This window comes from Delphinapterus leucas, chromosome 4, assembly GCF_059928025.1.
Source record: "Delphinapterus leucas isolate spDelLeu-1000000601 "Yukka" chromosome 4, BTC_Dleu_Yukka2, whole genome shotgun sequence".
NCBI classification, from domain to species: domain Eukaryota; kingdom Metazoa; phylum Chordata; class Mammalia; order Artiodactyla; family Monodontidae; genus Delphinapterus; species Delphinapterus leucas.
The window spans coordinates 55,821,197-55,893,285 of NC_143132.1; the positions used below are offsets into that span (position 1 = coordinate 55,821,197).

General features: G+C 36.3%; 1 protein-coding gene across 1 annotated transcript; it reads left to right on the forward strand.

The window, feature by feature from the left end:
• The first annotated feature begins 7,218 nt into the window (after positions 1 to 7,218).
• Positions 7,219 to 43,708, forward strand: TRAT1 (T cell receptor associated transmembrane adaptor 1). Its single transcript, XM_022597661.3, has 6 exons — positions 7,219 to 7,376; positions 19,402 to 19,512; positions 27,220 to 27,256; positions 33,442 to 33,503; positions 35,603 to 35,688; positions 41,529 to 43,708. The coding sequence occupies exons 1-6, from the start codon at positions 7,370 to 7,372 to the stop codon at positions 41,781 to 41,783; spliced, it is 558 nt and encodes a 185-aa protein (XP_022453369.1). The 5' UTR covers positions 7,219 to 7,369; the 3' UTR covers positions 41,784 to 43,708.
• Positions 43,709 to 72,089: the final 28,381 nt, after the last annotated feature.

The window sequence follows — 72,089 nt, forward strand, 5'->3', positions numbered from 1 at the left end:
TCTGGTCATTTTGTTTAAGTATTTCTTTTTGGGGGACCTCTCTGTCTGCATGGTTTAGTGGTCAGCCAGTGATTTGGGCTGAATTATCTAAGGCTTCCTCAGATGTTGCCAACTGAGGTATGTGTGTGGAGAACACCTTCAAAGTTGCAGCCAGTTCTCAAGTTTATCTTGGTGTACCATATCAGGAGATACATGACTTCAGTTGTTTCATTGTTGATAACATTAACATTGATACTTAGTTAAGATTATATCTGCTAGGTTTCTCTACCAAGAGATTAATATTTTCCTTTTAAATTAATAAGTAATTTGTAGACTTTTTGGTCAAAGTTTGTAATTTTAAAATAGGTAAATATCACTTTGCTCATTGATCATTAACTTACTAGCTTAGCACCTACTGACTATTTTTTCTGAATCAGTTATTAAGTTGATAGATGGTGGATGTTCTAACTCCATTATTCCTTCCACTCTATTTCAAGAAACAATTTTCCCTTTTTATTTATTCATCCATTTCTTTGTTTATTTACTTATCAACATGGACACATAGATTCTTTTTTTTCTCTTTCCTATCTCCAAGTTTTTAAAGTTAGTCTTACCAAAGTATAATTTTACACAGAGTAAAAATAGACTTTTTAATTTTTCCCAAGAGAGTTCCCTTTTGTCCTTTTTCAATCTCTTCCAACCTCTAGCCCCTCAAACCTACTGATCTCATTTCTGTTCCTATTTTAATATTAATTTCTGATTTTTTGTTGCTAATATAAAATTTTATACATTAATCTTATATTATGAAACCCTGCTACACTTGCTAATTAATCCTAGCAGATCGTTTTTTGTAGCTTCCACAGAATCATGTCATCTGTGAGACCTCTTCCTTTACTTCTTGCTTTCCAGTCCAGATGCATTTGATTTCTTTTGCTTATTGCTTGGGCTAGAACTTCTAGTTCAATGTTGAATTAAAGTGGTGAGAGTATATATCCTTGCCTTATGTCTATATTAGAGGGAAAACCTTCAGTAATTGACAAGGATGACATCCTTAATATTAAGGATGATGTAAGTTGTAGGCTTTTTTCAAGTACTCTTAATTATGTTGAGGAAGTTCCCTTCTATTTTTAGTTTCCTGAGAGTTTTATTTTTTTAGACAGGAATGCATGTTGAGATTTTGTCAAATAGTTTTTCTGCCTCTACTGAAATGATCACATGGTTGTTTTTGTTTTTTGAGGTTTTTTAGTCATTAACCTGATGATTTATATTGATTGATTTTCTAAGGTTAAACCATCTTTTGTTCCTGGTGTAAATCCCACTCAGTCATGATATATTATCCTTTTAATATGCTGCTGGATTAGTCTTGCTAAAATTTTGTTAAGAATTTTCCCGTGTATGTTTATGAGGAATAACTTTTCTGTCATTTTCTTTTCTTGTAGTGTCTTTATCTTATTTTGTTATCAGGTTATACTGACAGCATCAACATCTATACTTACTATTTCACATATAGCAGATACTGTTCTAAGTAATTTACATATATTTATTCCTTTTTACATTTGGCATTATTTCAGACTTCACAAAACAACTGCAAGAATAATACAGGCTAGTCTCATATACTTTTCATTTAAACTTCTCAAATGTGAAGCCCTTGCCACATTGGCTTTACTGTTCTCTCTCCCCTCTGGCCACCTTTGAGTCTTTTCACTTTAAAACTTTTTATTTTTCTTAAACTCTGGGAAATTTTCACACATAGTTTCCTTTATTATATACTCCTTCCATCATTTTAGTACAATCTCTGGATAAATTTTATCCTTAGTTTTCCTGTGGCAGAACCAACTTATCATTTAGGACATCGCAAGTATTATTATAGGGTCAATGAAATTGTCTTGATGAATCTAGTTAAAAATTTCAAAATTGATTGCTCTTATTTACTCTTCTGTGCTCTGGAGAATAAGTCTACTTACAAAATTATAAAGTCCATGTCTGGCAGGACAGATAGTATCTATTTAAAATTAAGTTCATTCTCAGCACCCCTTACTTACATATTTATCTCTCCAGACCCATTCTCTGTTCTTCACCTTTCTTAGATCATGTGAGGCTGACTTCTACAGACTGTATCCTGAAGGCTGCCTTTCTCTTTGACTTGACTGGGTTTGACCAATGAGGAAAATGAGTGGGAGATTGAGATTGGAGGGCATAGAACAAAACTGGGATGTTTTCCCACAAATCCCTCTTTGCCTGGTCATAACTGGAAATGGCTGGGTTTTTTGGGGGGTGAGGGGGGTTTTTAACTGAAAGCCATAGTTCCTGCCAGGCAGTCCTTTCTTACAGCTATATATCTCACTGGGTTCCAGTAACTGATACTTCTCTAATACCTTTAAGCCTAGGAGTTGTCATGGGCTCCCTCTGTTGTTAAGTGGCAAGTGCTTCATCATCTCCTGTTCTTTCCATTAGCCCTGCCTGCACCTCATTCAATTCCTTTTGACAGGTGCACCTGTTTCTAGCCAGGATCCTGACTGTGCATCACTTCTTGGTGTTCCTGTTTCTACTTCTACTCTATGTTCCTCATCCTAGGGTCCTCCAACTAGAGCTTACCTTCTCCTAGAAAGGTCCTAGCCCCAAATATCTTATTTTGTTCAAAATTTAATATAATGTATATCTCACCTGAAGGAGGATCCACTAGAAAAAGTATCACTGTCTAAGATATTCTAAGGATGCTAATTTTGTTACCTGTCCTGGGGCATTTGAATTTTAAGGGCTAATTCCTTTATAATCTCAAGCAAAACATTTCAGGATGGAAATTCTTATAAAGGTGGTAAAGTTGATATTCTCTGTGGTGCCCCTCAAGTAATCCAGGCCCCAAATGTGGAAGGAGGCCAGAAGGTAAGAGCCTGTTCAACAAGAAGAAAAAGTTGCTAAAATACATACCTCAGAACAGTAGTTCTACAATATGCTTTGAAAAAAATAAGGGAATTCTTCTTTTATGTGACAATTTTTGGAAATGCTGCATAATAAATCCTCCTCTTGAGAAGAGAAATTGCATATTAGCTCACTAAAACTATAAGTCTTACGATAAATAAACTGGTCTTACTTTGTTTGAGCCAGTTGTGTTTCAAATAAGAACAAAATTTCTCAGGATGCTTTAACTTTGCTAATAACACTGCCTCTAGGGCATCACATAGAAATCTGTGTAATAGAGCAAATTGTTTTCTTCCAGAAAATTTGGATGCTTAAGCATTTTACACGTAGGAAAATAGACTATATCTGCTATTAGCTATTTCTGTCTTATTTCTGAATTTTTGTTATCCACTCTTTTCTTTCAGTGTTTGATTTTCTAATAATTCTGGTTCTATTTGGCTATAATAAACGTAATAAAAAGATCTGAGAATCTTATGCCAAATCCATGCAGTGTTCTATTGCTTTTAACTTTTTTCTTTTCTGTCTGGATAATTATGTTTTCTGGAGGATCTTATAGTGTAAACTCAATGAAAATACGAATCATCAATATAGTCTGATTAGATGCAACTGTAACACTGTAATTAATTCTGAATAATTTCACATTTTAAAACAGCATAATTAGAAGCACAGGGGCCCCTTCCCTCTCGTCTTTCATAAAGTTGTTTGCTTACTTTGTACTAGCTTCAGTCTTACCAAAGAATGATTTACCAGAATAAAGAAAAAAATCACCCAGAGAGATAAATTCTGTTTCTATAAAATAAAGGTATTTTCAAGAGTCTTTAAAATAAGGAAGCGTTCTTTATTCCAACTATAAAAGCAGTACAAGTTACTGTAAATAAGTTTAAACAATAGATAAATATATAAAATGTAATGTCGAAGTCCCAGGTAATCCCCTGCCTACTCTTACTACTTTGGAATTCCTTGGACTTAAAATTTATGTGTGTGTGTCTGTATAATATATCTGTGTGTATATACAGATATAAATAAATACACTATGGTGATAAAGATTAATTATAAAGCTAATAGATAACCATAAAAAAGAGGTTGGAAACTGGGCCTCTTTTTATACTCTGTGACGCATTTTTCTGAGTGTGGAAGCTCTGAATGGTAGCTGCCATTTTGATACGCTTTCTAGTTTCTTTTGGCAACAAAACGTTAGTTTTGTTGGCCTTAAAATCCTCATTTCTTGACAGGTGCCCATCAAAACCACATACCTTTCCCTCAAATTTCCTACAACATTTCTAATTTCTTCAGTTTTCTCAGGAGGTTTCTGTTTAGTCTAGCTATCTTCTAAACTTCATTACGATGACCCCTCTCATGAAAAAGCACTACAGAAGCCTCATGTTTATTGTTTATTTGAACATGACTCCTGAAGGCATCATTCAAATCTCTGAATGCACTCACTAATATATTCCATAACGAACATATATCCGTAGGTGTTTTTATATTCTGATAACGTCTTCATGTGTTCAGCCATCTATATTTAATGAAAAGCTATCACTTTTTCCCCTGGCAAATTTCAAACATCTGTGGAGCTATCTAATGCACAGACATGAACTTTCTCTGTGACCTTGTACAATCTTGTTCTATCTCCTGAGTGTATAAATCTATGGCATGGGGAACATTGTAATGCAGATCACTTTTCAAGAACATTATAATTATTAGAAATTGTGAAGAGGTTCAGATTTATCAACCTAAGTTTGACTATTTTAGAGATACCAATCATGCACATTATGTGTAATCATGTACATTAACCCTTCTAAGCCATTAGGTAATTACTCAACACGTACCACGGACTGCCTTATTGACCCAAAGTGGGGGGTTATACCCTTCCTTGGTCCCTGCCTGTCTCCTCTGCTCTTGTCTTCTCCAGATCTCTGCAGACTTGTGTGTGTGAGGCTGCAGACTTGAGACAGGCAAACCTTAGCCATCCTCAGGGATTGTCCCACTAGTGGGTTTTGTTTGTCTCTCTCCCTGTTGGGCTGTCTTGAGAGTTACACTTCTTGAGCTAAACCACAGAATTCCTACATTTTTACCTGAGTCATTATTGCTGAGTCTGACCTTCTCTGCATCCAAAGCCAACTACCGAACACACTTATTGTTTCTAGAATTGCGCTTTATGAATCAGCCAAGATGAGGGCATCCTCGTACCTTCCTTTCCCATCCTCTGCACTGTTCTCATTCTAACAAGGGGATGCCTGCACCTCAGTTTCCAGTCTTGAGACTCTCTCTCTCTCCCATGTCCTCTGCATGCCCCAGTTGATAAAAATGGGAATCTACTTTGCCCCTGTGCTAAGGTCCTGCTTGGGTAATCTATGCAGTTCCCTTTTGAGCCTGAGGCTTCTACCCTTCTTGCCAGTCATCCTGTTTTAGGACCAAAGGTTAACCCCTCATGACTACCACACAGCTGGGCCCTCTCCTCTTGAACTGATGTGTCAAGTGTCCAAACCTCCCTGGAAGTCTGGGAGTCAGCTCTTCCACAGTCTCCATTCTTGAGTTCTATCTAATTCTTGGATGGATCCTTTTGATTCTCTGTTGTGTTCTGGTCTCTAAACGAACCTGAGATTTCTGTTCCCTTGTGCTCTTGGTCTGTGGGCTTCCAGGCCTGCTTCATACAACCTGCCACCCTGCTAACAGATGGAAGCTGAACAAAAGTTCTCTGAACAAACAGGTTTAGAAAAAGCTCTGGTAAGAAAGTTTCTCAGGTTTCCTTCTTTGTAGGACTTATCTAAGCCTTTAATATACTAATATGCATCCACAGAGGTGAAAATAATATACAACTTTTCCAAATATATTTTCTGAAGGAGTATTTTTTTTCCAAGAGTTTCTTAAAGACCTAGAACTAAATGTGTTCTAGGAAACATATTTTGAAATTGCTTTTTTAGAAGATTAGACTAGGGAATCCCATGGTCTCTTTCAGTTTTATGGATTCTGATTCAATGATTCACAAGAACTATTTTGGGGGAAAGTGATCAAAGTGGAAAAATCTGTTAGTGTTTAGTTTAACTCTGTCCAAGGAATAGAGAAGCACTGTATTTTATTTACTAGGGAGTTGTTTTCTATGATGGAGCAGGGAGAAAGCAGAAAACTAACATTCTTTTATTTATTCGATCATTGTGAGAGTATTTATTGAAACTCACAATGTGCCAGGCATTATTCTAGACACTGGAGTGTTAATGATGGATAAGATCAGTGCTCTGCCTGCCCTCAGGAATCTTAGAGAAATCAGCTAGAGCAAGCCACCTAGTATCTTTGCTCTGAGTCTGTGCATCAAAGGTCTCATTTTTAAGTTTCCTTTAGAGTTTGAGTTCTTAAAGTTTTGAGTACATCTCTTTTTGTAATAAACTGGATTCAGACTTGTCATTCTTCTATAATTAAAGAAAACTGGTGAAGTTACATAAGCAAATATTCATAAGCACATAGTATGTAACAGGTATACATACACAGAAATACATACAAACTGTATACGTAGATATGACCAAGACAATTTTTTATCTGACTGAGGCTAGAAATAAAATGCTACTCACTATAAAATACATGTGAGTTTCTCAGAAAATTGTCCACAACACCTATATTAAAATAAGCAAGGGTAATTGTGAAAATGCAGATTTCCACTCCAGATATTCTAATTCAGTAGGGCTCAGGAATATGCATGTTAAACTAATGCCAAATAACATACTTATGCACACTAACATTTAAGAACTTCTGATATTGAGACTCGGGGGTGGGAGAGAGCTGGAGCTTGTCACCACGTGACCCTAGATTGGACAGAGGGACTCACATTGGCTGGAGCAAGGATTGGAGGGGGGGGAAAGGCAGGCACCCAATCTCCTCGTGGGATAATGTACAGAAGGTACCTGATAGACAGTAAGTGTTCAAAAAGTGTTAATTCTCTTTCCTCTGACATGGCTCAAAGAAAACACAATCAACAGCTGAGCATGCCTGGGGGCTTCTTACTGTTTCCTCCTCAGTTTAGTACATTTTATTTTGCTTTCATGTGACCTCACTTGGGAGGAGATCCGCAGATTCTCTCCAGAGACACGGGGAATCCCTCCTAGTCTAATTTATACCTTGACTTATTATATGTTTTAAAATTAGATTTAGGTACTGATAAAAATTCAAATAGCAGAGTACAGAGGCCTGTGGGATTTTTCTTCTCACGTTTCACAAAAAATTTAACAGCTTACTGGTTTCAGATCAAAACTCTAGAAGCCTCCATCACCACATTTCCTGTTTGTAACTGAACAAAGTACACACAAAAGATTTTAAGAAACAGAAGAGAGAAAAAACTGAGGTACAGATAAGACAAGGTTTACTGCCACACTGCTTCTAACATAACAGAGCAATATTACTTAGAAAAAAAGTTTGTGGGAGCCTTTTTAATCCATACATTTGCCTATGGCTACATAAGGATTTTTCTGAGAAAAGAAGCATGCCAGGTAAGTGGCATTTTAAATTCTTGTGTTCAATTCCTATGCCTAAGAATTTACATAATAATTTCCAAGCCTCTAGCAAAAAGACACTTAAGGTTTGGAAAGTAAATTAGTTTACAGAATTATTTTTTAAATGTGGGATAACTTTTACCACAATTAGAACATATTTTGAAATATATTAATAAGCATAAGTTGACTACTTTCTCTTAAAAAGTTGGACAGTGTTTTATAATATAAAGCTAGTTGTAGCTATTCAGTAAGTGTTCCTTGATAATCACGCCATTTAAAGTACTTATTTTTAAAGGAACTTTCGTTGACCATGCATATTCCTCTTTAGTTTAGTTTAGTTCTAAAGCAGGTTAGGAGTAACAACATTCTGGGATTAACATGTACACACTGCTATATTTAAAATGGATAACCAACAAGGACCTACTGTATAGCACAGGGGACTCTGCTCAATATTATGTAACAACCTAATCAGGAAAAGATTTTGAAAAAGAATAGAGACATATATACCTGAATCACCTTGTTGTACACCTGAAACTAACACAACATTGTTAATCAACTATACTCCAATATAAAATATAAAGTTAAAAAAAATAAAGCTGGTTAGGAGTAACAACATTCTAATTCCTTGGATTTTAGGCGCTATATTATCTTCCCAGAAATCAATTCAATCATCAACTTTCAGAGAGATGACAATTTGCAAAGACCAGTGAAAATCCCATCACCTGTGGAATAGATTATGAGAGTTGAATCCACATTGATTAGCCGAATGTCTGCTCCACATTGACTATCATCTATCATTCCTCCTTTATTCTTTTACGTACTTTTAACTTCCTTAATAAGCATCTTTTTGTAATAAGAGAAGACATGCTTATTATATAACGTGGGAGAACTGTGAAATATATATGAAAAAAAATTTACATAGTTTTCATCACCTTAGAAAAATAAGATATTATGTTGTATTTCCTTCCAACTTTTGCTTCTATATATCTTCACGGTTTGCTTTTCATAACTGAAATAATAATGTAAATAAAATCATATGTTCAGCTTTTTTCACTAACATAACCATCTCCATCTTTATGATAACTTCTGCTTAGGTGTTTTACATGAATGCACAAAGTGACATCTTTTGTGTTATAGTTTACTTAGTTGTTTATTGTTAGACATTAATGTTGTATACAGTCTTTTTATATTTTAAATGACAGAAAGATGAACAGCTCTATTGCTTTTTCTATATTAAGGGTTATTTTCTTAGAAAAGATTTCTAGACATGGAATTACTGAATAAGAAGTTATGCACATTTTAAGTCTCATTATTGCCAAATTGCTTTTCCAAGGCTGATGCCAATTCACTCTCATCCTAGAGTGTTTCTCCTTAACAAGCTGGTCTCATTTTAAAAAATCTTTACTAATTTGATAAGCACAACATGCTAACCCATTGTTTAATATGTTTTACTTTGATTATAATGAGGATGAAAATTTTTGCATGGGTTTTTAAACTGTTTATAATTCTGTCATTTGTGAATTGTCTAATTACACTTTTGCTTATAATTGTGCTAATAGTATTTTTAATATCAATATGTATAAGCCATTTATAAAGATAATAGATATTTTAATTCCTGTGAATTTGTTTCCCAGTGTTTTGTTCCATGGATTTTAAAACTGATTGATTGGATTAATCACACAGGGAACATAAACTGATGTATGGTTTTCACAATTCTCTTTATCTTTTCCAGGTACATATATTAGCAAAGAAAAAAAACAATTGTTCCAGTTTTGCTAGTGCCCTGCAAGAAATGGACTTAGCAATACTATGAACAATTGCTATGAGCTGACAGTCATGGGGAACTTGGCAAGGGTGGGAAGGCCAAAGGCAGTGAATATGATGTTCAACTATTTCTCATTAATTAATTTTAAATTTGGAAGGGATGATAAAATTTCCTTCACAGTATTTCATAGTTTATGTTTAGATCCCTTCAGGTGCTATACAGGAGCTCCTCCATTGTCAGTTAAGACCTACGGTTCCACAGAAGAGATAAAATGTATACAGTATTTGCCATTAAAGCCTCATAGATCTTAAAAGCCAAGAAACAAAACCAAAAATCAAAAATCCTTAATGTGAAAGGAGAGACTCAGATTATAGTATTTTTTACATTAGACAGGTGAAGTAAAAAAGAAAATAACTGTGAATACAATGGAAAAGTGAGATTATTCCTAGTTGAGTAAAACAATGTATGAAAAGAAAAACCCAAGTCTTTCCTTTTCTCCTACCTATATGCCTTGTAGTCACTGCATCAATAAATGTGCCAGCATCCTACTTTCTACTGTGCTTCTGCATTCACATAAAATCAATATTAGCTAAATCAAAGGCAAAAACAACTCCTTTGGGCTACCATTAATTTAGTTTAAACAATGATTCACAATTTAGTTACACCTCGCTGTTTTTCAAAAAAAGGATTTTCATTGTCTTTTCTCACTTTTCTCTTCCCGTGAGCCTCAATCACCTTTTGAGAACAATGAAAGCCTGTCTTTTAGAGACTAGATAGGACTGATTTATGAATCATCTTTTAAACTCAGATGTTCTTTAAATTAAAAATAGGTCAAAGACAGTGTTTCATCACTTAATTTAGGTAACATTTGACAGGCGATTTCAAGAAAACTTGACCCAGGAATGTTTGCCACTTAAAGGTCACAGCTGTGAGAAATAAATATCCACAAATTGCTAGTTAATAATACATAAATAAATATTGGACTCTTTTCCAGGCATTTTTTTCATTTAATTTATTCAGCATTCCTGAATTAAAAAGAAGAGAGAAAAAATTAACAGGCCTTCTTAAAACATTAAAGAAACATAGTAGTTACAGTATTTTGTTGGATGAAAGTTTCCACACACCCATGCCATCCTCAGAGGCTCTTACCAAGGTGCTTCTCCAATAGGAAACAATAAGTACATATACAAAATGGAGCAGCTACATACAGATAAAGAGAGGTTTGTCTACAGCAGGGAATTTGGCAGCACTTCAATCCCAATAGGATTTCCCAAGTTTACCAATTCCAAGTTTAATTATGAAAGAGACAGAGTCTAGTACTGGAGGAATCATAACATACTGTCTTAAAATCTACCCTCCATCTCACTCCTGTATGTCCACTTTCCTCCATTAAATTCAGCAGGTATTGGTTAAGAGGAATCGTGATGTACTAGAAAGAGGGGACCTTCATGTCACACAGGTGGGGATCTGAACTCCAGTTTTACAGCTGGCTTAGTGTGAGGGTCAGTGTTTTGCAGAAAGTCACACAGCTAGTAAGTGACTACACTCCTCTTTCCCTATATTGTTTGAAAACAGATGTTCCAAAGCTTCACATTGCCATTGTCCCTCTCCCCATCATGGCCCCTCCCTGACATACATCATTCACTTCTCAAATAACCTTCTATTCATAATAGACACATTTAAATTTGGCAGTTTTCAAATTTTGCATTAAAAATAGTATCTTAGGGCTTCCCTGGTGGCGCAGTGGTTGAGAGTCCGCCTGCCGATGCAGGGGACACGGGCTCGTGCCCCGGTCCGAGAAGATCCCACATGCCGCGGAATGGCTGGGCCCGTGAGCCATGGCCGCTGAGCCTGCGCGTCCGGAGCCTGTGCTCCGCAACGGGAGAGGCCATAACAGTGAGAGGCCCACGTACTGCAAAAAAAAAAAACCCAAAAAACAAACAAAAAAAACAGTATCTTATTTACTTGAAAGCCTGGGACTAGATTTGAGAATCTCTTCCAGTGATTAGTCCACGACTCTAATGCCTTTTACTGATGGGATGATGCGGATGGACAGTGGTGGCAGAGGCTGTGTGGACAGTGACAACATGCCACATCAAAGAGTCATCAAGCATGTGCCTAGTTTGACACCAATCGATCACCACAGTAGGAAACATTCATTTTATGAGTAGAATCCATGGGGATTGTAATATCAGAACTTTCATGTTGAACTTTCTAGGGTGCCTAAAATAAATATATACATTCATGGAATGCAAAGAAGAGATGGTCACTGCTCTGAGAGAGTTTACAAGCCAAGAAAGAGAAACCATCAAGGGAAGCCATATCCTATATACTATAAACTCACACACTTGTCTCAGTTACAGATCCTCTGAAGGAGAAGTAGTTAAGGCATTATATGTATTGCTTTTCTATTGTTAATTGTTTAAGTAAAGGCTCCTGTATGAATCAAACCTGCCAGCAGAAAGACATTACATTTGCTTAGCTGGGTTTCCTTCCAGAGTACATGTAATTGTGAATTCCAAAGACAGCACCTGCCAAGAACTTTTGGCTTTAAATGAGTCAGAGGTCTTATAATTAAACCTACTACTATTAGCCCCTGGTAGTTGAAAGCTGTTTAGAAACTGAAATCATGGTTTTCCTAGCTGTCATTGCCTCACTAACAACTTCCTGATGCTTTTGGCTTTTTAACAGTACAAATAGTTAAATTAAAATTGTGTAGGAGTTCTTTTTAAATTGATAAAAGCTACGTAAATGAAAGTAATTGCAATTAATGAATAATGATACTAAAGATAGCATATGTCAGGCAAGAATTTTTAGGTCCTTTGCACATGCACTATTATAAGAGGGACTGTCTGTATTGAATAGATACCCACATGGGGCTAGAGTACTTTCTATACTACATATGGAAAGTAACTGGGTAAGGGGAGGTACAAAGTATGTGTGTGAGTGTGTGTATGTGAACATTTACACAAATCTACCATTCAAGTTGAAAGTCTCCATCATTTAGCTATTCAATATCTTCTTATCTCTGTGTGTTTTGTTTCGTTTATCAAGATGGGGGCATTTATTGTTGTCAATCAACAAATTATGAAAGATACCAAGAATGTGATGAAATACAAAGCTTCTAAATGAAAATCTTCCTATTTGTAACTCAGATCACATTACAAAGGAAAAATATCTTGGAAAGCAGAAGGGTTAGAAAAGAATCACAGACTCCTAAAAAGAGAGGAACACTGGAGACCATGCTAAACCAACCCCCCACGTTAGAATTCAGCCTGTGTTTTAAAAGGCCTCCAATTGATTATGTAAAACAAATTTACTGTTACCGCAAAGACAAAACCCAGCCCTAAAGGACTGTGCAGTGTAGTCCATGTTCTTACCTTGGAGTTGCTGACATATTTCATGAAAATTATTAGGGACTTTCCTAAAGCCTTTAGTGTAAGTGTAGTCTTATGATATTGGTTTGGTTATTTCTTTGTAGCTGAGAGAAAAATTGTCTTCTTGTAGCAATTAATGGACTAATACAACTTTTCAGTGCACCCTTTAATTTAAAAGGAGAAAGGAAAATTTCTAATTGAAATATAATTTTTGCAAATGATAGGATAATTTCTAGCTAGAATTAGTGTAATTTTTTAAATGAAATTAGGGCTTTCTGCTTACTGTCTTGAAGTATACCTTTTTATTTTTTAATATTTATTTATTTATTTGGCCGTGTCAGGTCTTAGTTGTGGCATGCGGGATCTTCACTGCGGCACGAGAGATCTTTCATTGTAGCACACAGGTTTCTCTTTAGTCGTGGTGCAAGGGCTCTAGAGTGTGCAGGCTCAGTAGTTGCGGTGCACAGGCTTAGCTGCCCCACTGCATGTGGGAACTTAGCTCCTTGACCAGGGATTGAACCGGCGTCCCCTGCATTGGAAGGTGGATTCTTAACCACTGGACCACCAGGGAAGCCCTGAAGTACACCTTTTTATACTGTGCTATATTTTATTTACCCAAACCACAGTATATACTAAATACTAGATGCTGTGAGAAATGGAAAAAAACTAAGTATGAAGGAGATTGATTTTATTAATTCTCCCAAGGGTAATAAATTCTAGAGATTTGTTATAATTTTCTATGTATTTATTTGCTCTCTTACCCTTCCCTCAGAAAGAGTGGTATTAGAAGTACACAGAACAGTATAAAGGACAACCAAATACATCAACACAAAGAGAAAATAAGGAGCAAGGTGTACGATTAGTTCACAAATATGAGTAGCATATAATTCCTAGAGATTTAGTTAAGATAGAGTGTGTGTCAGATGATACACAAGGCCAGACAGATGACCAGTGACAATATTCACATGGATTATAAGAGTAAAAATGAACGTGTTCTTGAGGAGATCCTCAGCTTCTTATACCTGATGCCAAGCGATGTATTAAGCAATATCTTCTAGTCCATAGCATCTCTATAATTAATAACTTCAACAGCAAGTTTCATACAGTTGGTTCTTTTTCTTAGAATGAGTTTTATTTTGCTCTGATAACAAAGACAGAAAATGTAGAAATGGAAGAGAACAAAAAGAGCAACAGAGAGTTAATTTTTATTTTCTGGCTACAACCTGAAGTTTAGTTCTCTGTTGCTATTTTAGGCAGGTCATCAGCTGAGATGGAAGCAAGTTTGATATTCTCTTAAGAAATCTTGGGTACATAACTGGCACATGTCCCAGTCCAGAAATCATCGAAGCCACCATTTAGAGGTTGATCCAGGGAAAACCTACAGGGAGGGTCAAAAATCTCCTCCCAAAATCAGTTTTGTACCCTTTAAGCATGTGTATAAATGAATGAACAAATTCCTAAAATATGTCATGGGGATTTGATGTAATAATTCTAGACTGGACTATTTCTAAAGCAAGGTTACAAGTCACCCAATTTGGCTAAAGGTAAGTTATCAAAACATCCATCAAATTCTTAATTTTAAGCAGTGCAGCTTTTTGGTCAATGTGTTGTGTTCTTAGGTAAGTTATACTATACTACTTTGTATTATGGTATATAATTTCTAGGCTGAAAATAAAAAGAAATAATAAAGAACATCTACCAAAAACAATAATTTGAATTTTAAGTGCAGTAGTTAATCTTCAGTCATTCTCTCTCTGACAATGGCTAGACAAAACAACAATTTCATGAGGTTACTCTTGGTTTATGCAGGTAGAACCATGTTGAGGGCATACAGGAAAACATCCATTATTCTGTTCTCATAGTAGGAGAGTGTGCATTTAATACGTAAAAACAAACATATTAGGTCTTTAAGGTAAAGGTTGAAGAAAAGAGAATGGAAGCACATCCCCATTTCATGCTTCTCAAAATTATTATGTGGTCTGTGAAGAGATTGTTTCCACTCACCCTGACTCTTATGTTTTATGCAAGCATCAGAGTTTTATGCAAGCATATATGTCCTAGAGTTGCAGTAGAGCTCAGCTAGTGTTATTTTCTAAATTTCTTTTTCTGGAGATTTTAATGACACTAATCAAACTTCCCAAAGACTGATTTTCTAAACAAGAAAATAAAATTTTACCTTTATAGTTGTTACCACCCCTATAAATCTACTCAGATAGCTAGCTGTTAGCTCCAACTTCCTTGTATCAAGTTTTCTAGGAAACAAATAATAATCATTAGATTTTTTTGGCAATATAGATTCTGGGCAGAGAGAATTAGGCTGTGGTTGATGAGTAGTTTCACCAAAGCTACAGTGAACACTCTCCTCACAGCGATCTGTTTTCCACCTGCTGGGAGATAGATAGGTCCTTTCTCAATAGTACTAGAGACAAATGTAGCAGAATCTTCACTTGGTCTTTTCCTGGGTTGTGGATGTGTCTAGATGTCATACTTGATCAGAACCTTTCTTTTGGCCCTGGTTATTACATTTATCCTTCTTCATCCACTCTTCATTTACTTAGTTGGCACATGTTTAGTGAGCACCTACCTTGTGCTGAATAGGTTGCCAAAATAATAGTGGGAGTCTTACTAGTAGTAAGATAATAATAATAACAATAGCTACCATTTATTGAGCATCTATTAGTAAGAAATGTTATTCTACAAATTTCATTATATGTCTTAATGAATACCCATAACAATAGGTACAATGAGGAAATTAAAGAATGAAGATAAAGATCAATAAATCATTCTTTCTGTCCTTTGGGTAGCTCACAGTCTAGTGAGTGAGTGCTTCAGAAAGAAGGTACTTTTGAAGGATGACTAGGAGTTTGTCAGATGGCCAAGGCGGAAAGTATTTCAGGAAAAGGGGCAAATATACAGACATAAAGGCATGAAATGGTAAGTATGGTATCTACTGAAAATTGCAAGTGCTTCAGAATGATTGAAGCATGGTATATTATTGGGTGGATATAGTAGGTAAGTCCTAAAAGACAGGCAGGAAACTTAAAGTAACATTTTGTGGAAATTACTTATGGTAAGGAAAGAAAAGTGTTACATCCTCTATGTTTAGGGAAGAGATAGGAGCAGGTACCTTCTCCTGAAGGACCTATGCCACAGGCTCCAAAGAAAAAACAAAGGGACAACTTTCTCCAGAAACCATGGAGGAGAAGAGTGTATGGGGATCATGTGTGTAAAGATAGTAGCTGGGTTAAGAGTGGTGTTTGATGGAGCAAGGATTAATGGAAAGAGCCATCAACATAAAGTCAGGGCCAACTGAACTAATAGGAACAGAGGCCAAATTGACCTGAGCAGGGTCTGCTTAGTATTGTGTTTTAAAATATTGGCCTTCAAGACACCAAAATTCTTTGAGATGTGCATGTCCTTTGATCCAGCAATTCATCTTCAGGAATTTTTACCTTAAAAAAAATTAAGGTTGGGTGTATAGTTTTAGCTAAAGCTAGTCATCACAAGATTTCTTATATAACTAAAAATTAGAAGCAACTTAAATGTCTAATGATAAGGGATTGATTAAATAAATTATGGGGGCTTCCCTGGTGGCGCAGTGGTTGAGAGTCCGCCTGCTGATGCAGGGGACACGGGTTCGTGCCCCGGTCCGGGAAGATCCCACATGCTGCGGAGCGGCTGGGCCCGTGAGCCATGGCTGCTGAGCCTGCGCGTCCGGAAATAAATAAATAAACAAACAAATAAATAAATAATGGAAAATCCATACAGTGGAATAGACAGCAGCTAAAAGAAATGGAAGAATATTTTGCTTATAGGAAAAGACTCATGCTATAAAATTATCAGGGGAAATGTAAATAACAGTATAGTCAGTATAACTAAATCCTATGCCTCCGACCATAACAACTTCTACTCAGAAAATAATAATAAGTTTGGAATTGTATTAACCAAGGTGTTCACAGTGATTGTCTCTTGATAGTAGGATTAGAGTTGATTCTTATCTTTTTGTTTTGCTTATCTGAGCTTACTAATTGTTTTTAACTTTGAACATACATGATGTGTATAATAAGTCTGGTCTCTTTGTAGCAATTAAAGTTCATTTATTTCAGTGTCACCAAACACTGACTGTAGAGGGTGAGTGATGAGAGTCTACATTTGGCTGAGTGAATAACCTAAAATGATAGTTGTAACATACCACAAGAGAAAATATAGTGTGTGCACTCAAATTGCTTTAAAATGTGAATGAACTTAGAACTGTATCTAGACTGTGGGTCCTTAAGGGACATACACAAGGAAAAGAAAAGAAGAAAACTCTTTAATAATAGAATCATTAATTTAATCATTACTTTAATAACAGAAATCAGAAATTAATAACCCTATACTGTGACAGCAAAGAGGGAAACTGAGACCCATCTGGCAAGTGAGACAGCTTGCTGGCCCGGCTGTTCACCATGATAGTTAAATCAACCACCTGAAAGGGGTTATTATCAACAGGAGGTGGGGAACAATCGAGCTCTGAAAGTTTGCTTTAAAAATTTGCTTTAACCCAGCAATTTTACTCCCAGGAACCTTTCTCCAGATAAGTCCACATACATGGAAAATGTCTATCCAATGGAGTTTCTTGCGTTATTGTTTGTAAGAAAAATGTTTTAAAAATCAGAATGTCCATCTTAGAGAATTGGGTATATAAATTATATTACAGTAACACTATGAAATTCTATGCAACCACTAAAAATAACATACTAACATGGTAAAAATCCCCCAAACACAGTGGTAAGTTTTTTTAAAAAGGCTAATAAGTGTAATATTAGTGTCCCATTTATGTTTTAATAGAGGACCTTAAGTGTTATTCTATATTTGATGGTTGGAATTTTTAAAATTTATACTCAGCAGGCACTTGTTTTTTTAAATAAACAATTAGACAAAAATCAAATCTAAAAATATGTGCAGTATCATATAACTAGAATTTTTAATATATTTAAAATAGTTTATTATATTATAGAATTCTTTAAGTATTTATGGGATTATGTTCATGATGAATAAATTAGGCGCCTCCAAATGTTAGTGTTTTTAACCAAATTAATTGGTAGCTCTATTGCAGAAGATAAAAGACTGCTCAAGTCTTCTCAGTTTTCTAATACTTTATGAAATATAAAAATTCCCTGAAAGAAAATGAAACCACTCATTTCACTACCATTATCAGTTAACTTTTCCCATTTATTAATTCTTGAAAATTTTTTATAAATCCTGTAGTATATGTCTGGCACAGCAGAGTAGAAGGCAGAAATGGTCCTATTCTCTGTGGAGCATATAGTATTTTGAACATCTAACTACATGGTACAAAATTAAGGAGGTAGCAGACATTAGTAGACAGGTGTTAAAAGAGACACAAACTAGTTCAAACAAAAGCAATGTATAGATGAATAAGTGATATGCAAATTATATGCATATATGTATATGTACATCTATATCATAAATAAATATATATTTAATCACCACTATGCCTAACTATGCTCATTTAAAAATAAATGATGCCAATAAATAAATAAAGCAACTCAAATACATAGAGGGCAGTTCAACCACCACTGCAATGTTAATAATTCAAAGAAAATTAACAACTCAAACGTCAAATCTGAGATTCAGAAAATAAGTAAAACAGAGCAACACAAAGAACATCTGGATTTAGGGAGTCTTTATTTGATGGTTTAAAGACAGGCTATAGGGAAGTAAAGCTAATTTCCCTCCTATTAAAGGTTCTGCCTCTTCTGCTTATTGTGTTTAACGTATTTGGATTTCTTTGAAAGGGCTTAAAATGTTCTAGGCAGCCACAGAGAGAGAGTTGGGACTATGAAGGAACATAATCTCTATTGTAGCTATTTTCACATTGCATTTCTAATTATATGCTCACACATTCACATCCCCAACTAAACAGAGTTCCTTGAGGGCAAAGATTCTGTTTTCTTTACCTTTGATTCCCTAATATAGGGCATAGTTCCTGGCACAGAAGAGATACTGACTGAATACATAAATATATAGTATTATACAATCACAAGTTATTTTTCTGGGGTCAGTATTCACATGGGTACACGACTACTAAGATAATTAGCTGAATTTTATATATGTATGTAACTATATCTCATATTTTATAATATATTTACAAATATATTTGTAATTAGGCTAATTATCTTAGTAGTCACTCATATATGTGTAAAGATTGCCATAGATAATCAAGGGCAACTGACAGGCAATATCCCACAAAACCCCCTTTACAGCTCAGGAATGAAAAAAGAGGCCTTCGCAGAGGGGAAGAGCAGAATCAACCCTCCATTATCTGCTCATGGAGCTCTAAATAGTATGAGAAAACTCCTTATGGCCAGTCTTGACAAAACTGGGTTACTATTATTTCAGTATTATTGTTTTATCCCAACACACAGTGTCCTACAGTACTGGGATTAGTAGAAGGTGATAAGTGATTCTCCATAATAATGAAAGCATGGATTCAATATGACTACAGACAAAGGATTAAAGAAACGGGAAAAGTATAGCCTATTATGACTCTGCATAATATGGAAGTTCTTAATTTTGAACCAAAGTTTTTATAACCTGTCACTATTTGTCAAATCTTAGTAGCTAGACTAAAAATGTCTTCCATTTCATCTTTACTAAGAATGTGGAACACTTGCTTCCTTTTACCCAGGCGGGAATTTGAATACCCATTTTGAAATCTGTAAAAAGCCTTTGGCTGTCAATGCTAACTAATTTCTTGACAGAGATTTGTCCTTTGTTGTGAATAAACACAGTGGTTTTAATTGTGGGAATACCTAGCTCAAAACAAATGAGTATGCAGCTACTATATTAAGCGTGTGTTTTCTTCTGTTCACAGAAAACTCTGAATGCCAGTTTTATGTCTGGGCAATTCTAGCCTTCTTGTGTTTAGCTCTGACTATATCGCTTATCTTCAACATTTCCCACTATGTGGAAAAGCAGCGACAAGGTAAGACATTTTCAGAAATAGCCATATGAAACCTGCTTGAGTGGACATTGAGTCACTGGAAAACCTACAGAATAAGACGATTTTATGAAATGTTATTCAGTAAGATATTTTTATCTGTAGAAAATCTATTTGGTACTTTTTTTTCACGCTGAGGGTTCTCTTAATTTAAACATGTAATCATGTTAGAAATGTAAACAGAATCCCAATTTTAGCTTTATCTCTACTAGAGGGTATAGCGTAGGAAGGGATTATCCTGGGAAAATGTATTTTTCCATCTTCCTCCTCCAGTTGAACAACTCATGAAATTGTAGCCTATTCTGGAGCATCTGTAAAGGTTCTTTCTGGTGTGTGATGACAAGAGTGAAGACTAGGTCTTTAAGGTTCCACACAAGTCTATTCAAACTTCTCAGCAACAGTCGGCCTCTAGAGTGCAGCAGGCTTGGTTGGGATCAGAAGGGAACTGGAAAAGCAATAGACTGAACCACGGGCTTTTTATCAAACACTCCCAGAGTCTAGGATCTGCCACCGACGGCTTTTCTTTCCATTAAGCTGGGCAGAAGTATTAACCACGTGGCTTTCACCCTCTTGTGCCGTGATTGAATTAGTGTGGTGCGCATCAAGTGGCACAATATTTGCACACTGTAGGCACTCAACATGGGTATGTATGCTGAATACAATGACGGGTGAATGGAGGAATGAAAGTTCAGCTATTTCTTGGAGTGCTCTTAATATTCTAGAACCAAAAAACTCTTGGGGGCAGGACATTTAAGTGGTAAACAAATAGAAAAGAAAAGGTAAATACATTTTCTTTAAAAAATAAATAAAGCAAAGCTAACAAAACTAAGTTAAGTACATGTGTCCAAGTAAAAGTACATGAAGCTAAATTAGAACAATGTTCAGATTCCTGAGAGAGTCCTTGATCCGCTTAAGGGTGTCTTAAGTGTTGATAATGCTAATGTAAGGTATGAAGAAGGCATTATTGTCATACAGATTTGAAAAAAAAAGATGAGAGTCACTAGCAAATGAAGTGACATGGCTGAGGTCTCACATCTATTCAATACCAAAATCAAGGATAAATGCTCAGTTTTTCTAATTATCTGTTTAAAACAGTTTCCACCAGCACATGCTACTTTTACACTGTTGACCAAATGTCCTCAGCCAGAAACCCAACACTCTTTTAGGCTCTCTATTATATCATTTCTATGCCAAAGATGAAATTCCAGGTAAGCAACACATTTTCATTAGCAATGATTTCAGTAGTTATTTTTTATTTTCGAATATTTTTCAGACTAACAAACTTTATATGTCAGTGCAAGATGACCCATCAGACATCTTCTAAAAAGTTTCCTTCCTTTATAGAAAGAAGAGAGCTAAGAGTAGCACTTTTCTTTGTGTAATAGCTTAAGATGACTACATTTCAATTATTTTATTAAAGTATTTTATGAATGCAGATAATATTGTCACCTGAATTAGTAAAAGGTGAACTGAGATCTGTAAGAGATGAAATAATTTAAGGTGGGAACCAGGACAAGAATTTATCTGAGCCAGTACTTCACTCTTGCTTGATTCCGGCCGAAATCCTCTGGAGATGTGTATGGGGCCAGGGAACAAGCGGTTTTATGTGTTTAATGTAAACCCAACTGTTTAACTTAAATTTTATTTAGCAAATTTGACCTATTTACTTTCAACCTAAATAGTCCTTTTTTTCAGCCCTATGATTGCATTGAATTGTGGGGAATATGTATGTTTAGAATCACTTTTTATCAATGTGATCAAGACCAGGGCTGGTCTAATTTTACTGACCTATTACTTCTGCCCAGAACTATTTGGCTGTACCAGTCTATTACAACACAAGGTGAATAGGTTTTCCAATTCTCATTTTTGGTTGTTTGTGTATTGGAATTTATTTACCCATATTCATACCGTTTTGCTACCATACAAACTTTTGGGGGGAGTTATTTGCTTGTGATGATTAGTTGACCACTGTTAAAAGACAGTTGCCTAGCTAAAAAAAAGCAGGCTTTTCTTTTTTTACAAAGGCAGATTTTTTCTTTTTCTTCTTTCTAATTGTACAAACCCAGGCATGCTATATGTGACTCTATTGCCTAAAATCAACAGAGTGGGAAAGAACGCTTAAAAAAAACAGGAAATTGTGAATGACATTTATTGATGTACTTTTAAAAATCAATTTCAGTTCCCTCAATTGTTTTTAAAATCACGGCTTTTGAAGTCAAGCTGACCTGTATTAGAACTCTGTTTTCAATATCTACCTGGGAGAACTTGTCTGAGGAACGTAACTTCTCTGACTTTCAGATTCCTTACCTACAAAATGTGGAAAATACTATCTAGACCATGGAGTTCTTGTGAGAAGTATGTAGATACCTTAGCACAGTGCTGAGGATTTAGTAGGTGGGTCCTGGACAGGGTACAGCCCACGTCACTGTTCCTGGTGGCCCGGGTGCTTCCTTCTTTCGCTCCTTCCACAAATGTTTGTTAGAGGTTTACTATGGCTTCATTTAATTTTAATGTCTTTTATTTCAGTGAACATTAGTTTCTCTGGCTTTTTCACCCCTCCCACCATCCTTAAACTCTCTAAGCCCTCTCCAGCTCTCATTCCATTTCCTGCCCCCATCTCTTTATTATTTAACATGTCTGTACAATAACCTGAGTTTTAGTGATAACGGTTGTGTTCAAGTCTGTGAACATACAGGTTCATTTTAGAGAGTTTTCTGTAGGCTTCCATGGAGTTGGTTCTAAATATTAGTCTGTCTCCAATTAATTTATCTGAGCAGTAAAGAGCTAAAGACTTCTCGAACACATCCCTCTTCTGTACCCTCACCGACTCCTTCACGGTGATCTTATGCCCTACAGATGCATATGAGCCCAGTGGATTGCCCTGCAGCAGAGCCCTGCCTCTCCCTTTCTAAGGATGGTGAAAAAGACAGAGACGCCAGTGGGAGGGGGAGAAAAAGACACCTAGAGAGAGGGGAGTGGAGACATGCCAGAGTGCTCCAGTCTCCACCACAGCCCCCTGATGCTCAGGCCCCTCACTACTGCACTGCACCATCACTCCCACCAGCCAAAGACACTACGCCCTTACCCAGGCCTGAGCCAGGTCCCGCAGACTCTGTCTGACTACTCCAGGCAGGATGAAGTGTCCAGCAAGGGAGTCACAATTTTCAGCACTGGGTCAAGTATAGGGATGGAGTGTTATCTCATGCCCTCATGTGCACCTTCCCATCCTTTTAGGACACCCTCTTTCCCCCACACCCCACCCCACCCTGAATACCCTAGACCTGCAATCTGCTAGGAATTATGGTACCACCCACTTCCACCACCGGGACTTGGGTTGGGTCATGGGTAGGCTCACCCCTGAGCTCATGGATCCAGAAAAAAAACAAAAAAAGACTGAGACTTCACTCGATCTTTACTCCTTAGGCGGAGCACATTACCCTGGGTCTTGCACTTTATAGATGTGCAAATTTAAGATTAGCCTTGGAACAGTGTTTGTTGTTGCCAAATAAGGCCCTTTGTTCTTATCCCATCTCCCCTTTTTCTCTCTGCAGTCCATTCCCAACCACTCAAGTATTACTAATGACCCATCCTTTCTACCTCATATAAGCAAACAGCACTGTCTGTCTTTCTCACCCAGAGATTCCAAGTGGATTTGGGATTAGCTCTGCAAACTGTTTGACTCCTTTTCAGTCCTCCTGAAGACTCCTCACTGCTTTGTTTCTCCTGGACAGACAGACTAGAAGAGATTGCATCATATTAGCCAGTTTTTCTGCCCCTTGGTCTGTGTACACAATGCCCCTGCATCTGGCCTTATGTAGCTTTTTATTTCTACATCTTTGTGCTATTCTTTGTGGCTAAGAAATTTGCAAGATATGACTCCACCTTGGCAAACAGTTAGTGAGTAAGTTTTGCAGGTGTATTAAATAGCTTAAAAAAGAAAATCTCTATCCCAGCAACAATGCAGTATCTACACATTCAATCAGATAGACAAGATAAGCCACTCCTTGATGTTTTCTGTAGCAGGGCTAGGTAGAAGCTTTGAAATGGAGTCCTCCTTCCCCCAAAATAAATCTTTCATTTGTATGTGATTCTTTGTCCAAATCTGTTCTTTAGTAGGATTATATTTATTTCTTTTCCTGATAGGAATGCATTCACTTTTTCTTCCTTTAAGTCCCCAAAATATTCTTTATCTAATCTTTCTTCTCTGTTTTGAGAAGGATAAAGAACTGCATGGTTTGCTCATACATCAAAGTCCTATCAGTGTATCTCCTATTTGCTAGAAAATTATGGCACATATTTCACATTAAAAATGTATCATAAAATTTGTATTATGGAGTTCAAACCATGTGTTCTTGTTTCTTGTTGTTATGTATCGCACATGGAAGAGTGAACACTATAAAGGGGAAAACATAAAAGAAAATGTTAGCTCACACCCTTTCAACCATGAACCTGACCACAGTGTTTATATCTGAATCACAAGAGAGGATTATGAAAACTCACCCAGCTTTTCTCACACAGAGTCTTGCAAACATAACTGCTTTATAATAAAATAAAAACTGTGTTTGATTTTATTAAATATAACTGAAATGTTTAAGTAGGTTTTAAATCATGCCAGTTACTTTTAAATAAGCCTATAAGGCCTGAGGACAGAGCAAGCTCTTTTCGGGAGCCTGAGCTTGCAGACCTTTCTCCTTTGCCGTAACCTCTAAACCTTTGACTGCTATACCTCTATTGAAAGAGATCATATTCTATCACACTTCTTATGGTAAGTATTGTAAAACTAAAACCACGCAAGTACTGATTGTCCCACTCCAAATTATACATTTAAATGTTAAGAGTAATGTGATGTGGTGACCTCGAACTTTTAAGGTTCCCTTTCAGGGTGCTTCTTCAATACAGTTGGTTTTGATGTGTAATATCCTTTACCCATTACTTATTTTCTCCTTCTTCACATTGTTTTAGTTCCCTTTCATTCCACCTAAGCATCGCATTATTATATTGTAGCCTTTATATAGTTGTTTCTCTTTCCTTTTTCACACAAAGCTTTTTGGTCTAAATCTTTTAAGTATTTATTTATTTATTTGCTTTTCTCTGCTGCTAATACATTGAACTACATTTTCCTTTTCCTTCTATAGAACTATCCTTTTACATATTACAGCAGTGTATTTTCCAGGCACCATCATTCATACTCTAAGCACCTCCAACTGGAAAATCCACATTATCTTTAAGAACTATTGGTCTGTTTGGAGAAACATTTTTACTCCATACCTAGTTTTTTTTATTCTATTTAAGTACTGTCATTATTTTTTGTTTGTTTTTATCTTTTCTTTGAATTTACTACTCAATTGGTGAAAATCTTCTTGCGAAAGGTGAGATTTGATTATTTCATTTCAAATCAAGCTTTACTTATAATTTTTTTATCTTTCAAATAGCATTTAAATTATATCAACTACTTTTCAGCTAATCCATTTAATGAAGAAACTTCGCAATTCAAATCAGCACAATTAAACGTGGCTTGCTGCAGGATATGGATTTAGAAATATAATATTGATAACCAACTTTGTCATTTTCTAAAATGTTTTTACATAAATTATTTCATTTATCTTCCACATTTACTCCATGATATAGGCATTATTAACACTATTTTATTGATAAACTAAGAATCAGTTTTGCAATGATTTTCATGTTCATTTGCAATGAAATGCATTGAAGAGCTGGTACCCAAATCCAGTGTCTTCTGATTTCCTAACCCTGAATTTGTTCCATGATACCTCAGGCTACAGGTGGGCTAAATTCTTGTGTATGCACTTTAATTCCAGACAAATTTGAATAATAATTAATGACCTGAGTATAAACATGTACTTTATATAAAAAGAAATCAATACATACTTTATATTTTCCAGTTAACAATTTTCTAAGCTATATTAACTAATTTTTATTCCTATGGTTATTGATATTTTTTACATTTCTCAAGCTTTCTGATTTTGCTGGGCTTCCATTAACTTGTGGCTACTGTGCAACAGCAGACTTCTCTAGGCTTCTCCCCACATCCATGTTGCATTCATATTCACAAAACTAGTCCGAAGGTAGTTGAAAACAGCTGCATCTTTTAGATGCAGTCCATGGTAAGACATTTGCTGTGGGCTAGAAGAAACATATTTCTGACAGATCCCAAATGGGATTCATCACTTTCGGTCCCATAGCTGCTTGATGTTTGTGCTTTGCAAAAACTTCCCGCATTTGGTCCTTTACAGAATTCTTCCAAACACGTTGACACATGACATATCCATTTCTCCCTCCAATGTGGTGATTTTAATAATTTGTTTGAAACATTATTTAATAATGTTTCTCTAAGATTTAATGACCTCTGTGGAGAATAACAACTTTGTCACACATAAATCTAACTAAAAATAGTCTTTGTAGTTGTTTGGTGACTTGCTCAATTATTGGGAAACATTTTTGTTAGTTTCTTACCAACACACAGTGTTTTCCAAATGTTAAAACGGAAAGATCACCATTTGATTGCTATTGTCTCTGAGTCACTGTCAGAGGCTTAGATAATACTGGGCTTTACTTTCATATGATAGCTTTTGCAAGATTTTGGTTTTTATTTAATGCCAGGTTTAATAAAATACAATCAAAATATAATAAATATCATATTATATACAACTATTCAGTTCAAAGAAAATTTATTGAGAAACCAGTAATACACACTGCTTCATAATTTTGACCTTAATTATTAAAACTGAACTCTGAATTTCTCTTAATTTTCCCTATTGCCTCTCTAAAAATTTCTTGAAACTATTTTTTTCCAATTTTGAATACACATATTTAATTTGAAGTACAAATACTTCCTTTCATTTGCCTTTGAACCACCACCTCCAAGGTTCAACAGTGGATACTTTGAGATTTGACCCCTACTTTTTTCATGATTTTACAATCTTACATCAAATCTCCGGTCAGTCTGGTTTTTGCAGACCAGCATACTGTTTCCCTTAAAAGCCATTCTACTGTTTTGATTACTTTTAGAGACTGTGTTGCCAACCTTTTCTGGATTTCTTCTCTCTAGAACCCTTATCTCTCCTTACCTCTCTATTTTTACCATGTGGGTGAAATGTAATCATGACCAGAGGAACTTCCTGAACATTATTTTTATGATGTTGTTGTCACATAGCAAGAAATGATAATGGGCACTCCAAGATTAGATAAATAAGTAAATAAATAGAAGTGTCTTCTAGGGACTTTTTTTTTTTTTTTCTTGCTAAGGAAGAAAAGCCTAACCAAACCAGCAAGGGCAAATAGGGACATCTGTCAGAAGGAAGCAGAGGTGTTGCGTAGAACCTGAAGGCAGAGAGTACAGCCAGGCCCCACAACAGGCTGGAACCACAGAAAAGGCAGGGACAGGTTTCCAGTGCACTCCGCTTGGTGCTTCCCTGCATGAAATGGCCACACAGCTGGGCTCTGCATTACTGCCAAGCTGCACCATGTTTTCATTCCAGATTACCAAGAGAGAACCTGATTGGCCCAAATCAGAGAATATCCTTATCCCTAGTTCAAACAGTGGTGGTCAAGTGGCTTGATTAAAGATGTTAACTGACATTGAGGCTAAGCTCCCCTCAGAGCATGCTCTAGAAGGTTTAAGACATGTACGTCAAAATTTCTTTTAATTTGTCTATTTTGAATATCTTTCAGATAAAACATACACGTACTCCGATGACTACTTTCCCAGGTATGTAGAATATGAGTCATAGATTATGATTCCCAAGGAGTAAGGAGAAGTAACTAATGTTATATTGCTTATAGGTTTGGCTCAGGAATGTTTCACTTGGGTTAAAATAAAATGAAAAGTGAGTTTTAATTACTTTTATTTCCACCTGAAGAATAATAGTTATAATATTATTATCTGCCCTAGTTACTTACTCATCCTGAGTCAGTGAGAGAGCTGAATGAAGGACAAAATGAAACTCTAACCCGGTATCTACAGAATCCTCATTAATTTTGGAAGAAGATATCCTAGATTAGGATTCAGTTCAGGTTGTAAAAATGTAGTCTAATTAAATATAGAATTGTGTGGCTCTTAAGAATTCAAGGTAGTAAGAAATCTGGCAATATTGATACAATTTAAGATATGTATGCACACATACATAAACAAGGATGATTTGTGCTGTGCCATTTTTAAGGGTATTGCCAATAAATAACTAAAATAATATGCACTTATAGATATAACATAACTTAATCGCTTATACTTATTAAGAATGTTGCAGATAAATTTGTGTAGTATAAAACTTTTTTTAAAGAAGGTTTATAATATAAAGCATAGTAAAGAAGTTTCATTTTCTTGGACAATATATTCTGACCCAAATGTATCATTAGATTGGAAATTTCTCTTTTAGGATTAAAAAAATCTAAATATAGAAAATTTCCTAGAGGATTCTTCAAGACCTTTTTGAAATGGTAAACTGAAAGGCTGAAAAGGTCTTTCAAAAACACAAAGCTTTCTCACTGTACAGGGTAAGACTGCAAGCTTTTTATTGGCCTCTAAAATGTCCTTTTTTAAAAAACAATTCTTCTCCGTGTGGAAATGTCTCTGGAAGATTCAGATCTGGGCTACAGGCAGACCCACACAAAAAAGACAATCTATATTTTATGACTGTTTTTAACATTGGATTCTACAACATGAGATAATTTAAGTCATTAGTTCATTTCAAGAGTGATTTGCTGATTTGGTTACAACAAAAAATAAGACAAAAAGAATCCTACATAACCACGTAGAAGTTAATCTGACGATTGATTTGACACTTGTCATTTGAAAGGCAGTTAAGATGCAGTGTGATAGAAAGTCTTGTGATACTATCGTTCTACCAAAGACTGGGTTAGTGGTTTTTGGATTAGGATGGGAAGAATCAGAAAAATTGGTAAAACACCCATCTCAAAGCAAGCAGGCTCTTAGCTGCAGGGAAAATTCAGAAAGGAGGCTTGTTCTTTTATAACATTTGTTCCTTCAATAAATATTCATTCAACAAATAAGCATTTGTTTAGACAACAGAGATACAAAGATGAAAAGATGCGATCCTTCCCTCAAGTATTTAATAATTTGTTATCTATTGTAATAAATCTCCATTTAGGCAAAATTTGAATATACAGTGCAGATTGTATCTATTAAAAAGAGGCTGGCATATTAATTCACATGCTTATGTATGTACTTCACAGATTGTCTATTTCTCTGATTATGTAGTTTGGGAGCCAAAGTCACCTTTATAGGAGAGCATGGAGGCTTCAGAAAAAAACGAATGAACTATCTCCAGACATTAAGAAATAAACATTAAAACAGCAGGTGGAAATAAGGGATATCTTTCTTAGGTAGGGCTAGAATTGTGGATGCTTCCTCAGTCCTTAGATGGTTCAAAGCTGGGTAGAAGGGAGGCAAGCTTCCCTCATACTGGGTTCCCTGCTGCACTGCCCCCCTGATCCTACTCAGCATTGGTTTAGGTGGGAAGCTATGCTGGAGGGGAAAGAAATTTGCTTCTCTGGTCTTATCTTCCTGCTTCCCCAAATCCCTGCCTTCCTACATTAGTAAGTCAGGAACATGATCACTTTAAGGACAGCAAAGCATCTATATCTAATAGAAAGTTAAATATACACTTCCTGGTATTTACCCCTGAGCCACTTTATTTGTCCTTTAAACGTAATTCTACACAATTCTTGTCTTTTGATCTGTGTTAAGAGGATAATGCAGTGAGAATATCATCGGTTTGAGGTACAAACAGTCCTGGATGTTAATCACTCTTGCAATTACCAGGTTTGTAATCTTGGGAAAATGAGCATTGCTGAGGTGGAATTTTATCATCTGAAAAGTATGGATTATAATATAATACTGTACTTACAAGGGTAGCTGACTGATTTTTTTAAAAAAAAGGCGAAATGCTTTATTAGGTGAAAATTAAGGTCTAAGAAAATTCCCACCCATTTGAATTATATTTACCCCTTAATTTAGGAAAGCAGTTCAGATTTACACTAAGCTTATTATAGCTCCTCAGTGTTCAGAATCTCTCTCAAGGACTTAGGACAAATCCCCACCTGTTCCCAGGGTTGAGTATCCTGATGACAACAGAACTCCTGGGTAGCCTTCCCTGGTGCCTCAGACTTCCAGGTAGATATGCAGATGAGACCCTCACTGTGACCACTGCCACACTTGGAACCAAAGTATCTCCATGTTTTTAAGCCTTCTGTTTATTTGTTTTAATGTACAAGTAACCATAATCCAAGCTCCAACCCTGTGCGAATGCAAGAAGTCCAGTCCCTAACCTAAGTATTTTGGGGAATCCTCCAGAATGTGCTTATAGGTTCCAAAAACCTTATTCTTGGTTGCCTCTTGGGCACCCCTAGCTCTGTGTCACTGCTCTAGTTTTCTTTCCCCATCTTGTTTAGAATTCTTCATGCTGGCAGATCTTTCCAGTCTTCTTTCCCCCAAACTTTGACAAAGACTCTTCTTTTCAAGGGCTCCAAAGCACTGGCAATATAAGCTCCTGTGTTTGACTGACTTTACAAAAAAGTAGACATCATTAGAAGGACATATGAACACTGATCAAGAGAATAAAAATTTAATGTTAGATATCATTGTCTGAGAGTCCATTAACTTCCCCCCTCATAGGAAATACTACTGGTTCTTAGCTAACCCTAGCCATACTAACCCTAGTTATACAAAAATTGCTGGGGTTTACACTTTTCTCCTGGACCAAGGGTCTATCTTTGATATCCACTCACCCCAAATTCAAGAAACCTACACCCATGGCACAGTCCCTGCCAGAGAAAGTAAAAATTTAATGAGCATATACTCAGGAACACATTGTTGCAACAACTTTGCCTTTTCTCTCCTCCTTCATTATTGCTTTTTCTTTCCTTTTTGTCTCATTCCCAGCAGTATATAAACAGACAGTACTGTCTGACATCTTTTTAAAAAAAAAGAAAAAAGTTCCCTTGATATTAGATTGCCTATAGTTACCTCTCCATTGCTCTGCACCCTTCATAGCAAAACTTGGAAGTGCCATCTACATTCTGTCCATATTTGCTGACTTCTCTTCCTCTTCTCTTCTTTCTTGAACCTACTCTATTCGATCTTCTGTCCTCAATAATCCACTGACTCAGCTTTTGTCAAGATCACCAATGAAATCTACATGGCAAATCTTAGTCTCATTATACGTGGTCCATCTGTAGCATTTGACACATTGACACTCTACTTCTTGAGACACTTGCTTCTCCAGACTCTGGGCCACCCCCTTTTTGGTTTTCCTCCTCAATTAGTAGCAGCTTCTTCTCCTTTGCTGGTTCCTGAACCTTCGACAAGAGAGTGCCCAGGGCTCAGTCTAGTGAGCCTCTTCTCTATCTACACTCATTCCATTAGTAATTTCATCCTCTCTCATGGCTTTCAGTAACGTTTAAACACTGGTGAAGCCGAAACATATATCTGCCTATTCAAAGAAATGTCTACTAAGCAAATCAGGTTAACACTTAGCAAAAACAACTTCTGATAGACCCTAAGCTTACTCTTTTTTATCAATCTTACAACTTCCCAGCCCCTTAAAATAGTTTTATTTAGTTTTACAGAAATCTTTCATTTTTATTTGGATATTGGAACCCTACATTTATGTCATAGAATTTGGGAGCTGAAAAGAACAATAGGGATTAAATAATGTAATATCCTTGTTCATAAATAAGGAAATTGAAATTCAGAGAATTTATGTCCAAAATCACCCATGCAGAAGTAATGATTTTTTAAAAATTGAATTTACTTATTTAATCTACTTAGATAATAAAGTATTTGAGGCATTTTCCTTAAAGCACTTCATAATAAAATAATAATAAAATATAAATACAAACTTTAAAAAGACTAGAGAAAATGTATATGAAAGTAGAAAATTTGAACCCTAGCAAAAGATGCAATTAATATTATTTTAAATCTTGGGATGTCAGTAAATGTGATTAGTTCGAAGATCATTTCAGACATGATGAGAACAGTGGAGAATCCGATCTGGCCCAAAACTCAGAGGTGCGCTAGTCTCTGGGCATATTTATTAATACACTTTAAATAGTAATCAGTCTTCAACATAAAACACTGCCAAACATTTGTGCTTGAAGTTTATTAGATATTTGCAGTAGGCTGGAGCTATTTGGCATTGCCAAGTAAAGACATACATTTTAATTTGTTGGTTAGGCAACTGCTTCTTTATAATAGTTTATTTGCAATGATTAATCATTTGAGACCTGCCTGTAGACACAAGGCACTGCATTATAAATCATGTCTTATTTTCATTCATAGAGAATGAAATGATGTTCATTTTTTGCACATGATTTATCATTTGCAGGTTGTATCTGCTATCTGTGTGGGCTAGGAAAAATGGATGGATTGTCTTATTAAAAATTCTTCACCTTTTGCTATTATATTCTCTGTATAGCCAGAGAAAAACCATGAGCAGGGACTATTCCATATCCCAATATTAAGCTGTAGTGAATTACCAATGGAAAGAAAGGTTATGGATGAGTTTCTTTGTTATCAGGCGAAATACATGCCAGCATCTGGATTTTCAAATCATTTCATACAGGTATCATTTGAACTGTTTTTTTTTTTTTAACGATACCTACATACTATTTACATATACTGTCTTCTTTCAGAAGCATGGGAGTAATATAGGTGTTCTGCCTTGAGATAAGAGTTCTTTTTCCTTTGATGCAATTCCCTCCAGCTCTCAGTGATATGTAATCTCAAAGTTAAAACATTTGCTGCTGTTTTATGAAATGCCACTCTCACTGCCTGAAATGTTCTTCTGTCCCCAACCTGCTATTGTGAAAGCTGGTCAACAGGGCCATTGTCACTGTTTGGTGACAATGGTAGGTTGTCTACTGTAATCCTATTAGGATTATTCAGATGAGGCTATAAGGAAAGTTAATCAAACATCAAGAGCAAATAGTATTCAGAGCTTTAGGACCAGACTTGCATTACAATCCTAGCACTGACAGTTACTATGTGTCTTTTGACAGTTTACCTCTCTAGCTTGCAAATTCCTTATGTGCACAATGGGGCTTTTTAAAAATGCATCTCATAGGGTTGTCCTGAGGGTTGAATGAGCACTGGCATAAAGAAAAGCTTTCACAATTGTTATTTACTGCTGATATTACACATAAGGTTAGGGAAAATACTTTATCTTAATCTCAGACTTATCTCTAAAGTGGAAAATAATAATATTTCTGAGGAATTTCCCTTGGTTTTTGATGTAATGCATGTAAAACAGCACAGTATTTGGATGTAATAGGTGATCAATCATTTTATTGCATCTGCCAAGCTGAGTCTATGATATTTCTCTGGCCTCTTATTTTTTTATCATCACTGTCAATTAATATTTATTTAGTAAACAGAGTGTTAGGGGTATGTTCAGAGTGATATTCTTGGCAAATAAACAGGAAGTACAATGTATAGATTAGAGCACAGATAATCTAGGTTCTAACCCCAGCTCTGCCATTTACTAGTCTTGTGACCTTCAGCAAATTATATAACCAATCTGTGCCTCAGATTCCTTATCCCTAAAGTGGGAATGCTGTAGTGCCTATCTGGTCGAATTGTTGTGAGAATTAAATGAATGAATATATATAATGCACTTCAAGTAGTATCTGACACACAACAAGTGCTAAATAAGTATTTGCTATTTTTGTTCCCCCAAAGAGGGTCCAAAACACATCTTTTCAAATTCATACACACACATACACACTTGCATTTACTGACTTACTTGCCTATCTACCTTGGCTGGTCAAGGCTGAATAAGAGCATGCAATAATTTACCCAATATTGAATTTAGCTGAGAGATTAGTTTTGAACTATGTGTAAAGTAGATTCTAACAAGGCAAATTATTTCCTTATTATAGGGAAAATGAGTATGACCTTGAAGACACACCAATTTATGGTAACTTAGATAATGTGGTCCCAGGTAAGTTTTATTTTTCCAGAAATTAAATTTATTTATAAATCAATTACCTCACTTAATTCCACAAAGAATTTGAGGTAGCTTATTTTTTGTCACAGTCACGTTTAAATGTTCCAATGGTAACCATAAATTCAGTATTTTTGGCATATCATTTAGCATATATTTCCAAAGCTGCATATCATAAATCATATTGCAACATTCAGTGTAAATCAACATCCTGTTTTTCTATATTCTCTTTATTTTACTCTAGTAGTAATGAGAATACCGGAAGACTCTATTACCATGAATTTTGACACACACAGAATTCTATGAAATAAAGTTATTTCTAGAACAGTAAATGACCCAGGAAAACAGTGCTTTACACTCTGTGTATAAAAGCAAATCTACAGTGAATAATTTGGAACAAAGAACACATTCTCTGGTTTCTCTTGTTTTAACTGGTTCTTTTAAAGTAGAGAACCTAGGTTTACACTGATGACAAGCAGGGAAAGAGAAGTGCCAAACCATCACTGAGTGGGTTATACATTTTTTTGTTCTTTTGTAACAAGTACTCTTCAATTCCCAGCAACCCTTATTACTTGAAATATCCCAACCACCCCAAAAATAAAATGCCCCTAAATGCCTCAAAACAAACAGCTGTGATCTAATTCCAGAGCTCTGATGAGAGAAGCTGTTGAGAGTAACGCTAGCATTTAACACTATCCTTGCCCTGTAAGAAGTTCACTTAATTCATGATAGGAGACTTGGGGGTTAATTCCTTTTGATCTCTGAGTCTCAAACACAGAGGTTTCCAGTAATGGGCTAAATTTATCTGAATCTCTATATATCAAAACAGTATGGAATCTCCTAACGTTACACACATGAGAATTTTATAGGAGTCAAGAATTTATTTAATTTTTGTCTTTCCCCCCATGGTAAAGTGTCCTCTAAGCTCTGCACTCTGAGGAATCAGAAACTATTTTTCAGGAATAGACTATTAAAAATAACTTTCCTTCCCATTTCCCCTTGCAGAATTTTGGTGCCCACCTGTAATATCTGAGGACTTAATTTCTTATGTATTCTGGTGGCTCAAAGCCCACCATATCTGCAGTCTCCATGTCTAATAAGCACAGGTGTCACTCCTACAGGTTCCGATTTAGTAGTTCCAAGATAGAGCTCAGGAACTTGCTATTTAACAAGCCTTCCAGGTGATTCTAATGCATGTTTTCCATGACCCATGCTTTGAGAAACATCACCCTATGGGCCAGTTCTCTGCATTGCTTTTCAGAAAGGGTTGAATGATTTTGAAGTACCTTGTATTATAGTAAACATATATTTTTATCTATGGGGTCAAACTGGTGCAATCCACATCTCTGCCAGGTTACTTGCCGTCCTACAAGTCATTAACTCTCCTTCTTCTCCCTTTTAAATAGGAGTATCTGGGGAAAGAAAGGTACGGATGATTCAGTAAGCATCCCCACAGGATGAAATAAGTGCAGGTCTGCTGGCTGGTGGACATGGTACAAAAACCCCCAAGTACTTAGTAAAAGCATTATACACCCCAGACCCTCAAAACAGCCTGGCTGAACTGTCCTGTCACTGATTTATGGGACGACAAACATAATCTAAACCCTCTTTTTCAAAAATGGTATATAAGGTTAAGAAGGCCTCTTAGTAAAATGTCTTACTTAGGGAAAAAATTACCAAATCGTAATCATCAATATATGTGCTCTGTGCTTTATGCCATCTGCACCATTTGTAATCACGCTTAAAGAGAACACAGACAATCCTTTAACTCGTGGGATCTCAATAATATCTAAATGGTAGTTTAAGTTGAGATTGTCATGTCCTACAATGGTATAAAAAAAATTAATATGATCTAGTCCTTATCCCAAGTGACCTTCTTTTGTCTAATTGTTAATGCTGTAGGGCAGCAGACTTCTCCACAGTCTGATCTGCAGAGCAGTTTGTGCTTCCTTACCTCTTTGTTTCTTCACAAAGAAGCCTAGTCAAATGATCGCTGAAGGTTTCACATTTATAGCTAAATGTTGTTTGGGTCATGTATTTTTATTCATGCCAGGATTTTTTATTTTTCCATTGTAAATCTCTTTTCCACTCCCAAGAACCAGTGGATGAAAACTACTATGAACAAATGAAAGCCCGGCCAGAGAGATCTGTGAACAAACTGCAAGACGCCCCACCTTCACAGGTAAGTCTTGTTTTCCATATCAAGGGCCAAGTTCAGCCTAGGTCATAGCACAGCTGCATGTTTCAAGAGCATAAAAGCAGCACATTCTGATAAACATCAGAAGCAGCCTGTTAGAAATTTTGCATTCTGAGTCGGTGTCAAATCTGGAGCCTGAGCTCTAATGAAAAGCTCAAAGGCAAATAAATAGTACTCAGAGCTACACTTAAAGAGTCAAAATTACGTACAACTACAAAGGCAGTAGATTTCAAGGGAAAAGTGGATTCTCTTCCTAAAGTATTAGTTAAGCTTTTCCTTTCAGAGGGAAAAAAAATTACATGTATCGTAGAAATAAATATAAAAGGTGACACATGCAGAATTCTCAGAAGACCTAGATGTCGGGAATTTATGGCAGATGGGGAGAAAGAGACCTTTAGTGAAAAGATAAATTAACTAACTATAAAAGACCATACTTCTGTTTTACTTTTAAAAAATGAGTGTAAATTTAATACAAGTCCTATGGCTATGGTCTTATGACAGGAGATTTACACGTGGCTTGTGTGGAGATAGGCAGGACTAAAGCCTAAGTAGAAACAGAAAAACCCAGGAAGAAATGGGTAGTTTATCTTTTTACTACCACAATCAGTTCAGCATCCTCAGACATAGCACTGCCATTCATGATTCTTAGCAAACGTGAGGCTGAAATGTTATAAATCTCAGTTTTGATGGTTCTTTCTTCTCCTCGATCTCGTCCCTTTTATTATGTGCTCTTGTGCTATTCCCTAGAAACAGTCATAGGGCCAGCATTTCCTGTGCAGTTTTTACATGTCAGGCTTGTATTATGTGCTTTACAGGCATATCTTTTTAGATTCCTGTAAGGGAGACAGCACGGTTATTCCCATTTGACAGAGGCTTGCAAAAAAGATGAAAAAACTTAACCTAGAGACTCAGAAACTAAGCGGGGAGACAGAATCCAAACTTAGTCCTGCCTAATAGAAAACACTCTCCTCCCAAAGATGGGTCAGAACTTGGAAACTTCCCATTAAGGTAGAATTTCTCTTTTTCTTTGTATGAATCTCCTAAAGAATCAAATTCTTGAAATTTTTATTAAGAAACCAAGATGTGGTGAGGTTTAAGCAAAATGTAAGGTCGTCCTCTCATGGGCAAATCTGTCATGTGATGTTCAATTAATTGTAAATGTATTTTTTAGATAAAAGATATGAAAAACTGCATGTTATAATATGATCTGCAAAATTCATGGTAATATTCATGACAATAAAGAGAAAACCTGTCAAGAAGGTTAAAATGTAACTACACCACCTGAAATGCAGAGATTCACAGGACGTTAGTTATGAAAGAACTGAGAATTCTGAGTAGAAGTTGCTGTTTAAAACATGTAAATTAAACAGGCCAGCTTTATTTGTGCTGCGTCTGGTTTTTACTCAACTGGAAATTGTGCAAAGCCTTAAAATATCTTTCAAAGTCTGCTACTTTATAAATTATATATTTAAAGACACTTCTAAGGAGATTAGTTTTCATTCTATTTCACCCTTCTGACAAATTTAATTTTTTTTTTTTTTCTTGCGGTATGCGGGCCTCTCACTGTTGTGGCCTCTCCCGTTGTGGAGCACAGGCTCTGGACGCGCAGGCTCAGAGGCCACGGCTCACGGGCCCAGCCGCTCTGCGGCATGTGGGATCTTCCCACCAGGGCACGAACCTGTGTCCCCTGCATTGGCAGGCGGACTCCCAACCGCTGCGCCACCAGGGAAGCCCAATTTCAAAAATTAGAAGTAATCTCTTTGGTTTTTTAAATTAATTTTTATTGGAGTATAGTTGATTTACAATGTTGTGTTAGTTTCAGGTGTTCAGCAAAGTAAATCAGTTATACATATACATATATCCACTCTTTTTCAGATTCTATTCCCAGATAGGTCATTACAGAGTATTGCGTAGAGTTCCCTGTGCTATACAGTAGGTTCTTATTAGTTACCTATTTTACATATAGTAGTGTGTATATGTCAATCCCAATCTCCCAGTTTATCCCACCCAGAAGTCATCTCTTCATACTTGATCAATTCCATTTTATTAGAATGACCATTATCATCAAAAACACTACCCAGGGCTTCCCTGGTGGCGCAGTGGTTGAGAGTCCGCCTGCCAATGCAGGCGACACAGGTTCGTGTCCCGGTCCGGGAAGATCCCACATGCCGCGGAGTGGCTGGGCCCGTGAGCCATGGCCACTGAGCCTGCGCGTCCAGAGCCTGTGCTCCACAACGGGAGAGGCCACAACAGTGAGAGGTCCGCGTACCGCAAAAAAAAAAAAACAAAAGCAAACAAAAAAAACACTACCCAGTTAGCTACTATGATACATAGTTACTTTGGTCAATTACAAAAGCATAACAAACCTATAATATAATGCAATAAAGCCTGATGGATAAAGTGTTTGTTGGAAAAGGGAATAAGCTTCTTGTCCTTTGAAAATGATGTGTACAGTTCAGAAGTTGTAATTTCAGTATCTAAGTCTACTATTAACTAGGAAGAGATGATCAGGAAACCTAATGATAAAATGAGTTCATGAGAGTTCCCATGTCTTAAAAAAATTTGAAGCATGCAGGTGTGAACTTGTTTCTCTTCTCTTATCCTCCTGTTAAAACCTCTCACCTATCCCTCCTTTCCCTCCTATGTCAGAAGCAACCCCTCCTCTTTCCAAAGCCAATACTCCTACTTGTACTCTTGAGTATTTCTCCTATTTCCTTCAGGATCTTGCACATTCAATTATTTAATTTGTCTCCATTTCTGTCTTTAAATGAATTACTATTGACCTACTAATATACACAAATCCCTGCAATATTTAAAAACAAATAAAACAACAAAGCTCTACTTCAACCTGTTTTTCTCTCTAATTCCTAAACTGGTTTTTACTTTCTTCCATGGTTTCCATTTCTTTTCATAGATACAAATTCTTTTTTCCCTGTCTATATTTTCCATGCATCTATTCAAGTAGAACAACACTCTGGAAGTCACAAATGACTATTACACGTACACATTGTGGTCCTTTCTCAGGACTCTTGTTCTTTGAACTCTGCAGGACTTGATAAAGCGGACCAGTTGTTGACCAGACATACATTACTTGCTTTCAGTTATAAGTGCAAAAACCCAATTCAAACCACTTTAGCATAAAAGGGAAATCACTGGCTCATGTACCTGGGAGATGAAAGGGTGTCTTTTGTTTTTGAAATGACTGACTATGAGAGCTCTCTCCATTTCTTCACCCTGCTTCTCTGTTACTGACTTCATTCTCTTCTATTACCAACAGACTCTTCCATTGAGGCTGGGAAAGCCACTGGAGACTCAGATTTTCTTCCTCCCAAATCCAGAAAAAGATATCTTTTCTATTTCTGCATCTGTACCTCAATCCCAAAGATGCCATGTAATTGGCTCTACTGAAGTCACATGTCCACCCTTGGGCCAACTTCTGTTGGCAGGAGGATGCGTAGTGTAATTGGTTCCAGCCTGGGTTGCATGCTTAATCCTGTGCTAAGCTTGGAGTACAGTATTGTGATTGATAGGCTCTCCAGGACCAGATAGAAGAGGGAAATTTCCTAAAGGAAAATGGAGAATTTATCAAAGAAAGAGAATAGAACAAAGTGCTGGACAGTCAAAAAAGATATCCACCCCTTTGTATTACCGAGTGCCTTTTGGTTATTTTTCTAACTTCACTGACATCTTCTCTATCTATCTAGTCAAAGGCAAAGCAGGTCTGAAAAGCATGAGGTGTATTCAGGAAGCAGTGAAATGTCCAGTTTGCTTGAAATAGAGAGTTTATGTAGGCGAGTACTGGGAATCAAAATAGAAAGCGTGGAAGTATAAGCATAGAAAACCTTAAATGCCATGCTATAAAATTCAGATTCTAGGCTAAAATTTTTGAGGCAGAATGGTAAAATATTGAAGTTATGCCTTAGGAAGATAACTTGAAGACAGTATATGGGCTAACTGGCAGAGTGTGGAGACTCAAGCAAAGATACAAGTTACCTATCTTCTATACAATTTTCCAGAAATGATTATTTTACAAATAAAAAGTCAGACAAACATACAAGAGAGGTTGTAAATAGAGCCATCCCCCTGCCTGGTAGAGAAGATTTAAGACATTTAACTTTTAGCATGAAAACAAGTGCCTACAGGGAGAAGCTTATCCATGCATAGGGGTTTTGTTAATCCAAATGTTGCTTCTTTACCCTAGACTCCACAAATTGATATACCTTTGGCTTACTCTGAATGGTAAATCCTTAATACAGAATATTTTGGTTTATTCAATAGCTGTCCTAAAGTTTAATTTAGCCTACAGCTCTGATAACCTTGAAAAACCAGGTTTGAATCGCGCAGGGCTGCTTAAACGCTGATTGTTTTCACCAGATGCATACTACAGTGCTACACGGTGAGGGGTTAGTTGAATTTGTGGATGCGGAACTACGGAAATGGAGGGGCTGACTGTAAAATTATATATGAATTTTTACCTGCTCAAGGGGTTGGCATCCCTAACCCCCATGTTGTTCAAGGGTCAACTGTATATTATCTCTATTTGCTAATAATGTTGTAAGATAGGTACTCTCATTTTATAGCAAGAGGCTCAAAATAGTTAAAACAAACAAACAAACAAATAAAAACTGCCCAAGGTCCCATGACCAGTATATTACAGAGCTGGAATTCAATCCTAAACTTTCAAACACCAAATTCAAGGTCTTGTCTTCAGGCCTATTGTTTTCCCCAAGTTTCTCTAGTCTCCTGCCCTTCTTATTCTAGTACTGACACAGCTCTAGGCCAGAGAGGACTACCAGGCTTTCTTGGATGCAAATGAGTATCTCTAAGACCAACCTAAAGGAGCTCAAACAGGATCTGGGGACATGTAGGCAAGAAGGAAGTAAAAAAAAGGAAAAAAAGGAAAAAATGGGAAAATGGGAAATGCAATTCTTGCCAAATGCCAGTCATATAAATGGACAGTTAACCTTATACTTTTTTTTTTATAATGTAGCAAACACATATAGTTCTTTTTTGTTTTACCCGATTTTAATATTTATTTATTGCTGTGTCGGGTCTTTGTTGCTGTACGTGGGCTTTCTCCAGTTATGGCGAGTGGGGGCTACTCTTTGTTGCAGTGCACGGGCTTCTCATTGCAGTGGCTTCTCTTATTGCGGAGCATAGGCTCTAGGCATGCGGGCTTCAGTAGTTGTGGCACATGGGCTCAGTAGCTGTGGCATGCGGACTCTAGAGCACAGGCTCAGTAGTTGTGGCACACAGGCTTAGTTACTCTGCGGCATGTGGGATCTTTCTGGACCAGGGATCGAACCCGTGTCCCCTGCATTGGCAGGAGGATTCTTAACCACTGTGCCACCAGGGAAGTCCCTAACATTATACTTCTGAGTCTCAAAAATGTAGAAAAATTTGGGAGTTTTACGGGTACCATCAAATGACCAAGTATTAAACATATGTAAAGCAGATTTTTGATTGGTTAAATTCCTTCCTGTCATGCTTTGTTCCCAGTTTAACAAATTAGTATTGTTACTTGATAGGCAAAACACAGGGCAGGCACTCCCTGAGGTGAAGGCAGGGGGAGAGACAGGTAAAAATCCATCTAAAAGGTTCATGTATATTTTGAGTATAAAAGGAAATAAAACTATACACACAAAAAGTTCACTTAAGCATTTTCCACCCCAAAGTCTTATCATCCTAATTGACAAATTTGGCAAATAAGGTAGCTGAAGCCCAGAAAACAAGCTGTGTGTTTTTTATAGGCCTTAGAAATACCCACAGGTTATCAAAGTTAAAGAATGGCTAACAATGAAGAATTAATATACCTTTCTTTCTAGGAAACTGAAGTAAAGATGTTCTATGCCTCACTAGATCACAGCTGTGAGGGGAAGCGCAGAAAGCACAAGAAACAGAAAACTTATTTGTCAGACAAGGATGAAGATGGGCAGGTACATGCAATGGATATCAACCTTTCTAAGACCACTTTGGTGGACAGTTTCCCACCAGAAAGCCAGGCAATAGAGGAAAACATTCATGATGATCCCATTAGGCTGTTTGGATTGATCCGTGCACAGAAAGAAACTGTAAACTAGCTGGACTATGGATCTAGCTCAGTGACCCAGCTCTTACTGGAAGTGGCTGTTAAAGAAATGAAGACCCCATATGACACAACATGATTTGTCAGGGTGATGAGCTGATCGTCTGTTGGTGCGATGGTGACTTACCTTTTATACAGAGCTTATGTTATACACAGCAAATGGAATACCATACAAATTAGTTATTTAAATTAGTTATTTGAATTCACTTAAAAAATACTGATGTAGTCAAATGTAAATGAAATCAAGTTTGCAAATTGATCCTGATAACAAAATCATAACTTCAAAACAATTATTAATACTCAGCGAAATAAACCAAAAAAAAAAAAAAGGTTTTAAGCATAAATATGTTCTGGATCATGTTGAAAGAGAAATAAAAGTCAATGTTTTTTTTTTAAACAGTTCTCGTTTCTAATCAATGTGAAACATCCCATAATTGGAAGAAATTTCTGACTGAAAGGCATGGGAGACATTAAAACTTATTTCTAAGAGAAGAGGGATAATCTTAAGAAATACTTTTCACAAATGGAAATATCTTTATTACTTCTAAAAATTATTATAAAATTAATGCATATTCCTTGTAACAATAAACAGTATCAAAAAGAATTTAGATATTCTACTAGCCAGAGATAATTACTGTGATCAACTTTCTATATATTCTAGATGTTTTTCTGGGCATGACCATATATATACCCACATATATGACCATTAGTTGTTTTTTTAACCAAAAAAGAAAAAAGGGGAATGATTATTTTATACATATTATTTAAACTTCTTTCACTTAACAATAATATATTATAGATTTATTTCCACTGTTATTTTTAACTGTAACTAACTACAGTTATAATTTTAATGCCTGCATAGCATTTCATTGATTATACCAAAACTCATTTAAATAATTTTGAAGTACATTTAGCTCATTTCCAATCTCTGTTTTTTTGCTTTTACAAATAACATTGTAATGAGAATGCATCTCAGCACATAGTTGGTACTTGTCTGACTTCTCCTTGAGGCTAAATGTCTAGGAAAAGAACTGCTGCTTTAAAAGGTATGCATTCTGTAAGTCTCTACAGAATATATTTCTGAAAGACCAAGAGTTCGGTCAAAGTGTGTGTCCTATTTAAACTCATAAGTGCTCTTAAATTGCCCTCCAAAAAAAAAATTAAAAAAAAAAAACTTTCTATCTCTCTCCATTTGGAGTAGGCGTTTAATTCGGTCTCAAATCATCACTGACCAAGAAAATTGTACATGACGGCTATCAGTCCTGCCCTCTGACCAGAGCTTAGTCACGCTTTCTTCAATTGTTTGTGGAACTCCTGAGGCAGTTTATGTACTAAGTTATACAATGATGAGGGAAACTGAGACTCTGCACCCGTTGAACTACAGGCTAGGAGAAAAGATGAGTAACAGGTTAACAAAGAAAAGTGTAGCTACTAGTAAGAAAAATACTATTAAGAAAACAGAAGAAAGAGATAATGGAGAGAGGGCATCTCTGAAGAAGAAATTTTAATTCTGAGAACTGAACAATGAGAAGAAGCCACCCAAGTAAAGAGAGGAAGGAAGAGCACATTTTGTGGAAGAATTCTATCCATATTTGGAAGTGCCTACTTCTGTCAATAATTATTTTCCATTATGAATCTGTAGAAAATTAAATGCTGATGACAAAGTAAAATATTTTAAGTTGTCCACAATGCCATAGGAAAGACAAAAATACTAATATTTAAGCGCAGAAGGAATCAGGTTTCTGATTCCAGAGAAGATCCAAGAAAAACCCACAACAAATAAAGTTAATAATTACATACTGACTTTAAGTTTTTATGTTTAATTTAAAATAAAATCTTTGCTATCATATATGTTTATGTTGTTGCATTTCTATATATACCATGGTTCAGTAAAAATAAAGTTAGATTGTATTTTTGGCAGTTGTTTTTTCCTGTAATTATTCCACATCATTCACTTACATTATTTACCTGGCACCTGGAAATATTTGAATTTTTTGCCTCTGGTTTATATCATTTGAATTCCAAAATATTTTAAAGTTTTTTGTACCAGATATATCTGATGCCCATTAGTCAGGAAGGTTTTTAGCTACAAATTTAAATTCTTTAATAGATATAAGGTTTTTCAAGTTACCTATTTCTTGTTGAGTGAACTTTGTAAATTTGTGTCTTTTGAGGAATTTGTCCCTCTCATCTAAGTTGTTAAATTTATTGGCATAAAGTTGTTCAAAATATTCTCATATTATTCTTTTAATATCTGTAGAATTGGTAGTGATTTCACTTCTCTTTGATACTGATAATTTTCTTCTTTTTTCCCCATCTAGAGATTTATCAATTTTATTGATTTCCTGAAGAACAAGTTATTGTTCACATAATTTTTCTATTGTTTTTACATTTTCTGTTTCATTGATTTACCCTCTGATCTATATTATATCCTTTCTTCTGCCTATTTTGTGTTTCATTTGTTCTTTTTTTAGCATTTTAAGGTGGAAACTGAGGTCATTAATATAAAACTTTTCTTGTCTAAAATAGGGATTTAGTCTCATAAATTTCCCTTTTTAAAAATATTGTTTTGCTTTAGCTGCATCCCACAAATTTTGATATGTGCTTTCATATTCATTCATTTCAAGCACTTTCAATTTCCCTTTTGATTTCTTCTTTGACCCATGGGTTATTTATAAATGTATAGTTTCCAAATATTTGAGGATTTTCCAGATCTCTTTCTGTTGTTGACTTCTAATTTAATTCTATTGTGGTCATAGAACATATGACTTGAATCTTTTTATATTTATTGAGCCTTTCTTTATTGTCAGAATATAGTCTATCTTGATGGATGATGGTGTACACTTGAAAAAAAAAGATGTATATTCTATTGTTGTTGGTAGAGTGTTCTATAAATGTCAATTAGGCCAATTTGGTTGATAGAGCTTTTCAAGTCTTCTATATCCTCACTGATTTTGCCTACTTGTTCTATCAATTATTGAGAGGGGAATGTTGAAATCTCTGACTATAATTGTACATTTGCCTATTTCTCCATACTATTCTGTCAGTTGTTGCTTCATGTTTTTTGAAGCTCTATTATTAGGGGCACACATGTTCAAACGCACTATTTTTTTGATGATTTTAATCTTTATCACTATGAAATGACCCTCTTTATCCTTGGTAGTATTGTTTTCTCTGAAATCTACTTTGTCTAATATTAATATTGTTATTCTAGCTTTTGATTAATGTTAACATGAAATATCTTTTTATATCCTTTTTCAACCTAGTTACATTTTTATATTTAAAATGCATTTTTTGTAGGCAACATATAGTTTGTTTTACTTTTTTAAAAAATCCAGTCTGAAAATATCTCATTTAATTCGGGTGTTTAACCTATTTTCATTTAATGCAATTATTGATATGGTTGGGTTAAAAGCAACACTCTTGATATCTGTTTTTTATTTGTCCCATCTGTTCTTTATTTTTTCCTCTTTTTATGACTTCTTCTAGATTACATAAGGTTTTTTTTTATGATTCCATTTTATCTTCATTGTTGGATAATTAGTTACAAATCTATGTTGTGTTTTTTAGTAATTTCTTAGAGTTATTAATAAACATCTCTAACTCATTACAGTCTACATTCAAATGATAGAATACCTCTTTAAATCTTAAAACAGTGAACTTTTACTTCCCTCCTCTGACCTTTGTGCTCCGGGTTTTATACATTTTATGCATTGTTATTATTTTTTACTTTAAAAGGCCAATTATCTTTTTTTTTTTTTTTTTAAGCGGTACGCAGGCCTCTCACTGTTGTGGCCTCTCACGTTGAGGAGCACAGGCTCCGGACGCGCAGGCTCAGTGGCCATGGCTCATGCGCGCAGCCGCTCCGCGGCATGTGGGATCTTCCCGGACCCGGGCACGAACCCGTGTCCCCTGCATCGGCAGGCGGACTCTCAACCACTGCACCACCAGGGAAGCCCCAATTATCTTTTTAAAAGGCTTAAATAATAATAAAAAAAAATGTCTTCATGTTTAGCCCTGTAGTTAACATTTCTAAAACCCCTCAATGCTTTGTATAGATCCAGGCTTCCATCTAGTATCAGTATTCTTCAGCTTAAAGGACTTCCTTTAACATTTATTTTTCAAGCCTGCTGGTGATGAATTCCCTCGGCATTTATGTATCTGAGAAAATCTTTATCTGCCTTCATTTTTGAAAGATATTTTCATTGGGTAAAAAATTTCAAGGTTGAGTTGACTATATGTTTCTTTCAGCGATTTAAAGATACTGTTCTACGGATTTCTTAGTTGCATTGTTTCTGAAGAAAAATCTGGTGTCATACTTGTCTTTGTCCCTCTGTGTTCTTATTCTTCTCTGATTGATTGTTTTAAGATTTTTTTTATCACTGGTTTTAAACAATATGCAATATTTTTTTAAATATATTTTTTATCCCATTCCCCATTTCCAGGTTCTTCAACTACTTGCAAATTATCCCACATTTTACTTATGTTTATTTCAGTCTTTTTTTATTTTCTGTTTTTTATTTTGGATAATTTCTCTTGCTATGTCTTCAAGGTCACTAATTCTAAAATGTCTATCTGTCAATAATCCCTGAGAGATATTTTTAATCTCAGACAATTTAGTTTTTATCTCTATAAATTCAGTTTGGGTATTTTCTTCTTGCATCTTTCATGTCTCTATCAAACATGTTTAATCTTCTAACTTCTTGTACATATTAAATACAGTTATAACAACTGTTTTAATGTTTTTATCTAATTCTATCATGTGTCATTCAGAGTTTCAACTGATTGATTTTTCTCATTCTGGGTTGTATTTTCCTACTTTCAAAAATTCTTGGTAATTTTTCATTAGGCAGAAAATACTGTGAATTTTACTTTGTTTGGTGATAGATATTTTTGTAATCCTGTGATATTCTTGAGTTTTATTCTGGGAATGGTCAAGTTACTTGGACACAAATTGATTCTTTAGAGTCTTGCTTTTTAAACTTTGTTAAGCAGGACCAGAGTAGGGTCTTGCCTCAGTAATAGGCTGAATTTAACTTAGGTAAAAAGCTATTCTGACCCTCTGAATTATGAGGTTTTTCACCCCAGCTGTTGAAAACAAGTACTATTCCCAGCCTTTTGTGAGCCATAGGCACTGTTTTCTCTACTCTTTTTTCTAGGTCTTTCCCCAAGCTTTGCTAGTTTTCTTACATGCATGCACTGATCAGTATTCAGCTGAATCCTCAGTGCAGACTCTTTACACACCTCCAGAGTTCTTTCTATATGCAGCTTTTTCCTATTCAGTACTCTGCCTTCTTGGTTTCTCTTGACCTGCAGCTTCATCTCCTCAGTTCAGGAGATCAGTGGTCAATACTTACACTCCCTCTACCTACTCTAGGGCCTGAAAACTTTCTCCAGGCAATAAGATAGGGCAATAGTAGGGTTCACCTCATTTATTTCCCATCTTTCAGGGATCATTTTTCTTCATTGCCTGATGTTCAAAGTCTTGAGTATCATTGTCTCATATACGTTGTCTGGATTTTAGTTGCTTAAAGTGGGAGGGAATATATTCAAGTGAGAGGATAAATCCAAGATGTTATTCTATCTTGATGAGAAGCAGAACCCCAAGCACCTCATTTCACTTTAGTGTAATTTTACAATATATTTTTAGTGTAATTTTGTGTAATTCTATAACTTAATCAGGACTCTTTGAAATGTTAATTAATAAGCTATGAATTACTGATCATCATGCAATCATTAAAAATATATATATACTTCACCTATGACAGTTCTCAGAGATTATGTCCCAGGAGGAGTATCATTATAAACTTTCACATTTCAACTGAAAAAGAAAATGTACAGAAGAAAATATAGAGAACATTTTTGACTAGAAAAACAGATGAATTCCAAAGTCTTAAGATTTTCACTGAAAATATCTTAAGGTCCCAAAAAGTTCAACTTAAATCTCAAGAATAGGAACAATAACTCATTTTCCTTTGGTATTAAAGGACTTATTTCTAGAAGAGTAAAGGCAGGATGATTAGTTTTGAAATATGCTTAAATCTCTCTGAGGTTTTGCCTTCACTTGATAAACAGAATTGATAATTTACATTAAGACACTAAACAAAATTTAGAGAAGATAACAAGAAAGAATACAAATTTGACAGATGCTCTAGTAATGATGCTTGCTGTTCCTTTAACCTCTTCTGAAGAAGCTGCCTTACCTACTCATAGTTTCTACCACCTAAGACATCATGGCAACACAGTGCATCCTCTAAACCAATCTATAGATTGGACAGTTATCAGTGGGGGCTGAGCCAAAAGGATGCTATTAAACAGAACTGGGGCCTTGGGAAACAAGGCACAATTGCAAGGGGACAGAAACTAAGAGTAAACACAAGGAGATAGTTGGTAGAGAATGGAATTCAAGACTCTATAAGTGGTCAGATTAATTAGAAAATCAGTATAACAACTATTATTTATTAGAACTTACTAAGTGCAAGACACTGGTCTAAGTGCTTACCTGCATACATAATTTAATTATGTAACACCCTAAAAGATGGATGCTATTATAATCATAATCTTACAGATGAGAAAACCAAGACTGATAAAGATTAACTTGCCCAATATTGCACAAATAAGTTATAGATTCAGGATTTGAACAAGCAGTCCAAGTCCAGAGCTGGATCTGTTAAGAAGCTGATACCTTCAGTTGGTTAAAAGCACCTTGGGCCCTAGTTCTGGATTCTCCTTACACCCTACCTATTTAATCATAATGCTCTCTCCCTATTTCTAGTATTTAAAATCAAAAGAAGCTAACTAAAACAAATTGAAAAAAAGTATTTCTTAAAAATGTTGAAAAATAATGAAATTTATGGTAGTTTTCACAATACTAAGAACCTCTCTAGTTTAGGATGAATCTAAATATAAGTCCACTTAACTGACAGTCTGTAGCTTTCAATAAACACCAAGACTTCTACCACAAAATGTTCATATTAAAGTGTTTTTTACAAGCTAGTATTTTATTAATGCCACTTGCCTTTAAATACCTAGGCACTTCTTTATCAGTCTTGTATCCCAATTTTAGGGGAAAGAAATAGATGTCATTGCTTCAGTGACTTTGGATGCTAAGTCAAGTTCACTCCCATAAAAGACAAAATCCAAAACAAACTTGCAAAAAAAATTCCAATGTTAAAGCTAAAACCTTGTTTTGTGCTCAATTTTGTCTAATTTTGAACACAGAGTTGAACGTTATCTCATTTAGAATCAGAGAAAATTTTATTTTAATCAAAATGGAAAGAATGGAATAAGAGTTTCAATGAGTACTGTCTTCGGCTGCCTTTGATATAATAAAGAACTCTCTTAACAAATCAGTATCCGTCACCAACCTTGAGAGTTAGTAGATATTTGGTTTGGTTTTATTTTCATCTAACTTGATTGAGACAGTAGTTGGTAGATTAATTTTAAAAACTGGTCCAAGTGTTGAGTAATAAAAAGGTACCATTAGCATTTTAACTTAAAATGTATAAATATTTTTTATTAAACTTTTGATGTAGGGCAAGACCATTTCTTAAGAAAGCCTATGATAAGAGTTCCATTCCATCTTGTATAATTTTCACTGCCCATAAAACACTGTCTATAGTCCCAGTTTTAGTTTCTTTAAAGTGAACTTAGAACTTAAAAACATTTGCGATGAAATGTAAGTGCAGAATCCGTCTAGACCTTTTCTTCCAAGACTTTTATGGGAACTTTACCCACATCTAATTTGGCAGCAATTTTTAAGCAAGTAACATTTTTTTTTCTTGGCAAAATAGTAACTTAATTATCATACAGAAAGTTCTATCCACACCCACATTTCATTAGGACACATAATAATTATCTTATGTAATTACGACAACAAGTATAGCTAGCAAGTTTAGAGATAAACACCGCTGACTCTCAGGAAGTATACAACCCTGGTGGTGGAAGAAATTCAGCAGGCTATAAGAGTCTTATCTACTGGCCTTTACCACACAAGCAATAGTAGTAGCTGAAATTCTACCAATAGAAAGATTAATTTTTGAATTAAGCATTATTGTGTTTTTGTAGTCTTTCTTCAAAGAACAGAGAGAGAAAACTATTGAGCCAGCAGAAGCAAACTGTCAGTAGTTCTCCAATTTTTATTCTCCCATTTATTCTTTCTCAGTATAGAAACTTGATTTTTTAACTGGTGACCAAGCAGGCCTTAATATTTCCCCAGCTTGAAAAATTTTAGACAGATCTCTTCCTGACTATAAGTCCCCGACCTCCCTTCTCCTGGAGTATTCAATTTAAAATACTTGTAATTACAAATTACTTCTTTGTCCCCTTTGAAATGTATATAAATTTCCTTAGGAGCCTCTTGGCAGTTTGAGGACCCAGGGGATGTCTTTCTCAAGGTCCTGGGAACCACTTCTTTGAAATGTAAACATCAAGGATGATGGTGCCCTTATTTCTCAGTCTCCTTGGGAGGGTAGACGCCTAACTCTAGTGGGTACCTTGCTCCAAGTTGTAAAACTACCTTCTGTCATGGAGATAGGAGAAAATTTACATTTCCTTTGGGTAAGGCCAATTAGCAAACAGGTGGCCTAAGTGTACCAGCACCCCAGCTCCTAAAATTTTTCCAGTCCTTTGTTTCAGTGGAGTTGAGTTCAGTCTCCCCCTTCTATTGCAACAGTCTTGAATACAGTCTTCCTTGCCTGTTTAACTTTGTCCTGTGCAATTGATGCTGGGTGCATAGCTGCTGGAACAACTTTCCCCCCTGAAGCTGGGTGTGGCCTACTTAGGTAGTCTTTTTCTCTAGCTGGAATAAAGATGAGACAGCTAACATATGATTCAACAATCCCACTCTTGGGCACATATCTGGAGAAAACTCTAATTTGAAAAAGTACATGCACCCCAACGTTCATAGCAGCATTATTTATAATTGCCAAGATAAGGAAGCAACTTAAGTGTTCATCAACAGATGAATGGATAAAGAAAATGTGGTATACATAGACAATGGAATACTACTCAGCCATAAAAGGAATGAAATAATGCCATTTGCAGCAACATAGATGGACCTAGAGATTATCATACTAAGTGAAGTAAATCAGAAAGAGAAAGACATATACCACATGATGTCATTTATATGTGGAATCTAAAATATGATACAAATAAACTTATTTACAAAACAGAAACATAATCACAGACATAGAAAAACTTACGGTTACCAAAGGGGAAATGAAGTGGGCGAGGGATAATTAGGCATTTGGGATTAGCAGATACAAACTACTATATATAAAACAGAGAAACAACAAGGTCCTACCATATAGTACAGTGAACTATATTCAACATCCTGTAATAAACCATAATGGAAAAAATATTAAAAAGTATATATATATATATATACAACTGAATCACTTTACTGTATACCAGAAGCTAACACAATATTATAAATCAACTATACTTCAATTAAAAAAAAAACAACAGGAAGACATATGGGAACATATGTATATGTATAACTGATTCACTTTGTTATAAAGCAGAAACTAACACACAATTGTAAAGCAATTATACCCCAATAAAGATGTTTAAAAAAAAAAAAAAAACAAAACAAAAAAAAACAACAAGATGTGATGGCTGAAGTTGAGCAGCCATGTTAGATCACAGGATGGAAGCCACAGGCTAAAGATGGCAGAGAAACAAGAGGAAGAGCCTAAGCCCCTAACACATGCAACATCATTCCAATCTTGGACCAACTATATCCAGCTTCTTTAATGTGAGAGAGAAATTTCTGTTTTATTTAAGCCATTGCTATTTTGATGTTTCTGTTACTTCCAGATGGGCCTCATCTAAGTAATGCATCCACAAATACCTTGGTTTCATTCTTTAGCTAACTTTTCTCCAGCAGGTAATAAGGAGTGCTAAAATAGTGTTGTTTGGGGTGCGGGGGGTTGGCAGAATGAGATCCATTGGTATATATCCATGCACAGTATCTGTTCCATACCAGTCAGAATAATCTTAGAGATTAAAGAAAAGCCAGTTTTCAGGAAGATAAATACATATTGAAATTCCTCACATATGCATAAACTTGTTTCCTCTACATTAAAATTTAGACCTTTTTCTTTTTAATTTAGACTGTTTTATATATGATTTTGAAAACTAAATTTGCATACCGTTATTGATTATTTACAAGTTCAGAGGAAATACAATCAAAAGAATAAAATTGTGCCTTAAGAGATCACTGAAAAGAAACTATTTGGCAAGATATTTTAAATATTTTAAATAAATATTAAACAACTAGTTTGTCACTCTAAATCTTGCTATCAAATTGTTAGGGACAATAACACTTGCTGTACTTTTAATTACCAAATTGTTATCAGTTTGACCTAATTCAGTCAGCCCATCTGGCCCTGGAAGACAAGGTTCCAGCAAAGATGTAAATTAAGTGGCCTGCAGAGTTCAACCCTGATATAGGTCAGAGGAAAGCAACGGAGAAGTGAGATCAGATTCTAACCAGGAGGCAGGTGTGCAGCCTCTTGTTGTAGAGCACTTAGGCAAGCAAGTTTCCTTTCTCCTCTAGCCTGGAGTGCCGCAGTGTCCCCTGCTCTATAAGTTTTTAAACCTTTGATTACCTTAAAAATGGAATACCTTTGGGGCTTCCCTGGTGGCGCAGTGGTGGAGAGTCCGCGTGCCGATGCAGGGGGCACGGGTTCGTACCCCGGTCCAGGAAGATCCCACATGCCGCGGAGCGGCTGGACCCGTGAGCCACGGCCGCTGAGCCTGCGCGTCCGGAGCCTGCGCATCCGGAGCCTGTGTTCCGCAATGGGAGAGGCCACAACAGTGAGAGGCCCGCGTACCGCAAAAAAAAAAGAAAACCTTTGCCTAGGTCTGTTGACATCTTTTTGTCAATTTTGCCATTCCTGCATCCTTTGCATTCAATGAGGAATAACACATACTTCATTTGCAGTATCAGAATGTGGAAGATTAATGCTATATACACCTTCTTTCACTGTTAATAAGTAAAATCCCATTCATCTCTTAGTCCATTTCTGCAAATAAAAATGAGGTCGCAAGCCTGCTTTTTACTTTTTACGCTAAGTAATGAGGTTTACAAAGCCTCGTCTTAAAAAAAAGTACCAGTCTTCACAATTAACAAGAAGAGTCTAAAAGAAATGATGTCCCCTCTCTCCTTAAGTTACAGAGATAGAGAGCTTTCTGCATCATAAAACAAATTCAAAAGTTCTGATTTGATAAGGTATTAAATTGAGAACATTCACATCAATCTCGTCTCTTGCGCAAAAAGGAGATTTTGTGAATATTCATAACCATTACCAAATTGTACTGTTCTATTAATATAAATTTGTCCTTGGAAGCAGCATTTGAAGAAAAGATTCCTGTAAGACTTTGAAGACTTTAGAGATTGTTGCCATGCCCTGTAATAACAACCAAAAGAAACTTACAGTTCTGATTAGTTATCTTACCTGAACCGGTAGTATTATTGTAACTGTCATCTCAGTGTTTTTAAACAATATAAATACTTGTTGTACTAGTAAGTCATAACAGGAAATAATCACTGGCATTTTCCAGTTCTCTGACAATCATGATTGAACAACTTAAAGCCAATAACTGCAATTTTTCTTATTTTAACAAGGAGATTGTCTACTAACTTATCAGGAATAACATGTCACAAATATTTGAAAATGGAGGAATAATCCACCTATAGGCAGCCTACAAGTAATATATCTAAAACATAAGGATACAAAAAATTAAAAAGATGAAAAAAGATATAATAAGCAAGTAACAAAAGAAAGCTGACATAGCTATAATGATGTTAGGCAAAATAGACATGAAAACAGAAAGCAATAATAAAGAGGATCATTGCAATTCATAAAGTTAACATTTACTAAGAATATATAGTGATTCTAATTTGTATGTACCTAATATCATATCTAAAGCCAAAATTTACAGAACTAAAAGGAGAAAGTATAAAAATAAGAGACTTTGTTAAGGAGGAAATTTTTCCTCTACCCTTACTGGTTCTTCTGGCTGGTATAATAATTAAATTAAAATAAGACAGATTAACAGAAGAAAAACCAATTTAGTTTTGTATGTATGGGGTCCCCAAAAACCTGAAACTCAGAGAAGGGACCAAAGCAGGAAGCTTTTATACCTTTTAGACAAAGAGAAAATAAATTTGTGAAGAACTGACAAGACAAAGAAGCTTAGATCTGAGTACTAATTAGTGAAGAATCTAAGCAGAATTTGTTTACATAGCCTTCTCAGCCCTAATTCCCTATCTTTGGTGATAAGGATGTCTCTTTACCTCCTGGTGCAGGGAAGCTACCTTTCATATGGGAGATTTATTTCCTGCTTTCAGGGGGACAAAGGAGGGTCAGAGGGTCCTTCTGGCACTGGCTGTTTCTTAAATAACTTTAAAATAATCAATATGCCACTTTGGCGTATTTTGTTATGGCCTGCCCTGAGCCACATCAACTTAAACACAACTTTCTCTGTAATTTATGGATTAATACACAAAGAAATCAATAAGGATTTGGAAGATGCAGAAAATATAGTTAATATTGACCCAATGCAAAACGTATAAGCTGCTATGCTCTGGCAAACTGTTATACTGTGAAAGGGTTACAAGTTGGCCCAGAACTTGATTCCCTCTGTCCTAGGAGGTGCAGACAGTTGGTGTCTTGAGCCTCACAGATCAGTCTCATCTGACCTCAAGTAACCTCATTCATTTACCCTAGTAAGACATGATATGAAAATGTTTGAGAAGAACTGAGACAATGGACTTGTATAGAAAACTATATTCAGTAACTAGACATTCTTTTCAGGAACACATGGAACATTTATGAAAATTATTGACCACATTCTAAGCCATAAACTAAGCCTCAATATACATCAAAGAAGCAGAATTACACAGACACATTCTTTGACAATTAAGATAGAAATTGATTTTTTAAAAAAATAAGTAAAAAAATCATAAATTTGGAAATTATAAAAACATTTTTAAATAGACCATAGATAAAAGAATAATGAAAGTTAAAACTGAAAGGTAAAACTAAACTCTAATTCCACCTACTTGTGGGTTGTTTTTAAGTGATACTTAGAAGAAAATGCATAGTCTTAAATGCTCATGTTAGAAAAAAAATAAGGTGAAAACTGAAGCATTAAATATCAACTGTAAAAAGCTGGAAATAAAAATAAACATCAGTAAGTCTAAATAGAGAAATAAACAAAGAGCAGCAATTAATTAGAAAAAGGAAAAAAACAGAATTAACAAAGCCAAAGTTTACTCTTTGATAAGGCATAATACTTTCAAACTTCTAGATCAGTGGTCTGCGACTGGGAGCAATTTTGCTCTCCCCTCTCACAACCTTTCCCAGAGGACACTCTTGTCAGTGTCTGACAACAAAGTGTGATTGGAAATACAACCTGGGGTGGGGAGTGCTACTGGCATGTAGTGGGTAGATGCTAAAACTCTTGCAAAGCACAGGGCAGCCCCCAATAACAGAATCATCTGACCCCAAATGTCAAAGTTGAGAAACCCTGCCTAGTTAGATGGATTAAGAACAGGGAGAAGCCATTAGTACACAGTCTTAGGAATGAAAAGGGGCTCATGTCCACAAATACAGAAAAATATTAAGAAAGATAATTATATTGTTACCAAATGTATATATGCAAAAATGGATAGACATTTAGATAAAATGCATAAATTCCTAGGAAAATACAAATTACCAGAACTAAAGAAAAGACAGAAAAACTAAAATGTTCTATAACTGTTACAGAAGTTGACTCAATAGTTTACAGTCTTCCTACTGAACACAGGTACTCTCCTACTCTGCTGGTAAAGAATACAATACAGTGCACAATGGAGGGCAATTTGGCAATACTTATAAAAATTACAAACCCATTTGCTCTCTGACACAGCATTCCCATTTTAAAGAATTCATTCTATGGATACATTAGGATATATTTGAAATGATATTTTTACACAGCATTTACTGCAGCATTATTTGCAACAGCAGAGCAATAGGAATCTTGTTAAATGAACTCTGGTAAAGTCACTAAATGGAATACTATGCAGCTATAAAGAAGAACGAAGACATACTGTGCATTAATGTGAAAAGCTCTCAGGATATGGATTAAAATTTTTTTAAAAGCACAGTCTGTAACAGTGTATAATGTATGCTTTCTTTTGCATAAGCAAGTCAGGGGTGGAGGAATCAGAATATACATATATTTTCATTTACTTTTATTTGTATAAAGAAAAATCAATATACACACAAAAAAATCAAGAAATGAGGTGAACATGGAAAAGGTTGGGAGTGTGACTTCTCACCCAGAGAATAGAAAAAGAGAAAATAGTCCTTAATCTATTTTATGAGGTTATGATAATCTTGATAGCAGAAACAGATAACAATGGTATATGTCCACCCCACTTAAGAATATAGATACAAAAAATTCTAAATAAAAAATTAGCAAAACAAACCCTGCAATTTATTAAAAACAGCTTGACAAAAGATAGCGCTTTACCACATTAAAGATCTCAATATATGAAGAAAATGCAACATTTATTCATTAAAAAAAAAAAAAAAAACCTCTCAGGACATTTAGTCTAGAAAATCAGGAGTCAGATAAAGATGCCTACTATTATTGCTCCTATTCAACATGATTCTGTGGGATTCTTTTTGGCATGGTAAGAAAAAATAAAAAGTAAATTAAATAACTAGAACTATAATAACAGATTATATTATAAACTTTAAAAAATTCCTAAGTTACAGAAATATTAGAATTAGAGAGTTTATAAGAATGCTAGGCATAAAAAAAAATCAAACCAAAAGCAATTGCATTTTTACATACCAGTAACAGAATACAGCCTAAAATAGTTACCACTTATAAATTAATTAATTAATTAAACGGTGCCTTTATGTAAATATAGCAGAGATATGAAAATTTAAATGGAAGACATTAAAGTCTGTTTAAATAAATTGAGAGAAATGCCATGTTTGTGGATCACAAGAGTCAAAGTTGTAAAGATATCATTTCTTCCTAAATATATGTATAGATTCAATGCATTTCCATCCAAATTCCAATAGGCTTTTTCATGCAAGTTAGAGGCTGATTCTAAAATTTATATAGAAATGTAGAGGGCCAAGAATAGCCAAAATACTTTTGAAGGAGAATAAAGTTGGGGAGAGAAGTTGGTGCTGGGACGTGAGAGCACACCAAAAAAGAGGGGAGGGGGAGAGGAAGGAGGGAAGTAAGGAGGGGAGGAGAGAGAGAGGAGAACAAGATAGAGGGTTTTTGCAAGCATGGGGGAGATGATGGTTGTTTAGGGGGTATCTTCAAAGGGCAGATATATGTGCCTTACTCTTGGGACCCCATATTTGGTGTTGGCTGTGAAATGTCCATGGAAGCAGGGTCTGAATCACAGACATATTGGGAGCGGTGTTAAAGGTTTCTGAGGCAGAACAGGGTGAGGACTCCTGTGAGAAACAGGTCAACAGCAACATGCAGCAGGAGCAAAAATGGTAACAGGGACCTTATGTTCAGGCAACATGAAAGATTCCCTCTAGGGAAGTGGAGGTGCCTCCAAAAACACACTCAGGATTGAATTTCATACAATCTTAACAAGTGCAGAATTAATTTGATTTACACAATAAAAGCAATGTAACTTTTCCTGTTCCAGAGACTGATCTACTCAAACACCAACCCAAATGAACAGGGTTTCTCTTGCAGAAATAAATCACAGCACTACAGCCAAAGAAACGGGGCAACAGCAAAAATATGGAGCACAACTTCTTTCAAGGCTTTTGTTTAATGATTGCTCAGATTCACCTTGCCTGAGATGGCTCTGACAGTAAGTGCACTAAATATTAACAAGCAATATAATAAAATTGACTTTTTAAATGTTGACGTTGTTGTGTCCTGATTATTTTATTTGGCGGCTGTTTATCAGTATAAAGCTGTACAAAAGTGATACAAATTTCTGTCTTCAACATTTTATTGGCCTCACTTTCTATCCAGGATAATTAAACAAGTAAAGATAATTGGGCCAATGAAGGTGAAAAAAGCATGGTAATCACTTGTCATTCTAATCTCATCAGCAGATAATTCATCTAGCTCAGACATGCTTCTATTTAATGTACCTCCTTTCAATTCGGATAGTGTTGCACTCTAATCAGGGAAATTAAAGCATACTCAGTTATAGAGGAACGATCTATAAGGTAGGAGGGCTGAAAAAGCTAAGCTCTCTGTATGTGCATTTTGCTTAATAGCACCTGCCTATGTGTCACCAACAAAAGTCAAGCTCTTTGACTCTACTTTCAAAGTCAATTGGTATTGAGTGAAAAGTAAATAAATGTTTCCTTAATCTTGTGTTCAGTAAGGAAAAGGAAATGATTCTGAAGAAAAGTGAAAACAAAAGCCTCTGCTCAATTTGAAACTGGCCCATTTTTCCAAAACTAATTAGACTCATATTAAATCATTCCAGTGGTTCTTTGGGCTTTAGTAACTTTATCACGATTTATTCATAATAGCTTTTTCCTTTCATCACTAGATATGGGGGGCAGGGGGGGAAGCCCACCAAATAGCATAATAACAAAGAGCTGTGGGATGTGATAGAAATTTCCTAAGAAAGAAAATATGCTTAATATTATTTTTCTCATCTTTTTGCTGTGTTTTGAAAGCTGCTTATCATGGAACAGGTTGTATATAATGTATTTATTATGTTACATAAAAAGTGAGAGAGTATACAGTGAGCCTAATCGTGCTGTGTGTGTTGGAAACAGTTTTTGCCTGAGTAGGGCCAGAAAAGGATTCCTACCAAAAATCCAAAATCCACACTGACTCCAAACTGCTGTCCGCTACTTATCATGCCTCTCGGCACTTGGTTCTGACGTTTCTACTTTATTTTTGTATGCTTCCAAGGGAGCTCAGAGAGCTCAGAAAAGCACTGCAGTAGGGCCATATGATCTGAGACACAGCACCCCACCCCCAATAACTCTCAAGGGTTTTGTAGGGCCCCTCCAGGATATGCTGCAAAGCAAAGGGTTTTGTCACTTTTCTGACAATGCATAAACCCAAGAGGAAAGCCTTTCTGTTTGTTTTGTATTGAAATTCAATTTCATTTCAAAAATAAAAGTCGAGTCAAATCAAACTATTTGCTATTTGTTGCATAGATTCTTAAGTTCTTCAAGGAATGAAGTTCTCTACCGGGCAGAATGTCGAAAGGTCAGGGATCCCTTTGATAAATGCTGAATCATGATCTTGTTTCCATTTTTCTAAGGTGTGCGTGGGCTGAGTAGCTTGTATACAGATGGAACAGTCAAGGAAAGAATCTAAGGATTTCATTTTTAAATCTGTACAAATTTTTGCAAGTCTACAGATTGGCTTAGCACATCAGAAAAGGATCTTCTCCTCTCTGGGCCTCTGCCTTGCCCACTTGCTGCTTTTGAGAGAACTACCCAAAGCCATGTGTCCAGCTGAGATGGTCACATACTATACCACTCAACCCATGGCTGACCCAAGGGTAGTCCCTGGTCACTGGACTATAATATGATCTGTTATATGGGTCTTTTTCAAGTCAAGGAGTGGTGACAATTCACTGGACCAATCAGATTCAATATTGTTATTTTTTTAGGCTGGAGATTACTGAAAAAAACCATAATTTGTAGTGGGTCTAGAATGAGAAAGACAGTAAGAAGCAGAGGGAGAAAGAATATCTGAAAAATATAGTGGCATAACTCTAGAACAAGGATCTGTGTTAAGTGCTCCTAAAGGCAGCTTTACTAGAATTCAGTTTGTATCACCAGAGCTGCCATCCATCAGACCACTAGAGCTATTGCTGTGTCATGAAGATATTTCTGTCTCACTGAAACCTGGACGCATAGGTCATTTATTAATTCAACAGATATTTATCAAGCACTTAGTATATGCTAGGCACGGTTCTTGATGTGGACAACACCACAGTGAAACAGCAGATGAGACAGCATGTCCCTTGTGGGATGTATATTTTAATGGGGAGAGGCAGAGAATACAAAAAATAAATTAGTAAATTGTATGATCTATTAGAAGGAAAATTATTGTGGGGAAAATAAAGCAAGAAGAGGGACATGGTGGGTAGAGGGAGTGATGGGTAGTTACAGTTTCAAATATGGTAATCAAGAAAGGCCTAAGAAGGTTTGAGCAATGATCTGCAGGAGGTGAAAGAGCTACCCATGAGGATAGCTGGGGCAAGAATTTTCCACATGAACTAAACAGTAACTGCAATGGTTCTGAGGTGGGAATACGTTCAACATATGAGCAGAATAGCATGCAGGCCACTGTGGCAGCATCAGGGTGAGTGAGGGGAAAATAGGAGGAAAGGAGTCAACAGAGGTGAATGGGGGTGGGAGGGGAGAATGTATGGGACCTTATAGGACACTGTATGGATTTTGGCTTTGGTGACAGGGAGCCCTTGAAAGATTTAGGGCACAGTGATTAGACTATGTTTTAACAGAGTCTCTCTGGCTGCTGTATTAAATTTAGATAGTAGGCAGTCAAGGGGAGAGCAATCATGAGGTAATTGCAATAATTCATATGGGAGATGATGATGGTTTGAGCCAAAATGGTAGCAGTGATGAAGAGTGTTTGGATTCTGGGTATGTATTTTGAGAGTGTCCATGTTCCTTTCTGAGTTTTTTAGATTCTTTTATTTATCAAACTCAAGAAGAGAGCATTTGTTTGATGAAAATACATTAATTGAAAAAAATTGACTTCTGCTTCCAGGAACATGGAATGTACATAATTTTCCTATTTCTCCCACTGAATACAACTAAAACCCCTGAGCATTATATATGTGACAAACATAAGAAGACTTGAGAGGCTGAGAGAAGAAGCAGACCAGCTAGGGACTTAGAGTCCCAAGAAACAACAAAGAAGTGAGTTTCTTGGGTTTTCTTTTTGTCTCATACATCCCATACTTGGAACTAAAGAAGCCAAGCAACCCGAAAATGCCAACAAGCCCAGACAAAAGAGCTTAGTCTCTCTAGCTAAAGGACCAGGAAAGAGGCAGCCTAGCAAGACAAAAAGCTTTTAGACAATAACTGGTCAACTCCAGTCAAATACCATAGAGAAAACTGTGGCCTCATCTCCATTCATGCAAGCAAAGGCTAAGTGAGAGGCCTAGACTTCCACACTCATGACGCTGTAAGAGGCATCCCAAAACCCCCACCAGAGTGGTGTCAAGGAAGGCCAGTAGAGAGCCAGGATTTTCATCTCCCTCCCACCTCAGATGGTAACAAGGTCCTCCTCTCCATCCTGCAGGATCAGTGGAGCTCATATAGAGAACATAGACTTGCCCCTTTCACCCAACAATTTTAAGGGAGCCCTTCTCCTCATCACTTGGCAGGGGTAGGGGCATCAGAGGAGGCTTCATGGAGAGTCAGGACACTCAGCGTTGCCCAGCAATAATGAGACCACTCTCAACTGATTGATTAAGACACTCAATAGGTGCCAACACTGAGATGACAGAGATGTTACAATGATCTGAAAAAGATTTTAAAACAGGAATGATAAAATAAAAAGCTTCAATGAGAAATTATGAACATGCTTGAAACAAATGAAAACACAACCTCAGCAAAGACGTAGAAGACATAAAGAAGAACAAAAGAGAAATTTTAGAACTGAAAAATACAAACCTCAAAATGAAACCTCAGTAGATGGGCTCAACAGCAGAATGGAGAGGACAGGAGAAAGAATCAGTGAACTAAAGATTGAACAGTAGAAATTATCCAGTACTTTTTGAACAAAAGAGAAAAAACAGACTGAAAAAAATAGAGTATCAGGAATCTGTAGGATTATAAAAAAAATCAAACATTAGTATCAATGGTGTTTCCAAAGGAGAGGAGGAAAAGGCCAGAGCTGAAAAAGTACTCGAAGAAAAAATGGCTAGAAATTTCCCAAATTTGGCAAGAAACAGAAACCTACATGTTCAAAAAGCTAACCAAACCCCAAACAGGATAAACCCAAAGACATCCATGCCATTAATGGGTGTTGAATTTTGTCAAATGTCTTTTCTGAATCAATTGATATGATCATATGACTTTTCTTCTTTAGTCCCTTAATATGGTGAATTACACTGATTGATTTTTTTGAATGCTGGACTAACCTTGCATCCCTGGAGTGAACTATGTTTGGTCATGGTTTATAATTCTTTTACTACATGGCCGAATTCTATTGGCTAATATTTTACTGAGGCTTTTGCATCTATATTCATGAGGGAAATCAAAACCCCTGCAATATTTTTTTAGATATAAACAAGTATATTCTAAAATTTTTTTTTTGCTGTTGTTGTTTTGTTTTGTTTTGTTTTTTTGCGTTACGCAGGCCTCTCACTGTTGTGGCCTCTCCCGTTGCGGAGCACAGGCTCCAGACGCGCAGGCTCAGCGGCCATGGCTCACGGGGCCAGCCGCTCCGCGGCATGTGGGATCTTCCCGGACCGGGGCACGAACCGGTGTCCCCTGTATCGGCAGGCGGACTCTCAACCACTGCGCCACCAGGGAAGCCCCTAAAATGTTTTTTAACGTTTTTATTGGGGTATAATTGCTTTACAATGGTGTGTTAGTTTCTGCTTTATAACAAAGTAAATCAGTTATACATATACATATATCCCCATATCTCTTCCCTCTTGCGTCTTCCTCCCTCCCACCCTCCCTATTCCACCCCTCTAGCTGGTCACGAAGCACCGAGCTGATCTCCCTGTGCTATGCGACTGCTTCCCACTAGCTATCTATTTTACATTTGGTAGTGTATATATGTCCACCTACACACTACCACTCTCTCATTTTGTCCCAGCTTACCCTTCCCCCTCCCCGTGTCCTCAAGTCCATTCTCTAGTAGGTCTGTGTCTTTATTCCCGTCTTGCCCCTAGGTTCTTCATGACCATTTTTTGTTTTTTAGATTCCATATATATGTGTTAGTATACAGCATTTGTTTTTCTCTTTCTGACTTACCTCACTCTGTATGACAGACTCTAGGTCCATCCACCTCACTACAAATAACTCAATTTCATTTCTTTTTATGGCTGAGTAGTATATTCTAAAATTTATATGAAAAGGCAAAGTAACTTGATATAGCTAAAACAATTTTGGAAAAGATAAAGTGAACATAATCAGTCTACTTAATTTCAAGATATTATATAGCTAATGTAATCAAGATTGTGTGTCATTCACAGAAGTTTGGACACATATCAATGGAACAGAATACGGAACCCAAAACAGACTCACATAAATATGTCCAACCAATTTTTGACGAAGTTGCAAAAGCAATTCAATACAGGAAAGATAGCCACTTCAACTAAAGGTGCTGGAGCAAACAGACATCTGTAGGCAAAAAAATGGACTTTGACAGAAGTCTCATATCTTATACAAAATTTAATTCAAAATAGATCACAGACTTAAGTGGTAAATATAAAACTTAAAACATTAGGAAAAATCACAGGAGAAAATCTTTGGGATCCAGAGTTAGTCAAAGAGTTCTTCAATGATACCAAAAGCACTATTCATAAAAGGAAAAAAATTTGATAAATTAGTGTTATCAAATTAAAAACTTTGGACTTTGAAAGACCCTGTTAAAATGATGACTAGGCTACAGACAGAGAGAAAGTATTTGTAAAACACACATGTGACAAAAGATGAGTATCTAAAATATATAAAGAACCCTCAAAATTCAACTGTTAAAAAAAAAAATCCAGTTGAAAAATAGGCTAAAGACATTTCACTGAACAGGATATACAGATGGCAAATAATCACATGAAAAGATGTTCAACCATTAACCCTTAGGGAAACTCAAAAATATAATGAGATATCACTACATATCTATCAGAATGGCTAAATAAAAAATAGTGGCAAACCACAAGCTGGTGAGAATGTGGAAAAACTGGATTATTCACACATTGTTGGTAGGAATGTAAAATGGGACAGCTATATAATCCCTATATTGCACTACAGTTTTGCAAGGTGTTACCACTATGCAAACTGAGGAAACGGTACAGAGAATCTCGCTGTATTTTTCCTACAACTGCATGTGAATCTACAATTATCTAAAAATAAAAAAAGTTTAATTAACCAAAAGCAAGTTACTACATGAAAATCGGTATGGAAACATAAAATATGGTATCCAATCTGATTCTAAAGTTTGAGAAGTCATGCTGTGCCAACAATTATAGTAACTGTAATTAATTAAAAATAAAATTAAAATATTCCTTTCCAAAGAATTTTTTCTTCCAGATAGTAGCACATCTACATAATTCCACCTCCTTGTGCTTTTACAGCAATTCAATCACACATCCTTCAAAGAAACAAGGAAAGGCAGTGATATAAACACTTTCAAGATCTCGGAAGGTATTCTGAAAGTGTCATGAAAGTCCTCCATGTCCACTGAATAATTGAATTACCATTGTTTGTAAAATTCTGAGCTGAACTGTCCTTGCTTTCTTTCATAGTGCTTCTCAAGATTTGCAGTTTTATACTCCTAATGTAATTTATTTGTTTAATAACTCCCACTGGCATTTAAACTCCAAGAGGGCATGGTCCATGTCTGGTTTTATTGCCTCTTGTCTCCGTAGTGTCTCTCTCAGAGTCTGGCAGACAATAGGTCTACAATAGATATTTTATGAATTAAAGAACAAACTAATGAATGCCTCTTTCTGTCTCTGCCCACTTCATCAATCCCACTCTCCTAGCAGCACAGAGACTCATGGACTTATCTTTCTGTCTAAAGAATTCACTGGGCAGTAGGCTCAATGGGGGCTATGGCTAGATACATGTGGATGCACCTTCTTCACTTCATTTCAGTTCATACGTTTAAGGGATATCCAGCTCTACCTGGGGTGATGGCTGCTGCTCCTGCCTCTTATTCCTATTAGAAGTGGTTGGAAAAAATGAAACAAAGAGGTTGTGAAGAAAAGGGAACCCTCATGCACTGTTGCTGGGATTGTAAATTGGTACAGCCACTGTGAAAAACAGAATGGAGGTTCCTCAAAAAATTAAAAATAAAACTACTGGGATTCCCTGGTGGCGCAGTGGTTGAGAGTCCGTCTGCCGATGCGGGGGACGCGGGTTCGTTCCCCGGTCTGGGAAGATCCCACATGCCGCGGAGCGGCTGCGCCCATGAGCCATGGCCGCTGAGCCTGCGCGTCCGGAGCCTGTGCTCCGCAACGGGAGAGGCCACAACAGTGAGAGGCCTGCGTACCGCGAAAAACAAAACAAAACAAAAAAACTACTATGTGATTCAGCATTTCAATTCTGCATATTTACCTAAAGAAAACAAAAACATTAATTTGAAAAGATATACACACCCTAATGTTCATTGCTGCATTATTTACAATAACCAAGATATGGAAGCAACCTGTGTCCATTGACAGATAAACAGATAAAAAAGACGTGGTATATATACACATATACACAGTTGACCCTAGAATAACATGGGAGTTAGGGGTGTTGACCCTAACTTCACAGTTGGCCCTCAGTATCCTTGGTTCCATATCCATGTATTCAACCAACCATGGATCATGTAGTACTGGAGTTTGTATTTAGCAAAAAAAAAAAAATCCATGTGTAAGTGGATCCACACAGTTCAAACCCATGTTGTTCAAGGGTCCATTGTACAATGGAGTACTACCCAGCCACTACAAAAAAAAAAAAAAGAAATCTTGCCATTTATGACCACATGGGTAGATCAAGAGGGTTTTACTCTAAGTGAAATAAGTCAAAGACAAATACCATATGATCTCACTTACATGTGGAATCTAAAAAAACAAAACGAAACAGAAACAGACTCATAGATACAGAGATCAAAAGGGTGGTTGCCAGAGGGAACCACCCTCTGGTGGGGGGTGGGGGTTTGGGAGAAATAGGTGAAGGGGATTAAGAGGTACAAACCTCCATTTATAAAAAGATAAGCCATGGGGATGTGATATACAACATAAGGAATATAGTCAATAATATTGTAATGACTTTGTATGGGGCAGATGGTTACTAGACTTATCATGGTGATCATTTTGTAATGTATGCAAATATACAACTTAGTGATTTGACATCTGAAACTAACTTAATATTGTATATCAACGATATAAACAAACAAAAAAACACTTGGTATCCACTCAGTTGAGAATAATGCAATTGTGCAAAATCACTTTGTGTACTAGTTAATGTAATGTAGATTTGGTTAGGGACTTTCTTTTCTTTGAGCTACAAGACCATTAGTCTGGTTTTCCTCATAACTTTTTTCAGAGAAAAATAATTGATCTTCTACTATAATAACTATAGTACCTGCATTTTAATGTTTCATGATCCAAAACAGGTCGCACATTCTATTTTTCTCACCTGATACGACCTTAGCGTTTTAAATTGCTATTCAGTCAGTATATGAGGTATACTAGCTGTGACCACACTAGCTTTGTTGCAATGTATTTCTCTAAAAGAATGTAGCTGAAAATACTGAATAATTTTCAAAATTGAAAACAAGCAGAGTGTGTGTTTTAATGGACAATCTTAGCCTATACAGAAAAAAATAATACATTTCCTAACTTTAATCAGAACAGAGGGCAACACAGAAAGCTACTTATTCTCTTTTGTATAGACACCAATTATTTTACACTGCGAGATCATTGAACTATCTGTTATATGTTAATTATGTTGGGTATTCAGTGCTACTGCACAAATTTCACATTTTTTCACAACAGGGACTCTGGAGGGACTCTTGCTTGGAGAGAACAGCAATTTAGAGTTTTTTGTGTAGGAATTACATTTCTAATGCAACTGTCTTGATTATCAGTCTCCCCTCCAACTCCCCATTTTCCCCTACTACCAAAACACACTTTCCTACTGCTGGTCTTAACTTTGCTCACCTGTCCTAGCCAACCTCATATTAAATTGGAGGATAGATTTTAAAAGGATGCTGTGCGTTTAAGCCCTCAAAATTCATGATTGGATCACAAACTACCTTTATAGACTATTTTGGGAAAAATCCAAGTAACAAATAATATTTTGAAATCAAACTGTTTTGCTTTCAACAGTGTCTTCTTAAATTATCACTGAACAAAACCACTGAACAAATTGCCGTATCTTCTTTATGTAATGTTTCATATATTTTTTGCTAAGCGTAAGTGTAAACCACCAAAAAAGTCTCTCCGCCAAATGAACAGTATTGGAAAAAAATTAAAGTGACCAGTGCTTCAGATGGTGATTTTACTGCAGAACAGTTTTCCACGTCTAAACTTGTATGTGGCTTTTTGGTAATGCAGCTGTTATCATGAACAAAATGTCTGCATCATACATAAAATATCTGTCTCATTTTTTGTTATTATTCAGTTTCAAATAAACTATTTTTTAAAAACGTACTTGAAGTCATTTTCCTATAAATGGACATCTTATTCCTGAGCTTTACCAGCTTTAAATATAGCTGTGGGAAATGAAGTTTGGACTGGCTCGATAGTACACTGTTCATATTCAAATTGCCATCATTTTTCAGCCTCAAAGCTTTTTGTTTGGTTTTATTTCTTTTTTGTGACCAATATACAAGATTGTCATTTAAAATTATGCCGACACAATGTCTAATACCACCTTTCTAAAGAGGCAAACGGTCAGAATAAATATCCGCTGAATATTAGTGCCTGGTAGGTTTCTAAAAGTGTTGTTGGAAAGAAATTAGACTGAGAAAACATCACTGGTTATAAAAATGTAATCAAGAACTTGTTTAAGCCTGCTTCAAATGTTCAAATGAACATATCCGATTTCTGAAAAATAAAGATATATTTCAGTAATATTTTATGTAACCTAGTGGGCTACATCTGAAGGGAAATTATATGTCAAAGGATTTATAATGACATCTAATTTAAAGATATGTTATATTTTGGATAGAAAATATGAACAAGAGCAGAGTTTGTTATATAAACTTTTGGGGAGCATTCTGCCATGTCCCCCTTTAATTAGTGGAATTCTTAAGATATACTGTAAATAATAAAAAGCAATGTAAATGACACTTGGAAAATTTTTTTTCACCATTTTTTTTTCAATCTCTGTCTGCAAACTTTGACTCCAGCCCTGGGAAAGCGTATTTCCCTATAGATTCATGTTGCTCATTAAACGAGATCTCGGTGACTCCGTAGGATAATCATCACCACAGCCTGTAATTCGCCTTAAGGAAAAAAAAAAAAAAAAACTACAGACATTTACCCATCTATTTCATTCTACTGCTTGCTGGAAACAGGCACTGCAATTAGAGGGAAAGGAAACATGTAGAGATAAAAAAAAAAAAAAGTAGGAGAGAGTGGAGGAAGCCATGCTGAGTCAGTAGGCTGAGGTCTAGCTTCATTTATTCATTCAAAAACAATTTCGCAGCCCCTGCCATTTGCCAGCTGGATGATAGCCCTAAGGATAGAATGGGGGAAATAAATAATTATACAAAGAAGTGTAAATCAATGACTCCAGGAAAAAAAAAAAGAAAGGATCTTGTTAGGGAATTTGGGATCATTTACCCAAGGGCATATCATTTGAGCTAAACTCTGAAGGAAGGTAGTACTGGATAAATGGAAAAGAAAAATCTTTTCTGAGAGTGGTTACAGTAAAGCAAAGGCCCTACGTCAAGAGGAAGCATGATGAAGAGAAACTGAAAGATGACTGAAGCACCCAGTATGGAGGAAGCACAGAGGAAGCACAGTGTGAGCTGAGGCTCACAGAAAAAGCCAGACAAGGTAGAGCCTTATAGAGCCTCATATTAATGGCCTGTGGAGGGTTTGAATTCCAATGACTGATGAATTAACTCCCTTAAACACAGGCCACCTGGGCTTGAAATCCTTTCATTGGAAGATAGGCATACTGATCAAGAGCTGGCTGCCCACACTGCTTATCAGGCAGCAGGGGTCTGGAGCAGAAAGTTGGATGGCAGAAGAGCCACACAAAACACTGTGGTTCCAGAAAGTCAATTTTCCATCTGCCTGCTGGTGTGAGGGTCTGACCTTGGGTCATTAAAGTGGTGAACAGAACAGGGTATCTTAAGGGAGACCAGGAGAGAAGTGATAATACAAAAGTGACTCGTTTTCTCTTTATTTTAATAATTTTTGGAAAGTTATACAGAGACAGATTTAAGACCCTGACAACAAATAACTTCCTAATAGAGTGACCCAAAGACTGGGTAGGCTTTCAAGGAGGAAGACTGTTGCCATGTTTGAGATGTTCATGTAGAGACGACAGATGGGTCAGATGCCTGAAGCAGATATGGTGGATTGACATGCAGTAGCCGATCAGTTTACCATTCTTGATATTTCTTATTATGCTGCGAACATTATAGTGTTTAATGGGCAAAATTTGTTGCTTCAGTGGGTGGGAAACAAAACAGTAGAAAAATGACCCTTGTTTGTCAAAAGCCAAGGCAAAGAGCCTTGAAGGACTCAGACAATAAAATTTTTGTCCTAAACAAAATTTTGGGAATATTTGGAAATAGATATGAAAAGCCAGGCTACAGTGTCCCCTCTTAAGTAAAGATTCTTTAGAAGGAGAGTGTTTAATATGAAATAATAGAGTTAGAAGCTGAGATTTCTGAAAATTATCTGTGCCTTATTTCAGGTACCTGATCCCTGCCTCTAACCTGGCCCAAACCCAACTCAAACCTTAAGGAAGGGGAAATCAAGAGCAGGGTAGCCCTCTGACACCAAGCCCCTTCCTCCAATTCTTGTGTAGAAGAGGAAGATGTGAGGCCCATAATTTCCCCCATGTCCCAAGGAGTAGTAAAGAAGACACAGTTCCTATGGCCCAAAGTGGGATAAGTGTAGTATAATGCATTTAATATTCCTGTGAAGCACTTGGATACGGCATAGAAACTTCTATGGGGACAAAAATGTGGCTCTGGCTTGGGTGAACCAATAGTTGAAGACCAGAAGGGCAAGGTCATCAGTAAGTGTTGTTCATTTGTATTAATTAGTTACTACAGGCATCAGTTTTGATTGTGCCTGTGCCATTTTGAGTTTTGAATATTCCTAATATATTTGGATGATTATTCTTGATCACTATGGAAGTCAACTGGATATATGGCAACACACACTAGATCCCACCCTCTCATACATCAGTGTCACCAGCAAAGCCCCTTAACAATTCCCAAGAAATAAAAATAGAATCTGGGTGATAAAATGAAGTATAACATTTTTCTTTCCTTTGTGCCTAGTCTAGTTTCACTTGCACATAGGGTTCCACGAGCAGACGCCCTGCACCTCGCCCTTCAGACCAGAGTTCCTCGTGCAAAATGGCTGCTCCTGACACCTCAGCTCCACGGGCGAGGGCAGAATTCAAGATGGCGGCAGCAGGCTGTATGCAGAGATGCAGCTCCCACACTGAGATCTGGAGCGAGAGCAGCACAGCCGTGCCAGCCTCACGAGAACTCTTTCCTTCCCAGCCGATGGGATCCCTGCTTTGTAAAGCAGCCCCCAAGGGCCTTTCTCAGGGAGGGCGTGTACTCTGGAGCTCGAGCTCGCACCTCTCCAGTCTTTGATGAAAGAATAAAGCTTTCCTTTGCTTCTGAACCAAACTCCTTCTTGTTCCACTGGTTTGAACGACATTGGGCAGAGGGACCCTCATTGGGGAACGACTTGAAAGGGTTGGTAATGTTTAGTATTCAATAAGTTCACCTTACTACAGGCGAAAGAGAGAATGGAAAAGAGTTTCTAAATTGAGATTAGCGATCTCCTTGGTAATAGAAATGTAACCTTAAAATAGTTTTTAAGTTCAATTATAGAAAATACATTACACTCCCCACACATCTGACTCTGTGGACTAACAGTTCATGCATACATGAACATTTTACACACACACACACACACACACACACAGTCCCCAGAGTTTGTAGCAATGTCATGTTGCTATTTCATTAGTGGCTTTTTGTGTAGATTCACTTTCTGTGACATCTATCAGTATGAGACAGGCAGTGCTAATTCAGTACTCTGTTTACCATCTAAAACAAAAATCTCTTCCTCTTTAGGAGAGGAAAATTTACTTCCCTGAGAACAAAATAAATAAATAAATAGAAATATAAACATATCAAAGTAAGTGACAACAAAAACACTGAACCCAGTCAACTTATGAATTCTCCCAGTAAATATCATCTAGGTGTCAAGACTCATCAAGGATGTTGTTTGTTTTATACAAACTTTCCACCAATAGCCCAATTCTCACAGGCATCTCAAACCTAATGAACTGCTCACTAGAGGAGAACAGCCTAAACACCATCCTTTTTAAAATTGGCTGTAGTTGCTTTAAGTCAGGGAACATTGGCAAGCTGTTCCCTGCCTCTGAGCCTGGCTGTCAGAACCATTTCAACTAAAACACATCACCAAAGCAGGTACACACATCTCTTTCTGTCCACATCTGGTTGGTCCCTGATGCATACTTCCACTGTTTTTAATATTTATTGTCTTTCAGTTAAGTGCTAGGGAAATAAGTATTGGAAGAAGCTGTAGAGGTTAAAATAGGAAGCTCTTTGGTGAGGTTGGCATTTTAGGAGTGGTGGTCAGGGGGGCACAGAAAGTTGCATTCATCAATCTTACTAATTTTAAATTCATTACTTATTTCACCCTTGAAGCCACAATTGTTGGGGCAGAGTTAGGAATAGAATCCAAGCCTTTTAACTTCAAATCAAGTTATTTCTATTGCACCAAACTGCTTTTAATCATATTCTGCAATGTGGGATGCGGGAGCAATTTTGGGAAGCCCAATAGTATGGAATCCTCACTCTGCCTGGTACCGTGTTTTGCCAAATGAACTGAAAATAAAAGAACAGTGGGTAAGACTAACTCAGCTGATGGCAGACAAATAACAATAAATGGACAGCGAAGAACAATTCTGATTACAGGGATTAATGTCCAGAGAGGCCGGGGAACTTGAAAAAAATCATGTTGTATCTCTATTACTCTCATTTTGTACCAAAGTATCATTCTCATACTTAGTTTCCCTTTCTCCAGTATTCCTCTTTCATATAGATACATTTAAAGATTTTTAATAGAGATAATATGTAAATAGAGTCTCCTTTTTCAAAATCTGACACAGTCTTATCTCTTTCTGGTCTTGAATTGGAAATGAGGGTCAGGGATTGATGTCACTATAACACAGAAGATGCTTTGTTTCCTACATGAAATTTTCCATCTTATTAGTATTTTGAAGTGATCAGGACAAGCTTTTTCACAATTCAAGAGAAAACTTTAAAAACATATGAAACCTTAGAGAAAAAAGGAAAATCTTGCAAGAGTATCTTCCTTCATCCCAAGTAGTGGCTGAACTGC

Coding starts and splice junctions, on each gene's coding strand:
- TRAT1 (XM_022597661.3), top strand. Junction 19,513..27,219: donor TGTGGAAAAGCAGCGACAAG/GTAAGACATTTT, acceptor AATATCTTTCAG/ATAAAACATACACGTACTCC. Junction 27,257..33,441: donor TCCGATGACTACTTTCCCAG/GTATGTAGAATA, acceptor TCCTTATTATAG/GGAAAATGAGTATGACCTTG.